The sequence below is a fragment of the Hoplias malabaricus genome, chromosome 11, assembly GCF_029633855.1.
Source record: "Hoplias malabaricus isolate fHopMal1 chromosome 11, fHopMal1.hap1, whole genome shotgun sequence".
Taxonomy (NCBI): Eukaryota; Metazoa; Chordata; class Actinopteri; order Characiformes; family Erythrinidae; genus Hoplias; species Hoplias malabaricus.
In genome coordinates, this window is record NC_089810.1 from 23,899,490 (window position 1) to 23,971,578 (window position 72,089).

General features: G+C 39.9%; 3 protein-coding genes across 6 annotated transcripts; 1 reads left to right on the forward strand and 2 right to left on the reverse strand.

Annotated features, from left to right (window-relative positions):
- The first annotated feature begins 7,022 nt into the window (after positions 1-7,022).
- On the forward strand, positions 7,023-28,717 carry siah1 (siah E3 ubiquitin protein ligase 1). Of its 3 annotated transcripts, none has more exons than XM_066685716.1 (3): positions 7,023-7,242; positions 20,273-20,329; positions 26,395-28,717. In XM_066685716.1, the coding sequence occupies exons 2-3, from the start codon at positions 20,320-20,322 to the stop codon at positions 27,243-27,245; spliced, it is 861 nt and encodes a 286-aa protein (XP_066541813.1). In that variant the 5' UTR covers positions 7,023-7,242; positions 20,273-20,319; the 3' UTR covers positions 27,246-28,717. The 3 variants fall into 3 exon arrangements, with proteins under 3 accessions (XP_066541813.1, XP_066541812.1, XP_066541814.1); XM_066685715.1 differs by lacking the exon at positions 7,023-7,242 and adding an exon at positions 17,691-18,498; XM_066685717.1 differs by lacking the exon at positions 7,023-7,242 and adding an exon at positions 20,140-20,162.
- Positions 28,718-29,651: 934 nt separating this feature from the next.
- lonp2 (lon peptidase 2, peroxisomal) lies at positions 29,652-56,441 on the reverse strand. Its single transcript, XM_066685173.1, has 15 exons — positions 55,901-56,441; positions 54,560-54,794; positions 53,427-53,558; positions 52,615-52,737; positions 52,053-52,216; positions 51,651-51,745; positions 49,306-49,564; positions 46,748-46,889; positions 43,043-43,193; positions 42,692-42,818; positions 39,578-39,705; positions 34,847-34,971; positions 32,507-32,714; positions 32,099-32,289; positions 29,652-31,283 (listed from the first exon to the last, which is right to left on the reverse strand). Exons 1-15 carry the CDS (start codon positions 56,131-56,133, stop codon positions 31,059-31,061), a joined length of 2,538 nt encoding a protein of 845 aa, XP_066541270.1. The 5' UTR covers positions 56,134-56,441; the 3' UTR covers positions 29,652-31,058.
- A 1,501-nt stretch (positions 56,442-57,942) lies between these two features.
- On the reverse strand, positions 57,943-68,317 carry il34 (interleukin 34). Of its 2 annotated transcripts, none has more exons than XM_066685467.1 (8): positions 68,112-68,317; positions 67,119-67,213; positions 65,476-65,591; positions 63,232-63,338; positions 61,218-61,295; positions 60,762-60,938; positions 60,241-60,412; positions 57,943-58,800 (listed from the first exon to the last, which is right to left on the reverse strand). In XM_066685467.1, exons 3-8 carry the CDS (start codon positions 65,513-65,515, stop codon positions 58,745-58,747), a joined length of 630 nt encoding a protein of 209 aa, XP_066541564.1. In that variant the 5' UTR covers positions 65,516-65,591; positions 67,119-67,213; positions 68,112-68,317; the 3' UTR covers positions 57,943-58,744. The 2 variants fall into 2 exon arrangements, with proteins under 2 accessions (XP_066541564.1, XP_066541563.1); XM_066685466.1 differs by having other exon boundaries at positions 67,119-67,216.
- Between the last annotated feature and the right edge of the window lie 3,772 nt (positions 68,318-72,089).

Here is a 72,089-nt window from a genome sequence, read left to right on the forward strand (position 1 = left end):
AGTGTGTTGTGAGAACTAACTAATTGTCCAGTGTGTGCTCCCTGCCTTGCGTCCTGATTCTGCATAGGTGCCGTACCCACCGCAACAATGAACAGAATGAATCTGTTCCAGAAGATGTATGAATGAATGAATATTTGAACTTGGTGAAATACTAAAAAGCTGTGTATTTATTTATCATTTTTGTACCTCTTGTGTGTAGTATTACCTCACACACAAAAAAATTGCAAAAAATGGGCAGCAGACTGAATGTTCAACTCTCTCTGTCCTTCATCATTATGCTTTCCTCTATGTTTTCAAAACCACATTAGTGTTCACTTTGTCTTTTGCCATGTCTGATCTATTTTTGGATGTGTACCCTGGGTTTCTACATGGTACAATAGTGGATTACATGTGGTCTTAGAGTGGAATCCCTCCCTCAAAAGCTTTATAATCCTAGCTGTACCATCCTATAAACATAAAACATAGTCCCAACAACTCACTTGCCCCCGAATTGAAAAAGGTCTCAGAAAAAATGTGTGTCACTGAGATGATGGTATGATCCCTTGAAAGCACCACCGCAGATCTACAACTTTCAAGTGCTAGTTAATCACCCTATAGTTATCACTTAAGGGTCAAGTGCAGGAAACCTGGATGAGTCCAATGGATTCCTTCACTGCTGTTGTCAGTGATGGACCACTTCCTCGTGCTGACATATTTAATCCTGCATATGTCTCTTGTGGCATGTTTAATCCCAAGGAACTCCTTGCTTAGTATATTCCTCCTGTCATTTTAGGAGAATCCCTATAAATCTTGAATTCACAGCAGGGGTAACTGCAGGAAAATATCTAGTATCCACTTGCATTTGTTGAATCACATATAAGTATCTGATTGTACATGATGCCAAGGGTATTGTAATGGGTGCCAAGGATTTGGTAATGCTTTAATGAAGGCAGTTATTCTCAAATCAAGAAAATTTGTGGGGAATGTATCTCGCATTTGCTGGAGTAACAGATTGTACTTTTCTGGGAAGGTTTACACTATATTTTAGAGCATTGCTTTAATTACGTTCAGCCACAAAATCATTTGTGAGGTCTTATACTGATGTTGGTTGATTAGTTCTGGTTCACAAAATTCACTTCTACTTATCCCTAAGTTACTGGATGGAGTTTCGTTACTCCACAAAACAAATTCCCATTGGGGGTCAGACAGCCATTCCAGTGCCCAGGGAGCAGTTGGGGATTATGTGGCTTTCTCAAGGCTAACCCCTGCCTTCTACTGGTTGAGGGGATCAAACCAAACCTGAGTGATTCTCCAGTCCCAAGCTCAATTGGCTAACTTTTAGGTCATGGCTGCCCCCTAAAAAGGAGGTGGGCCTTGCAACACCAGGTCGATAAGTGGAGCAGGCTGAGAAAGCGCCTCTTTCATATCCCTGCAGTAAAAAAACAGTTTAATATAAAGTCCTCAGATAGAGGACTAGAGAAGCTGTCAGATATTACACTGATAAAAGTGAAGAGGCCTGGGGGAAAAAGAAGAATAAATGTCTAATCTCCATTTCCCTTTCCTTTCTTACTTCTCATCTGAGCATGGTAAAATGAACAATAAACAAAAAGAACACTTTCCCTGTCTTGGCCCAAGCAGGAAGGCTCAAATACCATCAACATTCCCAAACAGCTCAACATTCTCGGGCACTCCGCAAAATAACCTCCTCCCACCAAATTCCCCCCTCTCCTTCGTCTGTTTCCCTGCTGTGGACCTCTTACCTACTGTCTCTATCCCACTTTCTCTCAGCCTCTTTCTCACTCTCATTCCTTCTCTCCCACCACTCACATACACACACATAAATGCACACTCTGTGGTGAGACAATATACTTACATAACCAGTAAGTAATCCCCTACCAGGCCTCCCCCCTCCCTTATGTCCCGCTTAAGCTCACCCGGCCACAGTGGCCCAGTCCCGTCTGCACAGATTACCAGCGAGGAAGTAATGGACCCCTTTAATCTTTAATCATAAACATACTACCGCAGATGCATTTATTTTTGCAGTGTGAGCTGAACCAGGGCACTGAAACAACAAGCTGTTTAATGTAAAACAAGACTGTACCGATTGCAATGCGACTAATCAGAAGCCAGGGTTCCCATGTGAGAATGTTATTGTGGAGTATTTTCGGAATTGACTCAGTGTGTACACAGATTAAGGGGGGGGGGTGCAGGGGCTGGCGTGTGTTTAGAGATTTTAAAAACTAAATGTGTTCCATTAGAAACAAAAGAGCTCAGGCAAGACATTGATTGAGTATGTCAAATAAACACCTTCCAACTTCGAAGGACTGAAAATATTAAGCTCTGTTCTGAATGTGTTTGGGATAGGGGGAGATTACTTGAAAGGCCAGAAGTAGAAAATGCAACCAACTTTTAAAACTAAGCTTTGGAGCACTGGGGAAAAACTAAATGTATAGGTTTGTGCAAAATGACTCCCTATTTACTTTTCCCTATATTATTCACTATGCAGGGCACCATTGTAGGGAATTGATTTGAGGTATTTTAGTGACTGATTTTGACACTACCTTATGTATGTTTTTTACAAAAAAACGTAGTGGATAATGGGTATCTGCTATGCAATAGAGTACATCCACTTGTGATTGCTGCGAGTGCACTAAAATTTGTCCACTATGCTTATGGACACTATCACTATATGACGGAACCCCAAAATATTGTACTATATAGTGAACATGACACTATTTCAGACACAGCGTATGTCTTCTGAAAAGATTGGGGATATTATAACAATAAGGCCAATTGTGGGCACATGACATTCTGAAAATGTTGATACTATATTTATTTGTTGATGCTTAATTTAGGATCAGTAAATTGTTATTTTACTTTATTTACCACATCTGGGGAAGCTGTGGCCTCAATGTTAGAGAAGTGGACTTGGGACCAAAAGGTTCATGGATCGGCTGAGAAAATGTTGCTGGGGGCATGAAGGAATCGAGCTTTCTCCTTCTTTTACAATTAACAGCTGAGGTGGAAAGTCCTTGAACAGGGCACCTAACCCCCAACTGCTCCCTTGGGCACTGTGGTTTGCTGCTCACCACGGGAGTTGCCTCTAGTTGCATGTGTGTGTGTGTGTGTGTGTGTGTACGCCTGGATTATACAACTTTGTGAGGTTCAAAACATGTACACACTCACATTGTATTATTAATGCTCCATATGTGGGTAATATTGACTTATTTTTGCTGTTACCGATTAGTTAGGGAACCCGTACTATATTCAGGAGAGTGTTAATTGCATGAAAATTAAGACCAAAAGTGCTACAAATCTAAACAACACTAGTTACAAACAAGATTCTGTGGTAATTCAAACAGAGAATAAAAACTTACAGACAAGTTCAACAATAGCTAGTACAAAGAGCAGTTGTTTTTTTCCTCAAACTTTCCGTTCTACCTTAAAAGACAAACCAATCACCATCATACACATTACCTTTATGGATAGGGTAGGTTTAGGGTTAAACTAGAAGTATACACTTAAAAGTGATGGATCTTTAAGTTTTTTTAGAAAATGAAACTGGTTCTATATAGAACAATGAACACTTGCTTGGTTAAATGGTTCTTTGCATCATGACGGGGTTCTTGAGATTGATGTTACAGATTGTTCTATATAGCACCTTTCAGGAAAGTGTTCTAACAGTCCTTCTACTGTCCCAATGTCAATTTAGTTATAATAGAAGAACTGTTCTTGGTGCCATATAGAACCCTTCTCAAAACGGTGCCATATATAACCACCTATAATATATGCTCCATCAAATTGGAGAACACATGTATGATGCAAAGAACCATTCAATTATGTTCAGGGATCTATATAGTACCATTTTTCTTACTAAAGAACCCTTGATGAATCATCATTTTTAAGCGTGTTTGCCTCCATAAAGTGAATGGCATAAGATATATACAGATATAAGATTTTATGTGTGTGTGTGTGTGTGTGCGCGCTCACTGCAAAGGGCAAGTTAAATGCAGAGGTTAATTTTTGTTGTCCTCTTGTGTGAAGACTACATTTTTTAAAAATCATTTAATGTACTTGTTCATTTTACATTACATTTATTGCCCATCAACAGGCCACAAGCAAACCACTAATTACCTGATATTATTAGCAGAGTAGTGACATTGACCTAGTTGTGGTCTAATACAAATGGATCAGTTGTATATTAGCTTAGCAGTTAGTGTAGGTAGGTGTTCTCTGTCAAATATAATATGGCAAGAAGTCTATAATTCCCAGCATGGCATTGGTTTAGATATGTATGAATGTGTAAAGCGTGGACCCTCATGCCGAGGGGCTGAGTGAATTCATGAGTTTGCTGACGAGGCAGTGCTAGCGGAGGCAGCAGTCACAGTGAAGCTGCGAGGATCTCCTGCCACTGCCTCCACGCTGTGCAGAGAGAGGAAAAAGCAGGCTGACTGTTTGCACTGAATGCACTGTTTTGACTCCTCCATGTGGCACGCCGGCTGCACCCGTGGCTCAGGGAGGGGCCGCTCCCTTCCCTCCATCTGCTGCAGAGCCACAAACAATGATGTCATTTCCTCCCGGTGGCTGAGCTGGCAACTTTGGGAGCTGAAAAGAAAGCAGGGGCCGATTCATCATGAAAGGCTGCTCACTTTTATGGCCTTGTGTTTCAGACGCTGTCTCCCCATTCACTCGGGCTTTGTCTGGCAACAACAGGCCCTTCCAGAGTGCTGCAATCTAGGAGCATTTATATAGTGTTTGCTTAGAAGGAGGGAACAGTAGCATGGCAGAGACTGGAGTTTCTGTTTGTGAACCAGTGACTCATGACGGTATTAAACCTCATGCCATAATATGACATTGCAAGATTAGATTTGGCTGATCTTCAAACCGTGACACAGATGTGACGCGCAGCATGTGGTATCTGCACGCAAAGCCTGTTTCTCCAATGCACCCATTAATATCAGTTGAGATTTGGTTTGTTTATACATTATTTGCATAGGTGTTGTTGGACAGGAATGGTAGATGTGGAAAAAATCATTTTCTTGGCAAAATGCTGAGAGTATAAATGGTCCTGTGAGTCAGTGCAACCCACATAATTGCCTTTCCACAGAAAAGTCTCCAAAATGTTGTATGTGACAACTTCTGACATCTCCATTTGAAACCATATAATGATGGCAATGTACAAGGGAACTTGCATGACTTCTAAGGTGAATATGTACACAGTTACCTCAGTTCACATCAAAACAAATACACAGTATTGGAGAAGGGCAATGATCCCATATCTGTAACCTGTAACACCCTAATTTCCAAGTTTAATTGATACATCACCAATGCATCTTGGCATTTTGTTGCCTCAAAATGTTTCCTTGCTAATTTAAGGCCTAAGATTAAACACGTTAGACAAAGCATCAAAGGTATGTAGTGACTAGCTTTTATTTAAATCATGTATCTTTCATTTATTTATTCATCCATCTGTTTTCTGCAATGCCTTTATCCTGTTTAGGGTTGTGGTAATCCAAACCTTACTTGGAATCATTGCGCTCAAAGCAATGGTCAGGGTGCCATCACAGGGCCACACTGTTAAAATATTTAAGTAAAATATTGATGGATTTGTACTCTCTCTGAGATTAACTTGTTTATTTAAGAATGAAGGAACCCACTTTTTAATCAGTTACATTTCAGCCTTTCATGTTCATATTCCCTAATTCCTGTTCTTTTAATTTGTTTTACTGCTAACAGTGTCTACTATGTTGTGATTGATATAACTGCTGATTAGGGTTCTAAGACATTCCACTACACAGTGGCACAGTACTTAGCAGTTTAGAAGATATTTATATCTACAGAAAAATTACTTTTAATTGCAAATAATGAGTATCTGAAATCTGTAAACAATATATAATGTATAATTCTATAAAACTTCTTTATGACATTACACCAATAGTATAGGCAGGCATGAAGTGAAAGGTACCTTAGTGCTCCTCCTAGACAGACTATTCTCCAGAGTCCACAGTCTGTAAATTATGTATACACTTAAGAAATAGACTGGTGTGGGAAGTGCAACTGGATAGGCAAGGTTAATTACCCCACACAGTTAACTAACAGTATCGGTGGTGGACCGTATTTAGACTCTTTGGGCCACCACATTATATAATCAATTGCCCAAAGACTCATTGGTGTAATGTAGTGTTCCTGCCCATTCGGCTGTGTGCAGGGGCAGGGGTGTTGCCCACTGTGCTGTTCCAACCTGAAAAGGCCTGAAAATTTCCCTCCACTATAGACATTATATTACCATATTAAACATACAATACAAAACAAAACATACATACAATAAACGTATGTTTTCTCAGCCCTCGCTGAGGCGTGTGTCTGAGCAATATTATTTATTAATATATTATATCTGTCCTCATTTACCTTACCCCCATACGTGTCCTTACTACTGCAGTTCAGTAGAGGTTATAGCGCCTCATGTGGCTCAGCTAAGGAACTAATTTAGAGATTATGACTGTTTGTGAGTGAGTGAGTGAGAGAGTGAGTGAGAGAGAGAGAGAGAGAGAGAGAGAGAGAGAGAGATCAAACGTCATATAAACTTTTTAAATTATATGTTTATTTATTTATTTTTGGGGGGTGGGGTGACGTTGAAATCTGGGCTTTGTTCGGACAAACAGTCTTTGTCCAAATTTAGCCCAAGACACATGTCCTTTTTCAGACTATTACATTCATTACATTTTAACCAATTTTAGAAGAGGAGCATTGTCATTTCACCTATCATTTTCAACCAGATATAAAGGTTGTTTAGACAGCTGGCATGGCTGGCAAAATCGTATTTTCATCGAGTATTTGCTGGGCTAGAGAGAGGGCTAAAGAGAAAAAAGTAGTGTACAGTGAGAATTAGTGTGAGATGAGAGAGAGAGAAAGAAAGAGAGAGAGAGAGCTATAGTCAGTGTGTGTAAGAGAGAGAGAGAGAGAGAGAGAGAGAGAGAGAACTATAGTCAGTGTGTGTGAGAGAGAGAGGGGAGAGAGAGAGAGAGAGAGAGAGAGAGAGAGCTATAGTCAGTGTGTGTGAGAGAGAGAGGGGAGAGAGAGATATAGTGACACAGAGCGAGAGAGTGCGAGAGAGAGAGGCTGCCGGCCAAAGCGTCTGTCTGCGGTGGAGCTCAGCTGTGAATGTGGAAATTGAAACGACCCAACGATTAGACGACGATAAACCGTGGAGGGATTACTCGTTTGGGCCTTGTTCTTTGTAAAAACAAGGATATTTCTCTAGAGGTGAGCTCGGTTTTCGCGTAAATGTCTTAAGGCTCTTCGGTTTGCTGCGGGCTAGCCTCGTTAGCTTGATGTTGCGAACAACGGTTAGCTCTTGCTAGTTAACGTTAGCCTGTAAACAGAGTGGGCTGATTTGTCTTTACAGTTTTCCCGGGGCTGGCCCTGTACAATACTTCGTTACGAACATATGAGTGTATTTGTGGATAGGAATGAGCGTGTGTGAATATCTGTATGGCTGTCTAATACAGATAGCGGGTTACATTGACTCATTGGTAGGAGGCTAGTTTAGCCTGGCTAATTAACCTGCTAGCGAGATGTAGAAGCTGCAGGAGGACTGCTAGGGCAGCTAACGTTAGCGCTGACTGGGTGTTCACAGAGCTGAAGAAATTAACTGATGTGTCTATGTATTTTAAACATTCTCCAAACCTCCCTTAGGTCGACAGATTTAGCACAGTAGTCATTGTGATCTTTTATGGTGGTGCTACTCTATTCTGAGGCCTGAATGGTGTCTGTTTTACTCGACAACCCACGACCCTGTGACCAGAATGAAAAGTGTCTGAGTCTGCGTCCACACACTATGTCCCAGGTTTCAGTTGGTGACTTGAACTTGGCAGTGTTTAAAGCGGCCACTACAGGCTTGTTGTAATTTAAGGCCGATTTAACGTTACATCAGTTAAAGGGGCAGATTTGTAACCTGTTGTTAGTTTCCCCGGCAGAGAAACTGAGCATGTTTCTCTGTTGTTGCACATTGACTTCATATGAAGATTTTGGAAATCTAGAGTCATCATTTCTACTTAAATGACAAACTTACTAATAACTCCTTAACGTGGCCTTTCAGTTCTCAGTGGCTAAGGGGTAATACACTTACATTAACCTGATGAAAATGTGCAATTAGAACCGTTAGTCTAAAGTAGAGTCTGATGGGTTTAATCTCCAGGAAGAAGTGGCATAATGGTCACTCTTAGAGACGTATACAAAGCAGATGCTTCCAAAATCTTTCACCGGTCACCTGTTGAACACTTATTGATTAATGTAACAGATCCTATCATAAAAGCACCAATCCCCAATACTACTAGACAAGATTACATAAAACACTAGGAACCAATAAGACCACTTTTGAAGTCCCTCTCTGGACATTGATTAAACACCTAAACCATTATTTCTGTTCATTAGAATGACATATTTGGTAGTTATTTTCATAAAAATATCCCCTTATGCAATTAGTCCCCACTTCTAATTCCACTCACTCCTCTGCCACTTGTATCCAGTTCCATTACACAGGACTGTGACTCGATGAAATTGGTTTTTACATTTATGATGTAAGAAATATTAGAGGTCTGATTTTGTTTATTTTAGACTGATTTGGAAAACTACATTTTCAGAGTAGAACTGCTCAGCTATGGGGCTGATAGCTTATTTTGCACCTGATCTTCTAGCAAATAAACTACACCACATAGATATGTTAACAAAGTTAAAAACTTGATTTTACTACAGGGAGTCTTTGGTGGTTTCTGTGAGGGTTTATTTCAGCAGGCTGTAGTGTCTGAAGTGGTTGGATGCTGTCAATGAGACGGAGTGTTTTGTTTATGCAGTAACGGTTAGTGAGATGCTCCACACACTCTTCCTGACCACTTAGTGAGTCTGTAGTTTTATATTTACATTTGAAAATGTTAGACATTTATGAATTGTCAATGTTTTTTCAGACTCTCAAACTTTACATTAATCAGTGTGCACGCCCCGCTGATGCCTAATCAGTACCAAGATGGTGCAGGTCAAATAGCCCCAGCAACTGACAGCTTGTGGTCTGCAGCTCTGTTTTACTGCAGCTTTCAGATTAACAATGCATTAAATGACTACATTGATACCTCTTGTTTTTATAGCTGTTCTGTTCACGTAAAGTCTGTGAATGTAACATTCAGAGCAGTTCTATAGAGATGAAAAATGCAAGTGTAATGATGTTGGCTAATTGCTTGAGGCATTTATGGACACGCTGTTCTTGTTTACTTGGGGCGTATTAGGTAAATGAGATTTGTGCCTGTGTAAGGCCAATCACATTGAAGGAATCAGTATTGTTATAAGGTCAATTATCTAAACTAGGATCCAATCAGATATTAAGGCTATAATAATAAAACTAATAGTAATGGTTATTATTATAAACAGAGCATGTGTGTAATTTACAATACTAGCAGCAATAGTAACAGTAATAAAAGCAGCTCCTTTATTAAGTCATTAATTATAATGATATTGATAATAATGATTATACTAGCCTCATTGTTTTATTTTTATATTGTAGTAGTAGTCCATGATAAATAATTATTTCATATTAAAATTCAATTCAAGAAAGGTTCCCCCTCTCCAAATTGTTCAAACCCTTGCTTGTAGCAGTAGTTGTTCTAGTTATCATAGGATTAGTAGTAGCAGCAGCAGCAGCCATCTTTGTCATCGTAGTATTCCAGATGGACCACAAACAAACCAGCACTCCTGTGTCATCTGTTCACCTAACAGCTGTTGTCTTGTAGGGCGAGTGATTGAGTCGTATTGATTCTGGGATGCCAGCCTAACCTTGCGTGTGATGGTCATGCAAATTGGATTATTTGGCTGGCTCAAAGGAGTCATTTCATACTGTGTAATGCTGGTTAACTAGTTCATGTGCTCTGGCTCAGTCTGACCCTTAGTTTTCTGTAGTCTCACTGGCAGCTGCACATACCGAGCTAGGCACACTGGGTGTCCCCTTGCCAAAATGACAGCTGGTCCTTTTGAGAGAAGGGGGCTGTAGAGCGAGTATTCGCCAACTTCTGGGTGATGACAGTAATGAGTCTTTTTACAACTTCTCAGATGAGTATACAGCACTGTTTCTTTTGCTGTCTTATTAGTTCTTTCAGTTCCTACTTTATTTCTTACACACATGCTCACCACTCTTTCTGTTTCTTTGTCATCTCAGTATGTTGCTCCCTAGATAATCACTGTTCAGATCATAAGGCTAGTTGACCATCTGTTCAAGTGTAACAAATTACAACTTTGGTAGTGTGTGTATGTCTGTCTGTCAGTCATTCTGTTTGTGTCTTAAAGGTGGGAGAGTCTTCTCATCCAACAGTCTCCTTTTCACCATGACTGATTTTCTGGTTCATTTGTACAGTGACCCCTCATGTAATACTGGCCATATCTAAATAGAACTGGCTTATAAAATGAGGTCTTGTTATTGGAATAAGGAATGCTGCATCACATAACTTCCATATAGCTACATAAATGTAATACAGATTGAATAAAATGCAACAGAGGCTCAAACAAGATCTGTTCTTGTATCTTAGCCTGATTTTGTGGCTTTGTTGCCATGAAATGATCAAGCCATTTTACAATTTTCCGAGATACCCCTGGGTAAATAATAATTTCAGAGAGTTGTTTAGATTAGAGCAATATATTAAACAGATGATATCATTGTATTCATGATGAGCTGCTGTATTCAGTAGTTTACATTTTATGCATTTGTAAACCTAAAAGCAGAAACGATGTCCTTCGAATAAATCAGTGTTTTCTTTTTGTTTTATTGAAGCCTAATCAAACACAGGCTTTTCCATGAAGAGAGCTATTTTTTTTCCACAGTGCCAAAAGTATGTCAGTATCTTCAGAGAAATGATTTTTACTATATGACTACAGTTTTTGTTTGAAGGTTTTTTTTTCCACTTTATATAATACTGTTCTTATGACGATAGAGCTGGCACAGACATGTTTATCCTTGTACATCCAATCACAATTGTTTACTTGTGCTCATCCACATACATGCTAACTCTGTGTGCTACGGTGCCTCTCTGCATCCTGTGTTCATTGTGCGTTTTTCAAGCTAAATGCACAAATAGAATTGACCGTCACTGTTTGATCTCAAATCATAGTGGGTGGGCTTTTCTTGCTAACGTCCTTAAAGTGGCAGGCAGCTTTATTTTTCATAGAGAAAGAGCAAGAAAGAAAGACACACACCCTGCTTGGTCACATGGCACACTGCATGGGTCTGCTAATGGTTTCAACTGCAGGATACCGTAGCAGACTGAGTGCTGCACTCTCTGCACATATCATGTTCCCGAACGAGACACTAATGGGCTCTCTCCATGGTAAGGATATCTTAAAGATGAGGAGGAGGTAATAGATGGGATGAAATCTTTAATGAACTGCATAGATGAGAGTATGTTCTGGTTCATTTGGTCTTGTGTGTTTTCAGAGGGGAAAGATCCAATTACTTTTTAGCGCAGACACCGGTTGAGTTGGGTGTCAGGCCCCCTCCAAGTGGCTAAACAATATATCTATGCATAATGCAAGGGGGCATTTAAGATGTAACGTCCCTTACATCTTTAGTGTAGGTACTACGCTGGTCTTTTTTGTGGTGTCTTAATTTCATAGCAAAGCAGTGATTTTACAGTGCCAGTATTTGAATATTCAAATCATCTGAATCAAACTGAAAAAAATGCTTGCTATAAGTTAAATAAAACAACACTAATTGCCGTTTATCTGGACTGTAAACTGCCATGGTGTCCATTGTAATTGAAAGACAGTATGTTGATTATGAAACAATATTACCACAAAACATGACCATGTTGTAAGGTTCGATAAGTACGTTACTGAGGAGGCAAAGGTAGCTTGGCCGCATAGTGACTTTCTTGGCAAGGCTTATTTAGATCCAGAAAACATGATTTCACATTATCCATGGAGGAGTGAAGACCGTGTGTAGGAGAAAAGGAAGCTTCATCAGCGTCCAGCATTGAATCAGTTTATCAAGTGTTAGATCATTAGTTTGCCTGAAGAGGCAGCACCCATTACTTATTCAATGAGAAAACCCTACCTGCTATTTCCAAATAATAACATCATCTGAAATCTCTTCCACTGCAAATGATAATATTCTGTGTTACTGGATTCTTTTAGCCTCCTAACTTTTTGCCAATATCTCAAATTGTCTTCTGTTTTTAATTTCCCAAGGTTAACCAAACACTAGTACAAATTTTTACAGGGAATTTATTCATTCTGTCATTTTCTGTATCTGCTTACAGACCCAGAGTCATTGGGTGCAAGGTCAGAACTTACTCCTGGACACTCCATCACAGGGCATCATACACTCAACCAGTTACTTTCTCACTCACACCCGTGAATACTTTCACACATTCACCCAGTCACTCAAACTTAAATCTATGGTCATTTTCACACAGCCAGTACACCAAACAGCAAATTTCAGGACAGTGGGAGGAAAACTAAGCACCCGGAGGAAACCCATACACACGGTTTACATTAGATTCCCATTGCACATGTCAAAAAAAAGTCTACATACATAAGTGTGAGAAAACATGCTTATGATTTTGAGCTGAAATTTGATGGCTCAGGTTTATGTTAAATAATGTGTTTGGTGTGTTCTCTGGTAGCGCTTTACCACCGTTGTGGAATGGGCTCTGTTCCAGTTTGCAAACCAAATTTTGAACCATTTGGCACATTTCGACACACAAAAATATGTTCAGGAACCCTGAAAGTTATTTTGCAGTGGGAACCAAAGAACAATAAGTTTTTCAGCATAAACTCTGGTGGACAGGGTCATTTAAGTTATAAGAAATAAAACAGGAGCTTGCTCAGTTTGTGTGTGTTTCTGGGGCTGTGTTTGGTGTGCCACAATGTGTGTTGTCCAGTACAGTGGCACTGCATTGGTTAGCTATGTTTCTCCGTTGTTCAGTAGCTCAGCAGGATGGCTCGGAACTCAGCAACGTATTACATCTCACTCTGATCTGACTCCACAATAAACAAACAATGACTCTGACATTTTCTGTGGCTCTGGCGCTGTATTCAGCCCCAGTGACACCCCACTGATGACATATCCTTGGTTCCCCTCTAAACTTGTTGAGACTCAGTCTGGATCGCTGGAAAGAACCAAGGTTCCAAGAATCAGGTGCGGAACCGGTTGAAGAACTAGAGTTATTATGGTGGAAAAGCGCTATCAAAGTCTGTGTGGACAGCGGAGTGCTCTGGTTTCATTCCATAGTCCATCAACACATTGATAGTTGTATTGGTGTGAAATTTTCCACAGGTGTATGAGAGATGCTCTGTGATTTATTGGTGTCATGTTCATAGTGTTTTCCTGCCTTGCGCCTAATGATTCTGAGTGGGCTCTGGACCCACCATGACCCTGATCAGGATGAATCAGTTACAGAAGATAAATGAATTAATTAATTTTAGTTAAAATAGTTAAATTTCTAATTCTTACTTTATGCATTAACCTACAGGGTGCTGATACTGTGGCCTAATGGTACACGTCCACTTACCACTATGCCTAGCTGTGTCCTATGTATTTTAAAGAGCGTTGCCACATGAAAGTGGTGCATGACGATGAGTGCAGCCACTGTGCTTCATATAGCCAGTTGGCCACTCAGAGTAGGTTGGTATTTTATACAAGTGTCCCGCATAGAAGAAACCCCTTTCAATATGCTGTTCATTTACTTACATACAGAAACATCACAGACACGCCCATACGTAGTGAGAAGAGAGATCTTGTACCACATTTTTCTCTTTGGCCCAAACCTTTTAAAGTTTTTAGTTAGAATAGTTCTAACTTTCTATTCTAACTTTAAATTTTTAAAGTTAGAATAGGTCTATGAGCTTTACAAAACATGTTCATGAAGTTATTTGCACAAAATCACTCTCACATAGAGATCTCACCAGCTCTGTTCTTGCCAGTTTCAGTTCCTTTCAGCATAAACCATTTAAGGGCTCTGTCACTTATGCAAATAAGCCGTGCCCCACCCACTTGTAAAACCAGCAGACCAAAATGGTAGACCTTCAACTAATCTGGTGGGGGTTGGCAGGTTAGGGGTGGTGCCAGGGTGGTTCTATGCAAACGTCCATATTGTGACGTCACTATAAGGCAGCCATCCAAACGGCTCATAGAAAAATTATTCCTGACACAATACGCTCACAGAAAATGGATGCATGGTTTTTTGGGTGTTTTTTTTGTGCTTGGAGTGTTTATAGGAGCAGTAGAGGTCAAAGTGGAAATGCAAAAACTGATTTTTGCATAATGTCCTCTTTTTTTAAAAAATTTAATCTCACCCACTTGTTTTACACAGGGAGACATTACATGCATTAAGGCTACATTATAAATGTTAGGGATGGTTTCACAGATTTTGATTAAGCCTAATCTTAGGATAAATTTATGGTAATTCATCACTGAATATTATTGCGAGTTGGTTTAATTATTTATCTGTTTTAAGAATATATATCTTTTTATGAAAATGTATTAACTTACTGATGAAAGGATTTATTTCACAGTAGACCAAATATGCGTTTTTGTGGTAATCCTGATGTTAGTAGTCAAATATACATTTCTGTGGTTGTGAATTAGTTGTGTGATTTTCGGTCCCTGTGGTCTAAGTGCAGAAAAGGCCATCTGTTTTCACTGTTTAGATCACAACCTCTTTGTCACTTGAAAACAATGGCATTGATTAGTGGCTTTCGTGTAAAAAATGTTTGCCGTCACCATAGTGAGGTGGTTCCCCAGTAGTAATTATTGAAATTATTTTCCACAGGGAAACTGTTTTGCATCTTGCTTACTGAAGTCCAGTTCTAGGATCCTGCTTCTGCAAAACGTCCAAGAAATTTCATGTAAATGCTATGCCCAAGAGACCTCATCTAGATGTAAATGAAGCCTATGTCCTTTGCCTTCTTTTGCTTACAGGTGTAGGTTGCTGCTTTAATTCAAGCTGAAATAACTCTGCTGCTGTCTAAGACAAATATTTGTGATACTCCTGTATATAGGAAGAATGAGTATGCACACAGCTACAAACCAATGTTTTGTAGTAAAGAAGTACAGTTCTCTTGTCTGTAATGTAAATTGTTGTCTTAAATTACTTAATTATAGCTGCTAACAATCCCTGTTTTATACTTCCATGTTGTGTACTGTTTTTCTGCTGTACCTGAGTTAACTCCAGCAGCACTGCTGTGTATGATCCGCTCATACCAGCACAACACACGCTAACATAACACCATATCAGTGTCACTGCAGCGGTGAGGATGACCCCCACCCAAACCGTACCTGCTCTCTGGTGGTCCTGTGTTGTCCTGACCATTGAAGAACGGGGTGAAAAGGGAAAATAGATTATACAGAGCAACAAATGGACTATAGCCTGTAATTATGAAACTACAGTGTGCTCCTGTATGGTCAGTGGAGCTCAGAGAATGGATAGTGAGTGTAGAAACAAGGAGGTGGTTATAATATTACGGTTGATCAGCGTATCTTCCCCTGAAATCCTACGTTTCTTTTGGAGTGGTTGCATGGCTTTTGCTTTTCCACGCTGGCCTTTTTGAGGGAGTGCTTGTGACCCAGACGCCTTTGCATCTGCCCTTTGTGAAGGTGAAACTTAAAACAAGAGAAAATTACCACATGCTCACTTACTTGTCAAGGGAGTGTGATGTGTTGTCAGGACTGCTGTATCATTAGGTCATTGATAGGGCTGGACGTCATTGTCCTGGTTCTTGTGGTTGGTGGGTGGTTGACGAGAGTGAGGATTGTCTCTTCTAGCTGTGAGGATTCATGCTGGCCCTCATTTATTTATTTATTTGGACACTATTTTGAAGCCAAGCTATTTGAGGAGGTTGAACAGAATGCAGTTACACTTAGCAGATGAAATGGTGGGCTTAAGGTATTTTAGCAACACCAGTTTGTTGTATGAAACTTGTTGCTTCGTATTGTCTGCTTCGATTTTTACTACACCATAGTCTTCTGTGTCATTAACTTGAGATTTGGAAGGCTGACATGGTTTTTAGCACACTATATAAACTTATTATAACTTTGAGATTTGAATTTATTACTTCCTCCCACAGTCCAAAAAAACACGTTGGTAGGTTGATTGGCAACTCAAGTGTCTGTAGGTGTGAATGTGTGGGTGTGTGTGTGTGTGTGTTGCCCTGTGAAGGACTGGCACCCCCTCCAGGGTTTATTCCTGCCTTGCGCCCAATGATTCCAGGTAGGCTCTGGACCCACCGTGACCCTGAATTGGATAAGCAGTTACAGATAATGGATGGATGGATGGATGGAATATATTATTATTATTAATATTTTATTTTATTTTATTTTATTTTTTTCTAATTTCTTCTTCTTGGTAAACTGAAGGCTATAGATAAAGCAAAACTCCACACACATTCTGGCAATCCAAGCATTCAGGACAGCCCTAGTATGGTTAGTGCTAGTAGGTTTTTTTGTAGCTGACACTTTGCAGGGTGACTGAGTGGTTAGTGACACTGGCAAGTTGGCTTAGTTGACATGACTGGCCATGTGTGATGTGGCAAACGAGGACCATACATTTGAAACGGCTCCTTTTGGCCCACAATTGTGACACTCTTCTGCAGGTAGTGTTGTTGCCACACAGCTCCAGGGGGCTGGAGTTCAATCCCCACCTGGGGTAAGTGTCTTTGAGGAGTTTGGTTTCCTCCGACAACCCAAAAACACATGTTGGTAGGTTGATTGACTGTGCGAAATTGTGCACAAGTCTTTTGAGCATGACTGGTTTAGAGTGTGATGTCCTGTGATAGATTGGCGCCCTGCCTGGACTGCGTTCATGCAGTTCACCCAATGATTCTGGCTAGTCTCTTGACCCACCAAGGCCCTGCATAGGATAAAGTGGTAACACAATGTGAGTGAATGTCTATGAATTGTACATGTATATTACTGTACAAAAAGTTAAAGAATGCTGTTTTAGTTAATGTCCTCAGTAATATTTGTGCTGGTGTCAATAAAAAGTATCTTGAAAAATGTACAAAGTGGGAATCTTATGGACTGCACAGGGCCTTGCAGACCATTACAATCGCCATTAGACCTTATACAACACAAGCGCTGGCCCATGCCTAAAGCATGCAGAACATTTCCAGCTGCAAGTTTCTTTGGAGTTTCTCCAGAGTTCATGTTTGAAAGCGGCTTAAGTAAGATTCCTTGGACCATGAGAAACAGGAAATGAAGCCAAGATTTAACATTCATGGCTGTGAAAAACTAAAATGAGCTATACTGAAAAATATCAAAACTGTTTAAAAAAAAGACTAGCCTATGTGTGGACAAAATGCTAAAACGATTTTATATAAATTTTTGCTGTTGAGGCTTCAGTGTGTTAAATACTGCTTTTGTCAGACACTGATAAATTACTAACTTGTATTTATTTATTTTTTAAATAAGAATTAGGTCAATTTTTTATTCAGCAATGTCTATGGTTGTTTCTTTGCTGCTTTCCTGCTGTGCCCTCTTCTGTAGGATTTGGTGTAGTGCTGCTATATAGTAAGGCCTCTTTGTCTGAGCCAAATGTTCGGAGGAGGAGCAGTAGGAGTGTGTAATTTGACACGAGTCAGGCCCAGGAGCAGGGTCCTCCTACTCCTCCTCCTAGAGAGAGAGAAATGCATGTACACGCATACACAGAAGGAGTGAGAGAGCATGCCGTCTTCATCCTGACATTCGACTCCTCAGGCTGCAGTGGCGAAAGTGCAGGCAGGCAGGACTTTCTACTGAGAGTTTGCCCTGTTCAGCCTCAGCAAGAGTGGTGTTCTCCCTCTTTCTTCTGGAGTTCTCACTGGATTCTTGGACAGGCCCTGGGAGTGGTCATTAACACTGGTGCTGGAATGTGCTCTTAGAGAAAAGGGGGAAACTTGCCTCTCTGTTGTTGTTTTTCCTCTCTTCCTCTTTTTTTTTTCCTCCTTTTGCTCCCTCTCTCCTTGGTCTCCTGCTCAAGCTTCCTGCCAGGCAGTCAAAGCTGGATACACTTGTGTAACATTTCTGGATTACCGCACCAATTTGTTCATCTTTGTTTTTCTAATATTGTATTAATTTTTATTTCTTCTTGTCTGGACTGCATTCTAAAAGAGGACTTTTGCCTTTCAAGTCACAAGTCTGCTGTACAACATACAGTTAACCGGCATTTGGATATTTCATGGGACTTCGTGTGCTTGCCAGTATAAGTGCCCATGTCACTGTCCACCTTTTAACCTTCGCATGTTCCGAGGGTGTCTGGGAGCGGATGTATAAGGACCATTTTGTTGCAGTATTTTCATCTGGCATAAGGAGTGAGTGAGTAAGCCAGAGAGAATTTCAGAGACAGGACTGGAGGGGGCCCTCTGTTATGGGCTGTTTTGTTTCTATGGAAAGAGCGCAATGAAGAGTCCCCATGTCGCCCACTGTTAGGCTGCAGCCCGTTTACTCATGGAAGGGGGTGCTCAAGCTGTTCACATGTATAGCTGCCCGAACGGCCAACAAGCCTAAAGGTAACACAAGACCACTGCATACTTTACAGACTTGTATCTTCACCTGCGTCACTGAGCCTGTATGGAATGTTGTTGGTTCACGTGTCTCTCCCACACTCTTTCCCCCTAGCCCAGACATGGGTTTTTGTTCGAATGGTGGAAAAAACCTTTTCTTGAGTTGTAGCCACTTCTAACCTCTGTTTATTGTTCTGTGTGCGTGCGCTTACAAGAGGACAAAGAAGGAAACTTTTGTGTGTTAAGAAAAAGCTCTTATTTGCCATAGACTTAATTTGCCTTATGGTTCCAGGCAGCCCTGCTGTTCTTCCCCTTAGTTGACCTGTGTGTGTGTTTTTTTTATTGGTTGGTTGGTTGTTTATTTCTTTTGTGTATATGCAGATGTGAAAAAGGCACAGAAAATAGGGCCACCTGGACAATCGACTTAGTATTCAAAATTTAATTTTATTTAAAATTAGTAATTTGAAACATTTCTTATTTGTCCAATTTCTTTTCCCACCAATCACAAAATTGCTTAACAGCCATAAAGTGGCCTGGTGTTGAATTTAAGCCATTAAATTGATCAGAACCTTGTTTTGTGGTGACCAAGCAGGTCTGACCTGAAGTCATCTATTCTACTTTGTGTTCATATACTTCTGTGAAACCCACTCATCACTCAGTTTAACATCAGCTTATTTAACACTTTTACCAGATGATCACATTGGCTATTGTGGTTACTGTTAACAGATATTGACAAAATCATATGTCCATCCCACGAGAAAAAATAGGCAAAATTGGAGCAAATCTGCATTTTTTTTGGTGCTAATATGTGGCCGGAGCAGTGGGTTATATGCCGCAAATACCCCACAGTCGGTGTGTTTTCTGCTTGTTTGGATAGGAAGTAGGGTACAGCTGGGAATAAAACCTGAATATGCTGCAAGTATAGGTTTTAGAACATGTGCTATTGTAATTGTCTTTTTTCCTGCTCAGTATGTTTGTAAACGTGTTTTAAGTATTAACACTGTGTGTTTAGTAGTAAACCGTCTTGTCAGAGTGTACAGTCAGGATGGGCCGGGACACGCCTGCCCACCCAGGCAATGCTGACACACAGACTGGACTGGAGTATCACATGTTTCTCTGAAAGGCACAGTGCACTTATCTCAACTCCGTTTTCCACTGCTTCTGTTGTTTTTTTGTTTTTTTTTTTAAACTGTATCTTTTTAAGGATCTACATTATGGTTACTGTAGGGTCATGGTATTTACACCGTAGATTAGGATACAGATTTAAATATTCCTGAAAGCACTTGGTCTAAAACAAAATGTTTCATGTAACCAAAGGCACCAAATGCAAGATAAATGTATTAATATTCTGTTTGTAGTTACTGAAATTTTAAAGCTATGCATTGATCCAAAATTGTCTGAAACAGCATGAGGCTTGTCCCCATTGCACCATGCATTGATGATGATTCCATGAGAGTTAGGGTGGGGGTGTAATTCACACAGTTTTATAGAAATAGAAAGACACTGACCAGGGGAGGAAGAAAAAAACAACAACAAAACAAAACGTTTTGCACATGGAAAGTTTCACTTGGATTTTATTTTGCAATTAATGGTGTCTTTACATGCTTTGTCTTTGCACTCAAAACATGACAGGTGACAGGTGTACAGGGGGAATAGTTTCCACCTTACAGGTAAATCCAGTTTTATTGAACAGAATGGATGCTGAGCCATACAGCAATTCTGTATGGGCTGCACAATTCAGTTTTTTTCTTTATTAATTTGTCTTTCTCTCTCTTTCCAGAGGTCCACACATTTCAAGAGAAGAAGATAGCCTTACTTGGGAATCATATGGACGAAGGCAAGTTCTAAGTATAGTTTGTCATTTGCTTTTGCTAAAGCTGTCGGTGGTCTGGCAGATTTTATTTTGTTTTATATGTGTAAGGATATATATATATATATATATATATATATATATATATATATATATATATATATATATATATATATATATATATATATATATATATATATATATATATATTTTTTTATTTATTTATTTATTTATTTTTTTTAAAGCTCTAATATGTGGCATATATAATCTGGGAACATTTCGCTGTCATATACCATGTAGTTAGAAAATTGGGATGATAAGAAAAACAGTGGACCATGGGGTGGAAATGCGTCCTTCACCTTGAGTTGGTCATTTAGCCCGTACCCCACTTCACTACCACCTAAGGCATATCTGTGCCATCAAACTCTTGTGCTCTCTGACCCACAGTTAGCACTCACTGAATCGGTGGAGGTGAGGCAGTGTCCTGTTACAACCTGCCTATGACAGAACTAACCCTCAGTTCACCGTGCCACTGTTTACCACTCTCTTATCTCTTTTCAAACTCATTATCCACCAGGAGTGCCCTGTGTGGACCTGGCAGTGCTTCAGTATGCTGGCAGCTTCTTTCCAAAACACAGTAGATTAACAGCAACCCTTTTTAATCTAAATCTACTGCTTGTTGAACAGATACAGCACTGTTGGATGTTAAAATAAATATAATTATTGTGCAGAATCTTCAACAGTCTATTAATGCAAAACATGGCAGACCAATTATTATATTAAAGAAATTAATACTTCCTTATAAAGCAGGTGCCTTTTGTGCTTTCTTTGTCTCCTGGCCTTGGCTGACTGATGCATCACTTGGGACTGAACTTGTAGTTTTAAAACACACTGCTCTAAACAGGAATTGGCATTGAGCGTAGTGACTTTGGAGCAGCTGCATCTGTGCCTAGAGTGTCTCGTTCCATTTGTGTTGCCGTTTTATGGAGTTCATCCAAGCTGTGTGTACACATTGGTCAGGAATGAGTGCATTTTATTGCTAAATTCATTAATTGAACAGGGTGTCTACATGTTTTTAAAGTTAGTCATTTCAGCTTTGTGAATGAAAAGTGGTTCACTGTTAACATGCAAAATGTTGAAGAAACCTTAAAGGGTGTTAGGTTCCTATCATAAATAAGTTTTAGTGTCTTTGATTCTAAGCACTGAACAAGGAACCCACACCCCACCCAACAGTTCCTAAAAATGAGTTTTAGCGACTTACAAGCCAGCTCCTAGAGGTCCTTTACATCTAAAAATACAAAATAATTCATACTTTATTCTCTGCCTAGTTTTTAACTTTACTGAGCTAGCCCACATTCAGTTGATTCTGTATTGTGCTTCGTAGTCTTCATGGATATGCAGTCTTTATCTTTAGATACATTTTATACATTTTATTTATATATATATTTTTTAAATAAACAGTTGTGTATTGAAGATGAAGCATAATGTACTGTAAATGATGATTCATTCCACAAAATGTCTGCTGAATCAGAGAAAATGCTCTTCTAGTGATTTGACTTTTTTTTTTTTTTTTTCTTTTTAGTTCAGAAATTAAATTTTCCTTGCTGTCAGCTGTGTATTAATACTTTTTAAGGAACAGATCTGCCTTCAAAAGAAGCTTCCGGACTAGACTAGAATGATTAATTGTGCTTTTATCTGTTCATCTTGAGCTGAACGTATGGCTACATGTAGTTCTAGCTTTATTGTTGACTAATACTTACTACCTTATCCAGTGAGTGTAAAAACAAATCTGATTGTAGTGTAAAAATATCTCCAAATATTATGAATACACCCTGAACAGATCCAGAAAATGAACCAAATTTATGCTTAGTATTGTAGCTCAGGCCTTTGCCTCTCCCCATGGTTGTAATTCCATTAGAGGAGCTGACATTAGGGCAGCTCAAGCCACTTCCTCTGGGGTTACAGGATTTCCTGTGTTATGTGATGTGCTCCAGGCTTTCCACTTGCACAGCAGTTCAGCGCTGTCCTTTCCTGGAATAGGAAGAGGTGTGACAGGCTGTTTGGTTCTTGGACAAATGTAGTTATGCAAAGACATTCAGGAATAAAGTTTATCAGATATCATCACTAGACATTTGAAGGAGTTTAAGTGCTTCAAATTCTAATACGAATTTATTTTATTGCAGTAATGCTGCATATATCAGTTGTAGTAACATACAGTTTATTAAAATGCATCAGCGAACACCTGACGATTATAGGTTGATCTGTTTCAATTTGATCTTGTGAATAAGTTTGTTGTACTGCCTTCACTTCACCAGGGATATGGACACATGATTTAACAATATTTTTTAAGGGTCTCACTAATAAGTTATTTCAGGACTGCCCAAATTTGAGTATTAATCTGTTTAGAAGCCTGCATTATGAACTGCACATTTAAATACAACAATTTAAGTACAACTGAACAGAACCGTTCTTAATGAGGGTACTTTTTCCTGGTTCACGTATACACACTACTGGTCATAATTCACAACCCCAGGATCCTGGAGCTGTGTGACAGCGACACTACCTGCTGTGCCACCGTACCACTCCAAAGTCGCTGGGTGACTGTCTGTAAGGAGTTTGGTGTGTGTTCCCATTGTCCGTGTTGGTTTATTCCAGGTGCTTCAGTTTCCGTCCCGTGGTCCAAAAGCGCACATTGGTAGGTGGATTGGCAACTCAAGTGTCCATAGTTTCTGTGTGTGTGTGAGGGAATGTGGGAGTGTGTCGCCCTGTGATGGACTGGCGCCCCCCTCCAGGGTGTGTTCCTGTTTTGCGCACAGTGATTCCGAGTAGGCTCTGGACCCACCGCGACCCTGAACTGGATAAGCGATTTCAGACAATGAATGAATATGAACACCATAATTATTCAATCAATATTAATCTTAAAATTAATTATTTCAAAAAAAATTTGTCTGTGATGCAGTAATGCTTCAGCCCCTGCCCAAAATCAGCCCAGACAGCTCCCATGTTGCCCTGTTGTGTTTTTCTTTTTTTTCTTCTTGCCACAATTAAGCGTTACAGACCCAACAGGGGTTCAGTGCTTAGCCTCTAATTCTTGTTTTTATCACACTGGTCTGGAATTTCTTAATTGGCTGAAGAGGTGAAGGTGGAGATTTCAGTTAGATTTTATTTTGTATTTAATCTTCCTTAGTCCATGGCTGGCTGTGCCACAAAATTTATTGTCTACAAACAGTTCTTTTCATGCTGTTTTTTTTTTTTTTCTCCCTTCCCCAACTGCAATAATTCTGAAACAGACAGGACTTCAACTGTGCGCGCTCCCAAGCCTTTCCTTCTACAACTCTGTGTGTTCAGGCCCATCATTGTACTCACTAAAAGACATGCGTCAGTCCATCTGTCACGTAAGCCAAAGCAAACAGTGCAGTATTTTCTCATCAGCAGTGTACACTGAAGTATGGCTGTGCCTGCCTCTCAGCACTCTGAGTGGGAGGTTGGCGAGCCTCAGTTTTGCTGCCATTTCTGTGGCAGTGTCATTTAACAGCAGACGGGCCCTCTGCTGTTCTTAGGATCTCAGCAGAGCTTTGCATGCCAACAGCTTTCAACACGCATCTCTGTGTACACACGCACACACTGGGATGTTGTGTCCTTGGTAACTAAAATAATGTTGCTTATTTGTTGGATTCTGGAGGCACCAAACAGCACCCATTTACGTTAATCCAGGTTTTTTCTTTTATTATTTATTTACATATTTAAAGAGCCTGTACATCTAACTTGCAGCCAAGGCTTAAATGGGGGAAATTATCTATCTATCTATCTATCTATCTATCTATCTATCTATATGTATGTATGTGTGTGAGATTAGGAGGCCAGGAGTCTGAGAGAGAACTTTTTCATTGACAGTAACGCCTGAAAACGACAGTCCCCAGGGAACTAAGGTTGGGCTCCCAACATCAACATGATCACAAACAGCCCAACATGAGGATATACTTCCTCTGCCAGATGAACAAGTCCAACCTGCCTCAGGAGTTGCTGGTTTTAGTTCTACACAGGCTTTGGGGAGTCTTGGCTATAACTAACAGGTGCAATTGGCAGTTAATATACATTTGAGAGAAAAATAAAACGAATGTGGTCAGACTGTAGACTCATTTGCTAACAGCCATATTGGTTCTAATAGCAACAACACAAGTAAGGGTACAGGCTGAGTGGTCAAACCAAGTCACAAGTTAGAAATAGGATTTGAATCCGATTTGGAATCATCTACAACTATTGCTTAAATATAGGTGAAAACAATTGTGGATCTGTCCTACTCAGATCCAGTATCTTGTAAATGTTTTGCCTGTGTGAGCAATGCCCATCTGTAAATATAAAGCTGGTGCCTCTCTCATGAAGCAGGATTCCTTAATTAGCCAATTGGTTTACAACTTTTAACTCATATTTTACCCAAACCACACATTCAGAACAAGTTTATGATTTCTGATTTTCTTTATATATATATATATCAGTGTCCAGACAGGGTGCTCTGGAGGTATGCTCCAATCTATGTGGTCACCAGGTGACTTGATGGCATGTAATCATCATCTTTGGGATGAGTGGAAGGGCTGTTTGTGACCCAAAACAAATTATGCAGCATCAGTACCTGGCTTCACTCGTTCTCATGGCTGAATGACGTTAGAGAAACGCTCCAACATCTAAAGCATTCCCAGAAGAGCAGAACCTGGTAAAAAAAAAAAAGCTCCCTTTTTAAGGTCTTTGATTCCAGAGGAAATGCTTGATTACCAGTTTTCCACAAGCCTTTGGCTACATGGTGTACATGCTCCTTTTGAAATATAAGTCTTTTGACTCCTCATACTCGCATGTGCACATTGCTTAGTTTAGGGAATCTGAACCAGAGTTATAGAGAACGTTAACTGCCTCCAAAAAAGTGGGTAGGGCTTACTTCATTAGACGAGACCCGGTAACCACGTTCTTTACTGTTGTTCATCATTAGTTTTCTTCTCAGACTTCAGGTCATGTATTTGGGGCTAGCTGGTGGCCTGTTGTGCACGGTGCTACTTTTGGCTATGGCTGCTGCACCCAAAATGCAGCTCAGTGCTAAAAATACACAAGGCTTTATCACAGTAGATGAGTTACATGCAGCCTCTGAGCCACCAACGTGTGTGTGTGTGTGTGTGTGTGCGCGCACACACACACACACAGGGCTAGCTGTGAGCTGAACTTCAGCAGGACACTCTACCCTCCTTTGATAACTGCTTTGCCACAATGTTGTAGTCTGCAGTTCCTCACTGTAGCTGTCTGCTGGGCTGAGCTATAGGCAGTTGTGGCTTACATAAAGCAGCACAGTATGAGGTCTGGGTCACGCCCTGCCTCTGCCATGCAATGGGGAAAATCTCACTGTGATCTCAGCCTCCTCTCCTCTTACACACACCCCTCGCCACACTCCGTTGCCATAGGAACACTCTTTTAGCAGGCATGCGTCCTGGCAGCTAAGTGAGCTTTCTCTCTGCTTCTCTCTCTCTTTCTCTCTGCTTGTGTTTCTCTCTCTCTCTCTCTCTCTCTGTCTCTCTCTCTCTGCATCTGCTTTCCACAAAAGTGTGGAAATGGTGTCCACGCCAAAAATAGCTGCCCCAAGCACTTCCCGGAGGCCCATGTCTGACTTTATCAGTGCAAGTAGACCACAATATCTGGGAACTGTTCAGTGGAAATAGACAAGCGTCTCTGTGTTACAGCCATTGGTTTGCACCACTCAAGACAGTATATGGGTCTCTTGTTCAGTCCAAAGGCAGTTTGAATTGACTGCATCTTTTTTTTTTTTTTTTTTCCCCCCACACCCCATAGATTCAAAGGCTTGCACTTAATACGTCTCTGTTTTCCAGCAAAGCACAGGGTCAAATTCCAGCATTAGGGAGATTGAAAGTGACTGTATAATTGTATTCCCAATTGCTATGGAAAACGCTGCTGAAGTGCTGCCAGGTTTATTTACTTCCTCAGTTGTCCTTGACAGCCATTGGTTTCTACACTCATTTTTCTTCCTGTAGAATCTGACTTTTTTGGTTTTTGTGTTTTTAACAACTCTCCCTTTTGTATCTCACTCTTTTCAGAAATGAGTCGCCAGACCGCCACAGCGCTGCCCACAGGAACCTCCAAGTGTGCCCCTTCTCAGCGCGTCCCCACCCTTTCAGGCACCACCGCCTCCAACAGTGACCTGGCCAGTCTGTTCGAATGCCCCGTCTGCTTCGACTATGTGCTGCCCCCCATCCTTCAGTGCCAGAGCGGCCACCTGGTCTGCAGCAACTGCCGGCCAAAGCTCACCTGCTGTCCCACGTGCAGAGGACCCCTGGGCTCCATCCGCAACCTGGCCATGGAGAAAGTCGCCAACTCTGTGCTGTTCCCCTGCAAGTACGCCTCGTCCGGCTGCGAGGTGACCCTGCCTCACACGGACAAAGCAGAGCATGAGGAGCTGTGCGAGTTCAGGCCGTACTCTTGCCCCTGCCCCGGCGCCTCCTGTAAGTGGCAGGGCTCGCTGGATGCCGTCATGCCCCACCTCCTGCATCAGCACAAATCCATCACCACACTGCAGGGCGAGGACATCGTCTTCCTGGCCACGGACATCAACCTGCCCGGGGCGGTGGACTGGGTCATGATGCAGTCTTGCTTTGGCTTCCACTTCATGCTGGTGCTAGAGAAGCAGGAGAAGTATGACGGCCACCAGCAGTTCTTCGCTATTGTGCAGCTGATCGGCACAAGAAAGCAGGCCGAGAACTTCGCCTATAGGCTGGAGCTGAACGGCCACAGGCGGCGGCTCACCTGGGAAGCCACACCACGCTCCATCCACGAGGGCATCGCCACCGCCATCATGAACAGTGACTGCCTGGTGTTTGACACCTCCATCGCACAGCTTTTTGCAGAGAATGGCAACCTGGGCATCAACGTCACCATATCTATGTGCTGAGGACTGTCACAGACACACACACACGTGCACACACACACACACACACACACACACATGAACATACAGGCATAAACATTCACTCAAAACATTTCACACCATGGGACACCTTGAGTTGGGGAGGGGAGGGGGGGGATAGTTAACTGAGGGAACCTTGTTGTGCGTTCCAAGTAACTGATAGAACTGACATTGTATCAGTTAAAGCACTTGGCACGTTCAACCAGACGTTATTCTTGGGTTTTCAATGTTATGCTTTATTAATTATTATTATAAATATTATTATTATTACTATATAAGTTAAATGATTACAGTAATGTATTCTACATTTTTGAGAGCAAATGACATTGCCCTTGAAGATGGGGGGAAAAAGGGCCTTGTGAAGCGGACTTTCGCACATGTGGCTTTGTTTATGAAGATGGGTGAAGGAATGGTGCAGTAGGATGGAGGGTTAGGGTTTTGCAATAGGTTCTGGGGTGGGGTTAACTCAAAACATTCAAGCAAAATCATCCCTTGATGTTGATGTTACTCTCCTTCCCCCCCCAACCCCCTCACCCCCGACAGGTTGGAATTTTTTAGTTCAAATGAAACACTAATTTTTTTTTAAGTTGCATATCCGCTGTTGTAGGTTTTATCCAAGTTATTTGTTTGTGTTCTTATTTGACTGCCACCACCACCCCTGTGAAGGATGAAGATGCTGGAACTCCAAGCATGACCACTGGCTGACACTTGATGAATCCAGATTTCATATGAAAATCTGAATTCTTTCAGTTTAGGAGATTGCAGTGTTTTCTTGGGGTTTGTCTTTCCTCTGTAGGAGGGGATGTTTTGGATAGGCAGACTCTGTATAGACAGGTTTGAAGTCCTCAGATATCCCTGATCCCTCTTGGATTTCGCTACCACCTTCTCCGATAGCCTACTTTATTCTGACCAGGTGCTATTAACAGCAGTCCTGCGCCTGTGAATGTTAAGTCATTTTACTGAAAACAGTTAACAGAATGGATCCTGCTTCCGTTATCGCAGCACGCATGAGGCCGTCGTGAGGTAATCAAATACGTTGTCTCAGTCGTTGTCTGGATCTAGTGATCTCTTCAAATGCTGGGGGCAGGGCTGTACTGAATATCAGACTCGAAATGAGGGCAATTTCTACAGTTATTATTGAGATTATTGTTATCATTTTGTAATGACTTATAAGAAAATGGAATGAAAAGGCTGTTGTAACATTGTGGCTAATCTTCAGTGTTTGTATATAGTGTTGTTCTTCAGAAGACCTCATGTCTTTTGTTCTCTTTTTTGTAAGTACAGAAATTTTTTTCCCCGTTTGTATGTCTGTTTTTGTGAGGAGTGGGCGAAGCAAAAGCCAAACATCTCTGTGGATTCATTGTACTGTTGCTGGTCCTGATCTGTTTTTATTTTGTTCAAATGTTTCTTTTTGTTTCCGTTTTGTTCTATTTTGCCATTAAATAAATCTATCTTTTTCATACCTTTTGGTTTCATCGCGCTAAATAGAAATTATTTTAAAGGTATGCAGGAGGTAATACCCAGTAAACAAGGAACGTCCCTGAACGTTCAAAATAGGTCTAAAAATAGTCTGTCCGTCAAGGACATATTTTAAACGTCAATGGACGTCCAAAATCCATCTTAAGTTAGATAAGTGGTGACCAATCGATAACGTCAGTGGACATCCAAAATGCTTTTTATACAAGTAATTTATTTCGGGACCAATTAATAACGCCAAAGGACGTCCAAAATACGTCTAATAGTCGTCTTTTCAATGTCTGTGCTTGGACGTCTTTTCAACTTTCATTTTCAACCTTAAGAGAACGTTGATTAGATGGCAGTCATTACGTTATTTCAACGTTGAATCAATGGCTAAATGTTTACTGGGTAACTGCTTGCCATTACCAAACAATCTCTGAATTCAGCCTTACAGGAGGGAGTCCTGTGTAAGTTAACCTCCCTAAACTAACTTTGAACACACCTTTTCATTGTGTCCTGTGTGTTTTGCCTCATCAGTTTTCTGTAGTTATTTACGCAATGGCATCAGGGTCCAGTGACAAACAGCTTCTCTGTTCACATCACAGATGTGGGCAAAATAATTTAGAATAAGAACTTAATAACCTACCTTTACTGCATGGTGCATTGTGATGTTGCACAAGTGAGGCTTTGTGAGATTTGGATGTTAAGGTGTGTTGCATATGGCATCTCAAACAAATCCCATGAAACTCCAAGGAATCTTAGTCTGCAGGCTTCCCTAAACCTTGGGGCATTTCTGAACATGCCTTTTATTTTTGCTTCTGAGATTTATGCTTCTTGGTAGAGTAAATGGCAGTGAACAGTGAAGATTTAAGACCGGGTAAAAAACCCAAAATTTCACAACTGCTCAGTGTAGCCTGGCCAAAAAAAGGCCAGGGTTATAGAATCAGCCTTGATGATTATGGAAGGAGAGCAGGTTAAAAATATAATTTTCATACATTCTGTATAATCTTGTGTGTCAGAGTCAGATTTACTGCCATTCCAAAGTGTAAACATCAAAATAGAACAGCTTTTTATTGTCTAGATAACAGACCACTAAATTAGTGCCACTTTTTTCTGGTGTTAGTCTGATTTATTACATTGGTTTACACACGTTCTTCAGTAAGGACTAAAATCCAGCTTCAGTTGTGGTGTTGAAGCTGCACTGTGTAACTTTTATTGTTTGACACCTCACTGGTGGACTGTGCTACACATGAAGGAACATTTTGAATGTGGGTTGTGCTTCAGATGCCTTTCCTGAGCAGATGAATCTGACGTCTTTGAGCATGTTGAAACCACCCCCCGCCCCCCAAGTCAAAATTCTGTAAAGGATATCTTTAATATTCTAAACCAATGACCTACTATTGTGCTCTTTTTTTAACTAGCAATTTTTTATTTGCTACCCTTTGAATGATGCCTTACTGAATCATCGAGCTGCAGCTTTTGTGTGATTTCCAGAAAAACTACCACCAAGACACTACTGGCTGATGAACTATTTCATGATTTAGAGTGACACACATTAACACAGACACTAATTTACTGTCCCCTGTAATGCAACTTGGGGCGGCATGGTGGCGATACAGGTAGTGTCGCTGTCACACAGCTCTGGGGTTGTGGGTTTGAGGCCCACTCTTGGTGACTGTCTGTGAGGAGTTTGGTGTGTTCTCCCCGTGTCCGCATTGGTTTCCTCCCACGATCCAAAAACACGTTGGTAAATGTATTGGCTGCTCAAAAGAGTCCATAGGTATGAATGTGTCGCCCTGTGAAGGACTGGCACCCCCTCCAGGGTGTGTTCCCGCTTTTGCATCCAGTGATTCCAGGTAGGCTTTTAAACCAAAAATCGTACACAGTGGAGCTCTAACATATAATCGGTCAAAGACAAGCGTATTTGACATTTGTTTACTTTGAACAACTACTTAAATTATGAACCATCTGTGAGAGCTGTACAACTGGCTCTCTGTTTTAATACGTATCTTCACTGTTAATCAAAAATAAAAGGTCTTCTAATAGCAATTACTTTTAGCATTATCAGACTCCTTTCAGTGGGTTACAGTTTTTAAGATGCAACGCAGATCATAACAGTGTTAATGCTATTAAAGATGAAAAGGCAAAAAGCAAAGGAAAAACACTAGTGAAGTGCTTTGTTTTCAGTGCTGAAACATCTACTTTATGGCAACCCCATAAATCTGTTACTTTTGCAGCGATCTGATTGCAGTGCCCTGTGTTGCAATGTAAACCATGAAGGTCTGTCTCTGTATGATGTGTGTGTGGGCACGTGCGTGTGAGCACGTGTACCCTGTAGTCTCAAAGTTTGCTGGCAATCTGTGAGTGAGTCATGGAGGCAGCAGGGAATCCTCCATCAAAGGCAGCATTGAGAACTTCATCTAAAGTGCTGGCTGTGACAAAGTCTAGTTCGGCTCGTATGTGGCCCGGAATCTCCTCCAGGTCTTTCTCATTGCGCTTGGGGAGAATGACTCGCTTGAGACCAGCCCTGTGAGCCGCCAGGACCTTATCTTTAATGCCTCCCACCTAAAAAAAAAAAATGAAACAAAGAAAGTCGCTGTAAATTATTTTTTTAGTTTACAAAAAATATAACACTAAAAACACCAATTAAATATTGCAAATAGTTTTGGACTACATAAATCACATGTTCTCTTACTGCATGGTCACTGTGACCTCATCAGAACTGTAAAATAAAGCAGCTAAACAAGGCTGTGTATACAAAAAGAAACTGAATTCAGCACCTGTTCACACAGATCTGCTCACTGCTTATTTAACACATATTAAGTCATCCTTACTGTTGGACCCATGATGTGTTTCAGTTTATAAGTTTGTTATTCCTTGGTTTGTGAACTATATATTGTACCATTAGGAAGATATTAGCAAGTAAACACTGAAAAACACGAGACAAAAAAAAACACACAATTATAAAAGACAGTGTTAATAAAAACCATTGTAATTGGATGTGCATGTGTGTATAAGTACGCTGGAATTGGAAATAATGTGTGTTGAAATGCATTGGGACTGGAAAGGTGTGTGCTTACAAATGCACTGTGCTCAGGTAGGTATGTGTGTATAAAGGCACTGGGATCAGATCCAATCACTGAATCCCAAGTGTAAACAGGAGTACAATTAACCTTTATCATTAACCTTTAATTAAGATGCACTTAAAATTAAGACACATACAGGGCATTCTGGCTACAAGGCTTAAAGAGGCTTCATAATCCCAATACTATGATTAATAACGCATAGCCAAGTGAACTCAAGTGTCAGACGGCTTTCTAAAAGAGAACTGTTTCCTGAAGAAAACCTTGTAGTACGAAACACCAACTGATATTCCATACCGGCAGCACGAGTCCTCTCAGAGTGATCTCTCCTGTCATGGCCACATCTGAGCGCACCAGACGTCCGCTAAACAGAGAGGCTAGGCATGTTACTATGGTAACACCAGCAGAGGGTCCATCCTTAGTGACTGCACCTGCTGGGAAGTGCAAGTGGATGTCGTTTCCCTCCAGAGGGTCTGCACAACCGGCAACTGTGCGTGCACACACACACACACACACACACGGATCAATTTCAGAGGTAAAATGCGACAGTAATATCGGCTGAACAGAGAACAGCAGATGGGCTCACACCAAATTAATTAAATGACAAGGAAAATTTGTCTCTTTTCCTCTTCATGACCCAAATAATTACTGTATGAATACAAAAATACCTTAGAAAATGAGTGAGTGAGTGTGTGTGTATCTTACTGTTAGTAAGCTGGTAGGTCTTTGCATTACTCCGGAGCCAGGTGATTGCCAGATGAGCAGATTCCTTCATGACATCACCCAGCTGCCCAGTTAGAGTGAGCTGCCCCTCGCCCTCCATACGACTGGCCTCTACAAACATGATCTCTCCACCCAGCGGTGTCCAGGCTAGCCCTATGGCCACGCCCGGTAGAGTCAGACGCTCAGACACCTACACACACACACACACACACAAACACACACAGCAGACCATCAAACATGCCATAATGTTTAGGTATTCAACTTCATCTGATTCATTTCTTGCCAGAGGCAAATGCTGCTACTAGAGAGGAGCATTCCAGCTTTTTTTCAGGGAGTTGGATCTGCTCACAAATACACAATACACAAAGAGGCAGTTCTTTCAGTTCCCAAGCAGCTCTTCGTTTAGTACCCTGGACCCTGTACTGAACAAATGACACTGTCCCTCAGATGAAACATGAAACCAAGGCTTTGGCTCTCTGAGCTTCTAAAAGATCTCAGGGCACTCCCTCAAAAAGTGGAGAGGTCATTTTTACCACACACCTACCCCTGTGGTCACTTCTGGCCTCACAATCATCCTCGTTTACAAATGAACTTGGCTTGGTAACCCCCTTTCGTCTTCTCTTTACCTAACAGCTGATATGTTGGTGGGTGCAGACTGGCTGCTGTCACATCATCCAGGTGGACACAGCATTTTGGTGTTTGTTCAGGCTACTCTTTAATGTCCTGAATAGTGCAAACAATTTCAGGGGTCTAGAGAAGTGCTGTAAATGTGAAACAATTATTTATCCACTCAAATATAACCCATGTAAATACTGTAAAGATACTACAAAAATAAAACTTTAGGAACTCCTTGCCCATGCTTACGAAAATAGTTGGTTAAGAAGAGTAACCCTCTCTGTGATCTGTGTACTCCTTGCTTCACATGTTTGTAGAAAGGGTTCAAACTATGTGGATGAAATTCTTCCAGTCAGATCTATTTTCATTGTTCCCTACTGAACAGGTTTGAGGCTCCTTTTAGGATCTGCTGTATTACTGTTCAGCACAAAGCGGTAGTTAGAGAGAGAGAATGGTGGAATATAATGATATAGTTTCACAATAAAAGTACATAAAGAAAGTTAGACAAGGAATCCTAAAGCAGGAGGGGTATTGTTAGAGCTAAAGGTTGGTTTAAGCCACTTCTCAAAGCAGCTCAAACTGCTCTTATGGGGAGGTTGCTAAAAATCCCATGAGTATGGTTGGAATGCGGGTCTCTGTGCAAGCAGCCACTTTCTGATCTGAGCAACTAACTACACCCCACAGCACACACAGAGCCTGGGAGAAATGCTCCTAATCCTTTGCGGTCTGAGTGAAGAAAAGTGAAACGTTCAGGGGGAGTCTGCTATCCATGGGTTCCAGTCACAGATGTGAAAGATTGTTAAATTTATTTCATGCACAGCTCCTATCCCTGTGCTGGAGAGAGTCTTACAACACTCAGAAGCACAGATGCCCACGGTAAAGGATACCACTGTGTTGCATAATGAGGAGGAAAATAAAATTTTATTCTGCTAGCCAAGTTAGCATTTTCGTCACTGGATCTAATAGAAAACTGATAGCACACTGTTAGACTTTTGAGAGTCCAGTGCATTTTTCTGCTCATGTCCGGATCCGAGTGAGTTATTCATACAGATCATATACAAGCTTTAGTAATCGTGTTGTTTCACTTGTGTTTTGTTTCCGTGTGTAAGAGACTACAGACCCAAGCCATATATACTTTTGTCTCATTCTTTCCTCGTTTTACAGGGTAAATAATCTGATCCTGCTGTCCCTGTGCGTTGAGAGTGGAACAGATTCTTGAAGGACAATCCCAACTGTCTGCCTAAATTATTTCTATTATTTGGTGTGAAATTTAAAAAACAGACCTCCGTGTCTGAAAATGTGAATGATCAGTGAATGATGTAGCATGCTGAAGCAAAGCTGAGGCCAAATCCCAAATATCTCCCTACACCCACCGTAGGGCACAGTGTAGGTCATAAAATAATTAATAAAACAAATGTTGCTTTTTAATCATTTTTAGTGAGCTATAAGTTTCACGTTTCCCTGTCGAATTAGTATTCTAATGTGTGTCTGAGTGCATTATTATGCGTTTTATTATCTGTGGTGTTCAATGTATAGGGAGTATGGCGTGACGTGTTCACAGAAACAAAGGAGGTTGAGGTTTAAGGTTGATTAGGGTTGTGTCAGAGTAATGAGTAGATCCCCTATACAGCAGCTACTCTACACGTCACCTGCATCTCAAGGATACACTGAACATAAAAAAAAAATGTATTGCTACTACACACTTGCCTCCATCTCAAAAATCTGTGGGCCCAGAATATCCTTCAGTGCCACCTGGTCAATGACGATGGGCATCTCCGGAGGAGCCGCCATATCAGAGTCCACTCCTTTAACCTCTCGTTCCTGACCTGATGCTGGAGGGATGAAAAAAACAGACAGACAGACAAAAGATATAGAAGATGACATAAATATAGTGCAGTGTTATGATACGCTCTATTTGGACTTATTTGGGATTAAACTTCCAAGGGGTCCTGGAATAATCTCCCCTGATTTTATCGCCTGTGGATTTGCCAAGACTGTGTTTATCCTCACACCTCCACTGAAAAAAAATGACCTACTGTTTTCCGGCAGAGGTACACCGGTCATTTGCGTCTCATCCAGATACACACCCCTATTTACTAGGTCTGGGTGCTAAAGCTTCAACTCCACATGAGATACATAGCAGGAGGATAAAATAAGGCTTTTATTTATTATTTTTTTAAGGCGTGGTAACAATGGCAACAACTAGTAGAAAGCATTAATTTATATTTCATATCACCATGTGATGCAAACACCTGTGTTTGTAGAAAACACATCCAAGTAGAAACCAGTGGTTATTTTATTGCTGCTTGGATTGAATAGTTTTGTCACTGAAAAAATGGGTAGAAAATATTCGCAGACAACCCTTGATAAAATAATCTAAACTGGCCTATATTTTGCATAAAAGAGAATGTGAAATAACAGTTGAGTGAAGAGAAGAGGATTTATTAACTGTTTCCTATTATTTGCTTTTATTATAACTCCAATTAGATTTTTTTTTTGCACGGGCCAAAATCAGAGCGCAGGGGACGGAGAAGACGTATATGGAGAGGGAGCTGCAGATAAATGAGAGAAGGTCAACAGATTAGAGGGACAGAAGCCCAGTCAGGGGTGAGAGCAGGTGTGGCCCTTTAGTTCCGGGGGCTGCAGAAACAAGCTGCTTGGACATTCACCATAATGAGGTTGCTAACCCCATGGGGACGTTTTCATATAGAATGTGTGTGAGTGTGCCTGAATTGTTGGGCACATGTGTGTGTGTGTGTGTGGTGTTCCAGCCCGTTGTAAGACTCATTATTATGCACATGCCACTGGCTGCCCACAGGTCATGTGACTCGACTGTTAAGTATACGAAAAAGGAGTTTCATGTTGAACTACAACACTGAGCTTTCAGTCTGAACAATGAGAGTTTGAGCGAGAGGGAGTAAGACAGATAGGGAGTATGTGTGTGTAGCTAATATATAATATAAAATATATAATAGCTAATGACAGTGAAAAGAAACAGACTGAACAAGAAGGTAAAAAGAGAGAATAAAGCTCTGGGGTTTTGGGTCCGGAGATGTCCCAGAGAGGCACTTTCATACACGTAAGCCATTGACTTATGCCATTCGCTTATCCAGTTCAAGGTTGCGTTGGGTCCACCTGCAATCACTGGGAGAAAGGCGGGAAAGGCGCTAGTCTTTCGCAGGGCGACACACACTCACACATTCACTCACACCTGTGGACACTTTAGAGTAGTCAATCCAACTACCAGCATGTGTTTCTGGGCCATGGGAGGAAACCGGAGACCCCGGAGGAAACCTAAGTAGACATGGGGAGAACACACCAAACTCCTCACAGACAGTCACCTGAAATGCACTTGAACCTACCTGCTGCACCACCACGCCACAGATGTAAGACACAGTGGGAAATATTCTGTCAGGTGTGAGGAGCTATTTGGACATGAACATAAAGCGAAGATACAAGAAATAGCCAAATAAATTATGTTACGTCCTGGTTAAGTGAATTTATTTAATCTTTAAGGTGCACATTTGGACCTAAAAATCTTTTTAATATGTTGCATATTGAAAATGTATGTTTATAAAGTCTGTGGATTTGGTGACCCACATGTGAATGTGAAACATTTAGAGACATTAGGACAGAAAGAGACGACAGAAGCATCCGCAGCAGCAGGCACACGTCTCTGATCACACACAAACACACACACAAACACACCCCTCCAAGCTTTCTTTAGGCCGCCTATTATATCTGTTACCTGGCAACAGAGGCACATATTCATTGAATAGAGGATGAGTTAAGAGAGCTGCGCCTGAGTCTCTCAATCAGCCCTTCTGTCCGCGCTCTGGGCCTGGCCATGGAGAACAGCACAGGGAGGGGGAGATTTGAGGGGCTGGATCAGACTCAACACCATCACCCCCCCACCCCCAACCGTGCTAAATGGCAATGTGATCACTCGTGTTCTACAGCAGCAGCTGCACCATGGTAAAAGGAGGGAGAAGGGGGCACAAGGCCGGCTGTTAGCACACTTTACCCCCTTCAAGCCCACTGTGAAAGACCCTGATGACAGGCATGCGCATGTGTTTGTTTTTGTACCTTTTCAGGACAAAAATGTCATGACTTCATAGGAAAAAAAAAACAAACCCCCCAGAAAAACAGGGCTAACCTACTACGTCAAGACCAATGAAACAATCCTGACATTGTAAAGTGATTTAGTCAAGCTGTTTCTGAGAGAGAGAGAGAGAGAGAGAGAGAGAGAGAGAGAGAGAAAGAGAAAGAAAAAGAGAGAGAGAAAGAACATAAGTATCACTTCTATTTGGTTGCTGAAATTAAATTTAGGGTTTTACACACACACAGAGCAATCGACATTCTTCTAAGAGAGGGGCACAGGACCAGCTGACGTTGTTGTATAAACCATGTCTGTTCATTGGTCTTTTGCCTCTTGGGAGTATTTTCAAAAGCAGTACACTTTTGATTATGATTTTGTGAGAATCGTCTCAAATTGTGAGAAATGCAAAATACATCCTAAATGAGTACACAACAAAACATATTAGTGAGAGTGGTGTCCCAGAACTGACTCAGTGTGACTCAGTAGCTCTTTAGAGCACTTACATTTTTTTATAATAAATATTTAGTAAATCAGTAAATGATTAAATATATTAATAAATCATGTGTTTTGTTTATTTATGGCACATCTGTTAGTAATATTTACATCTATACACATTTTACATGGTAGGATAAAGACCACCTTGATTTATTCTATGTCCAACTGAAACAGCCGTGAAGCAAGGTATTGACTGCAAAGAGATATTTGTGAAGAGATCACTTGTAGATTACGGCAGAAGGTGGAACAGTGCAACTTCCAAGACCGAACATTTAAAGACACCGTGGAACAATATCCTTGCAGATTTCTTTGAACTGAAAGCAAGTCTCTTGAAAAGAATGGACGCTGTAATGAAAGGAAAGAACTTAGTAGTAGTTTTGACTGGAAATGAATAGAATGAAAAGTAGTTTCTGACTTTTGCATAGCACACCATGTGTTTCTTTGTGCATGTGTGCACACGTCTATCTGCGCCTGAGTGTGTGTGACTCATGTCTGTGTATTTCTGTCTGAGTGTGACTCTATGTGAGTGTGTGGAAAGTTCATCGTGTGGCAGTCTGTAGCGTGTGAATTCTGTTTGTGTGTGGCTGGATTCTTTTTATATTCAGTGCGATGAGTAAGTAAGACTGTGCCTAGGTCAGCAGTATTTTCACAGAAAGGAAATCACAGCCATCAAGTGGTGAATGCGAAGTGCTACTGGTCACAGTGACACTGCCCTTAGTTCAAGTATGCACGCACACACACAAACCAGCTTGCACAAATAATCATCACAGCCTCCAAGAACAAAGAATTATTATAGCATTAAACACCAAAACAACCATCTACCAACAAGAGTTTAAATGTCAGAAAGTTTGTCAATCAACCGTTCATCCACTAGTAAGTGGGATGTATAGAGGAAATGAGTGAATGAACAAAGGTGAATGATCACATGATATCAGTTACCTCATGATATCAGTTACCTCTGGTTTAATTGGCTGTTTCATGAAAATGTCTTCTTCTTCTTCTTATTATTATTATTATTATTATAGACATACATCATAAGGGGAGAAATTTTGAGGCATTTAGTATACAGGTTATAGTTTTTCATAACCTTTATAATGATGTGCCATAAATAAGCACAGAAAACATAAAATAGTAGAACACAGTCTAAGGCTAGTCAAATCGGCTAAAAGGCTCAGCCTGGGGGCTTTAGCAAAAAATTTAAATTAAGCAGTCCGTCAATTCCTGTTGTGCTGTCCGTTACAGTCTGGGGACACATTAGTCAAGTTTGTTATGAAAGAAAGGATTTAAAATATAACTATGTAAGAAACAGGGCTCTTGGGGTTAGCTTTCTGCACATTCTGCTCTGTTTTAGAATGCCTCAAGTATTTGTACTTACCAAACTCCAGCATAAATACACGAAAGCATGTATGACAGTATGACACCATGACTTTCAAAAACAAAAATCAGAAACAGCATTTGGCTGTAGGTTATTATGAGTATGTAGTATACATTTATCTTTGTTAATTCTAAAGTTTAATCATTTATCTCACTTAATAAGTAATGTTCTTGTTAAAAAACAAATTACAAGCTTGAATATTAAGCCACTATTAACAATTACATTTATTTTTAAATTAAATACATAAATTTAAATTAACATTAATATCTTAATTTATTTGGTAACTAATGTAAAGCCACTATGTACGTTATGTAGTCATTATTGTGAGGAACAGAAATGTGGGTCCACATCTAGACCTTTTAAGTTTAAGCAGCTGAGCTGAGGTTGCTGTAAGTGGGCCAATACATGATCAAATTTCTGTTGTGCTGTAGTGGATGGCCCCAACTGTGGTGGTGAGCTGCACTAGTACCTGCCCCCTGCTCACTGGAGGATTCTGTTTTTGACAACTTATGACCTTCTGCCACCTTCACAGCCACCGCCCGACAAATGGCCCCAATCTTCCTTTCCAACGAGCGCACACCAGCCTCCCGTGTATACCTACCCACACAGAGAGAGAGAGAGAATCACATAATGGTGCCATTTCAGTAGTAAGTAACTGGAGTTGTTAGTAATTCTTAATTCTAATTCCTAACTTCTGATGTTTTTAAATAGTGTAATTCTGTGATACACTCAATTATACAATTATAAGTGGTGGTCCTCAAAGTCATCCTATAACAGATCTGAGCTGGGTTTCCCAAACACATGTTCAACAAAAGATGATTCCTATACGATAGATCAAGCATCATTCTGAACAATGTCTAGCTCATATAAGATGACTTTATCACCCTGTTGCTTTTTTAAAACGGGTCCTTGTTGGCAGGGCCACATTTGGAGCCATGCTGAATTATTATAGTACCATCAAAGAACTATTTTTAGATATTTTTAATTTAAAATGTATAATTGTGTTATTTCACTTCACTACAAAACAGTACTAAAGTACTTGATGTGTGATAATTGCACTACTAATGTAGGGGGTTTAAAAACAAAACTTTTTTAAAATTTCTATTTACAAATGGCAAAATTGCACTAACCAAGGCATCCTTGGCTAAAGACAGAAGTAAGCGTACTAAAGCAGTGTACTAATCCGGTAAGTAGTGGTATGTACATAGCCTTGAAGTTCTATACCCATAAACCAAAACATACACAACTGTATGAATCAGCTGGAATAGAGCACAAATGAACATTACTCAGAGGGTTTGAATTTGGGTAATTTTATGGACCATTTACAGGGATGTGAATTTGTTTGGCTTGATCATATACGCCCAAGCAGTCTGAGTCCACTCTGAAATGTGAAAGAAGTCTAAATCTTTGTAGGGCTATAGAAGTGTGGTAATCCCAGTTGTGAAATTGTAATGAGAAATTAGAGAGAAGAACACTTGAATTGTCTTGATTCCTCTCAAGGTTTTTCTTCATGTCATAGGGACATTTTCTTTGCCAATGTCACAACTTGCCACGTTCGCTTTGAGCTAACCCAAATTTCTGTAAAGCTACTTTGTGTTAAAAGCGACTTTGAACATTTCATTACAAATAAATTGGAACAGATTTAAATAATCAAAGGGAAAGGTGCTCTTCTCACAGCAATGTTCCCAGTTAGAACACAGACCCAACCTAAATCAGCCATTCTCTGACCCATCCTCTGAGCTTTGATCTTACTCGTCAGTTAGGGCCGGTGCCAGACTGACTCACTAATTGCTGCTAGAGCAGCAGCAGGGAGGTGAGAGTGTGGGTGTGGATGTGGGTTATTCTCTCTTTACGTCTGTCTGTCTGGGTCATTAGCTCTGAGTACTGAACCTTCCTGACCTGATTTTACCTGTCTGGATACAGTAATCTCCCACTGTGTCCACACTGCAGGCACTGTAGCATGTGCTGATATGAGGAATTAACCATGTGTGTATTTGTATACACTCATATTCAGTACAAAAATGTTTTGAGAAAAGATAAGGAGCACCGCTACTCTGTCACAAACCAAGAAAGTGATCCCTATTTAATAAAAGCATTTTGTTAAAAAATAAAATGTAACAATTATTTATTTTGGGTTGCACGGTGGCGCAGCAGGTAGTGTCGCAGTCACACAGCTCCAGGGGCCTGGAGGTTGTGGGTTCGATTCCCGCTCCGGGTGATTGTCTGTGAGGAGTTTGGTGTGTTCTCCCTGTGTCTGAGTGGGTTTCCTCCGGGTGCTCCGGTTTCCCCCCACAGTCCAAAAACACACGTTGGTAGGTGGATTGGTGACTCAAAAGTGTCCGTAGGTGTGAATGTGTGTGTGTGTGTGTCTGTGTTGCCCTGTGAAGGACTGGCGCCCCCTCCAGGGTGTATTCCTGCCTTGTGCCCAATGATTTCCAGGTAGGCTCTGGACCCACCGCGACCCTGAATTGGATAAGCAGTTACAGATAATGAATGAATGAATGAATTATTTATTTTCTTCCTTAATAATAAAATACGTTTTTAATGGAAGAATACAATAATATATTTTTCTAACAGAGGTAAATTGTAGGGTTAGATTTAGTAAATGATTATCATTATTAATTTTTATAAAATTAACATAAAATTAATTTTTATGTATATAGCACATTATTCAACAGCTTAAAGCGCTTAACCAACATTAAGTAAAATAAAAAGAGGGCAATATTAATTCAAATGAACTAAAATATTAATTTATTAATTCATTCATTGTCTGTTACCACTTATCCAATTCACTGGGCGCAAGGCAGGAACACCCTGGAGAGGGCGCCAGTCCTTCACAGGGTGACAAACATACACATTCACTCACACCTATGAACACTTTTGAGTTGCCAATCCACCTACCAACTACCAAACCTACCAGTTTTTGGACCGTGGGAGAAAACCAGACCACGGAGGAAACCCACGCAGACACAGGGAGAACACACCAAACTCCTCACAGACAGTCACCTGGAGCGGGACTCGAACCCACAACCTCCAGGTCCCTGAAGCTTTGCGACTGTGACACTACCTAGTTTGTCTACTGTATGCAGGAAGTCAAGTGAAAGAGGTTCACATGCCGGTAATAGTCTAACGTTTCAAAATTACAATATGTGAAGAGCACTTATTATTTCTATCATTAATATTAATGTTATTATGTATAAGTAGAATTTTATGTGATACAAATGGGCCAAAATATTTCAAACAAAGTTTCCTCATCCCAAACATTTATATGTTTTTTGCTTGGACACTTGGTCTTGTGATATATTTGTGAATGACACAATCAGGTGACAAATCAAATATATCTCTATGTCTTTTTATTATACACTGATCAGCCATAACCTATATGATCACTTTCAGGATTCTACATTCACTGTCAATACCCTCAGCTCCACTGAAAAAAAGAGCATTAAAATAATTTAAGTTTAATAATAACTGTAAATTACACTATTTTGTTAAATGATAAAATGCACACATTAGTGTAATCTGTAACTTCTACATTACCCCAAACACTGGGGTATGTGTGTGTGTGCCTATGTTTGTTTACTTGCTGATTATCTCCTGTGTAGTGTCTTGGGGGATTTGTAGTTGTTGAGGGGTAAGGCCATGCTGCTCCAGCTGATGTGGGATCAGGTGGCGATGAGCTATTTCCACTTTCTCCTCCTGTGTGTACCCTGCAATGCACACACAAACACACGCACACATTTTAAGAACACAAAGCACAACTCTCTCTTTCTATAATTACACAGCCATCTGCTTCATTGCAGGCCAGGCTGAAACGTGTGCCATTGTTATAAGAATCACTAATCAATCAATATATCACTGATCAATCATCTACACTTCCACATAAGCAATGCCCTCTGTCACTCACTCCCCACTCTGAGCCATGAACTCTGACCTGGCACTTGCAGGACCTCCATTCTGTCTAATAAGGCAGGGGGAATGGTAGCAGTGGTGTTCGCTGTGGCGATGAAGAGGACTTGCGAGAGATCAAAGGACACGTTAAGGTAATGGTCAGTAAAGCTGTGGTTCTGCTCTGGGTCCAGAACCTGCATGTAAGCACAGCCAGAAAGAGTAAAGTCACTTTCACTTTTTATGACATAAAAAACATGAGCAAAACTAATGGACTAGTATTTAAATAGTGATTGTTCTGAAAAATATCCCTGTGATGTTCCATATAACACCACATTTGATTCATTTTATTTAAATAGGCATGTGGTACTTTGTGAGCATTCTCTTCTTTCAGTGTAAACTGGTCTGCCTTTATCTTGGGTCATGCATATTTAAAAACTGTCTCCACAAATCCAAAAGGTTGATATGGATCTTCCAGTCCATTCATCTTTTAACAAAACTGTGTTCTCCTACAGTCTCATTGTGTTTGAGAAGCTTAATGAATTAAAGCTAATAACTATGTGAAACCAAACCTTGCAATTTCTACCTCTGTCTGCTGTTGTCCATTTCTTGAACTGACCACAAAAGAAAATTATGTCATCGCTGTCCAATTAAAAACATGTATCTCAATTTCGGTCGCTTTTTAGTTTATGACATCATTTAAACAGAACAGCTGTCCTTTACATAGTGTGAAAATGTAATGATGAATGACCAATAGAAAGGCTCCAGAATTATGTGGAATAAAATATTTTTAGGTTTTTACTTCTCCTGATAAATACCTATTTTATGAGATACATGTTTTTGAATCAATTGTGATAATATGTGACAATTTAATGTTAGTTTTGGTGTCAAAATGCCATTATTTTAAATTTCAAACTATTTAATGGGACTCTAAGCCTGTTAGTTCTACCTGATGCTCAGATTCGCTTACCCTATGTCTGTGATAAGAAACATGCTGTGCATTTAACCGTGTACATAGACAGAGATGTCTGGTTTTGTTGAAAGTATGTTACAAAAGAAAGGGGAAAGTGTACGTGTGCACGAGTCCTGAAGGTAGGTCCTCCACAGGGATACAGTGGTGCGGAACAGTGTTATCTTAACTCTGTCTGCAACGCGTTCCTACAAAGATTAGACTCTCAGCACATTATCAGTAAATCATATCAAGTTGCTGTACGTGTTTACACGTTGATGTCGTCACACATGCACAAACCAGTAACAAACAATCTTAAAATGTAACAGTGTGGAAAGGATGTTAAAATTGTAGTGTGGAGGGTACAGATGAAGAAGTGTGGGTTCACTCAGCAAGGAGTAGGCAGGACTCAAAATAACTCTTTCCGTGAGAATTTATTCAAACGTAGCACCCGTGATGACGTCACAATAAGAGAGGTACCCATAAAGAAATGAAAAGAAAAGAAAAGAAAAAGAGCGCGTTCGAACTAAACAGACATAGTTTGTCCGTACTGCAGTTCCCTCTACCTTCACTAGGCTACTGCAGCCAAATCCCCCTCCTTTTAGGAACTTAGCCCCTCCCCTCTCTTAATTGGACTAACCCAACTCTGGCAAAGGGGTAAGAAAGTTACTCACAGGAAGATATTTATTCCCTTCAATATAACCATTAACAGATATCCCCAGCACATCTCATTCCAGCTTCACTGGTAAGTGTTTATCTATGTACATAGTTTATTAATAGTTTTACTTATTTGCTTTTTCCCTTTCACAGGTTCCTGAAATCCAGCTCTTCCCTCCCTCTCTCTATACCTCACCGTGGGCCCTTCGGCTAGCACAGAGAGAGACAGGAAATTCGCTGCCATTCCCCTAGGAACAGGAACTGAAACACAAGGTAAGTAATAATACCAATATACATTCCTTAATGTATATTCCAGTCTTGGTGATGGGTCCAATTCACTGACCTCATCACAAACAGCTAAAAAATATTACCACAACAGGCCTTCAAGATAGAGAATCCTAAAATTCTCAAACATAGCCACTGAAAGCACCCAGCGTCTAATGACCTGCAGCATTCGTCCAGCTCCTTTGGTCTCTTTGTGCTCCACAGCAAGTGGGAGCCATAATGGCCACTTTGCCCAGAGCAATTCCAGGAAGCAGCACACTAATGTACAGGTGGTCCAGTTGAGCTGGATTAGAGGGGTACAGCCTATATGCGGTTGCTTCACCACAACCAAAACACTGCTGTTTTTGCACACCAGCCACAAGCCTGTTCTGTTTTCATTTCTCACCCCATAGCTTCTTTTTCAGCCAGTAAATGCACAGCCTTATTTGCCTTGTCATGTTCAAACTAAGTTTCACTTCCTTAAGTGAGAGACCACCTTCAGAGTTTTAAAATTAGTCCTAATATATTTGTGGACAAAAATCAGTCAGTGGCTAATGTCTAACAGATTGAAACTTATTATGTGTTGGACATTGTCTTCTTATTGCTGTTTTAAGTAAAATGTATATGCAGCCAACTGCATTAAGTAAACAAGTCACATTACACTAATAAGACTCCCTGAAAAAGACTCCTAATGCTAGATTCAGTTACATTTGTAACATGATTTCAATTGTAAACCACTTTAAAAATACAGCATCTTCCTAATAACACAAATGTAAGTTCAGTTTAAAAAGTGCTTAATTGTTTTCAAGGTTCAGAACCTACGTGGAATCACTGGACAAAAGTCAGGAAAACATCCTGGACAGGGTGCCAGAACAACACAGGGAAACACACTCACCCTGTCACTCACATACTCACACCTATGGATATTTCCTCCTAGACAATCCACTTACCAGCATGGGTGTTTTTGGACTATGGGAGGAAACTAGAGCATTCAGAGGAAACCCATGCAGACAAAGTGAGAACATACCAAAACTCCTCACTTACAGCACCAAGAGGCAAGGATTAAAGCCAGGACCCTGAGACCTTGGGACAGAGTGGCAGTCCCAATAGCTGCAGTGTCACTTAGTTGCCCTAAGTTGAACAGATATACTGCCTATACTACATAGGCTTTTGTTTTTATTTTTTTTTTAAATATTCTTCACTATGATCTAAATACTTATGCTTAATCCTTTCAGAGATCATTCATTCATTTCATTCATTTTCTGTAACCGCTTATCCAATTCAGGGTCGCAGTGGGGCCAGAGCCTACCTGGAATCATTGGGCGCAAGGCGGGAATACACCCTGGAGGGGGTGCCAGTCCTTCACAGGGCAACACAGACACACACACACACACACACACATTCACTCACACCTACGGACACTTTTGAGTCGCCAATCCACCTACCAATGTGTGTTTTTGGACTGTGGGAGGAAACCGGAGCACCCGGAGGAAACCCACGCGGACACGTGGAGAACACACCAACTCCTCACAAACAGTCACCCGGAGCGGGAATCGAACCCACAACCTCCAGGTCCCTGGAGCTGTGTGACTGCGACACTACCTGCTCCGCCACCGTGCCGCCCCTTTCAGAGATCTATGGTATTAATTCTTGTAGTTTAAGAGTTTTATCATTTTGTTTTACCCACAACCTTAGGATACACATCAAAGACACAAATGCCCTTGTGGAGCCTTTCCAAAAATGACTGTGTGAGTGAGTGAGTTACACAAAGTCACCAAGCGGTGCTTCATATATAAAAAGTAGAATCACTATAACACAAAATATTTGTGACAAATAGCAGGAGCTGCAAAAGTGCTGTTAAAAGTGTGCAGTTCCTCTCACCTCCAGAAGGGCAGCAGCTGGGTCTCCCTGTAGGCTCTTCCCCAATTTGTCCACCTCGTCTAATAAAAATACAGGATTGTTGACACCAACAATTTTCAAGCCATTGATGATGCGGCCGGGCATGCTCCCAACATAGGTTCTCCTGTGGAAAAAGATTGGAGGATAAGGGGTAGAAAAACAAGAACAAAACAAAGAAAACATTCAAGTTCAATGGGAGAGATGTTTATTACTACAACAATGGCAATATTTTTGTGCTAACAGGGATGATGCTTGTTCACACTGAGGTCTGGCCACCCCTTGAGTTCACAGAGAATTAAACATGTAGGAGGAACGTTCAGCCAAGACGAGTAACATAGGGATTTCTTCCCACTCGTCTGGCTCAGAGGGAGGATGATCTAGAGAAAAGCAGGCAAGAGATGACACATAATTACAGACATGTGGGGGAAGCAGTGGTGTTATTACAGTACACCAGCAAACCACTAACCCCTGTTACAAACAGTGAGCGAGTGAGTACAACACATACTCACACAATAAAATAACAATAGCTGGTTATATCTTTAAAGTCTGAAAGTTCGCTGGGGAAAGCTTCACCAGTGGTGGTGTTTAGCAGTTCAAAATAGACAGATCAAAATGTCTGGGTTTAGGGGGCTTCCGCTAAAACCTCAGGAAACTTGTAGGGACTTGCCCCAACCTCAAGGCCTTGATGTCATACCCTGCCGGTCTCCATAGTGACAAGAGATCAGAGAGGACATCAGAAGATGATCTCACACTGCAGCTCTGGGTGCTGCTTCTCAGGTTCCCTCACATTACTCAGGATCATATGTAATGTCTCACTCTTTGGCTCTACCCTGGACACTCCTCTGGCCTGCCCCATGAGAGCGCCTGCAGCTGGGTTCACCCATGCATGAAACAGAGATGTTTTACTTCGGTTTCTATGCCTCCAAATCTACATTAAGCATCATTTTTAGACATTATGGAGCATGCGCCATTAGACCCTGTCAGGTATTCATAACTGAAGTTCAGATCCAACATTATATTGTATTCAAAGTGGAAATACAAGATATTTATGATTAACATAAAACACTGCTGAAAAAACACTGACAACATCAAATTATAACTGCCATGTGCTATATGACAAAAATGATGCATACAATATTATTTATTATTTCTGAATTGTAAAGCAGACCTATTTGAGTTAAAAAAAAAAACACTGAGTGCATTAGCATTAACATTTTTAAATAAAAGAAAAAAGCCAATTTATTTTTTGTGATCCACCTGAGGACTAGGGTCTAGGGATAAAATGAGTTGCTCTAATTTTGTCCCACATCTTATATAAATAGCAAGCAGGCATTTAAAATGTATCTCACCTCCTTGCCCGGGTCCCTCTAATCACAATGCTAAGTGTGAAAAAGAAGGTTTAACGGAACAAAGCAAACAAAACTAGTGCTGAGAAATAAGACAAAAATAAGCAAAAATGGAAGAGGAATAAAACAAAGCGAAAGTGACTAAAACCCAGCTTTTCTGCTCCTCGCCTCTCACTCCAGGGTGACTTTCGCTTGAAAATAATTAGAGACTCATTATCAACAGTGGTTGACCACGGCCATTCTGAACACAACTATTTAGACAAGGGGCGAACTGTGCTTTTTTTTGTGTGTGACAAATGATTATTTACTCAAAAAAGCACACTGACATAATTGATCACAATAGCGATATATCATAATATCACCAAGCCCTACTGATAACTCAAATGAACATGTTTCAAATTATTTCAAATGATTATTCAAATGAACATGTTTGATCATGTGAAGTATTCTGTTCCAACATTATCCTCCTGGTTTAGCAATCATATTTAGTTAAACACAAAAGAGCAAGCAGAAAGACATGAGTGAAACAGGTATTGCACTGAACCACAAATAAGCTGGCTAACTTAGTTATAAGGATAGGTTAGCTTTCTCCCTGTAGTTTGCATTTGATTACCAAATTCAGACTCCAAGAGAGAGAGACTATAGAGAGTTCTGATAAAGTTCTGTGCAAAAGAAAACAAAAATTTTGGGCACATTATGGGCAAAAAAAATCACTTATTTATTTGGGGATCTGGAATGCCTACCAAACCAATAAATGTTATATTAAACAACCCAGCCATTTTTTTTGTGAAATCTGAAACAAAAATGTTATAAAACAAGTCTTCTGATTTGTTGCTGCTCCATACATATCCCCCACTCTGTGTCTGAGTTTCTCCAATATAGGACTAAACTTGCATTTATATAAGTATGCAAAGACTTAAAAGATTTTAAAAGATTTAAACGTATTTAAATGAAGCAAAACAAAAAAGAAAACAGAGAAATATGAGTACTGATTAAATACGACAAACACGAAAAAGGAAAAAAAAAAAAAGAAATGAGTGAAAAATATTCTAATCCAATGCTACTTCAACTCACTCCACTTATAACTGGGTTATTACACATCTTAATAACACATTTTAAAGGGGGAATTTTTTTATGTGTAAATTTTATAAACTGAGGCCCCAGGACTCAGTTTTTACATATCACAGTTTTTACCTGTGGCCACGGATATCTGACTGGTCACAAACTCCTCCCAAAGCAATGCGGTGGAACTCCCTGCCCAGAGTGCGGGCTATGGAGCGGCCCACGCTGGTCTTGCCCACACCTGGTGGTCCCACAAAACACAGAATGGGGCCTTTGAGGGCACTCTTGAGTTGCCGCACGGCCAGGTACTCCAACACTCGCCTCTTCAGCTTCTCCAGGGCATAATGGTCATTGTCCAACAGCACCCGAGCGGCCCTGATGTCCAAGCAGTCTAAACAGAGGGCAGTAAGCATGATAAAATATGATTGCAGAGTAAGCCTGCTGTAAAATGACTGCAGTGTGTGGAGTCTTGCCAAAGAATTCCTGTCAAATGGCAACCCAGCTCAGTAGCTTCAGAGTTTCATTTCTCATAAAATTATGGCAGATCACTGCCTGTTTTGCCCATACATACATTCAAGTACAGCTGAAAGCAATCTAGGAAATCTGCTTATTGTCTATGAGGCCTATGAGACTTCTTGTGTAAAATCTTGTGTAAAAGAACACACACACACACACACACACACAGCTGTCCCATAAAATAAACCTATCTGGGCACAAAATTTTCTTTATGGTTTTCACAAATCATGGAATGTGCCTGTAGGACTGCGTTTCTGTTGCAGCAGACCCATGTGGATTCTGCAGACACAGCACTTTGTAGACACATGTAAAGGAAAAAGAAGAAAAAAACGCTGGGACTTTCAAAGAGCCTAAATCATTTACGCTGTAGCTCTCATGCACAGTCAGCTCGTCTCTGAGGTGCGCAGAAAGTGTATTTCACCATATGTCACACGGTAAATACTTTTATATAACACAAACTGTATGCACGTCTCATGAGATTCTCCATGGAGAATTCTCATCTTAAGATCTGATGTCCATCTGGAATGGTTAATGGAGAGGAATGCATCATGGTTGTGAATGTGTGTGTCTAAAAGTGAGTGTAAAAAGAGAATGGAAAGTCCCTCTGTACTGAAGAGCTTCTCTTATTTTAAAGGAGTTTCCTTTGCTGTTTGAAGCAAACTGTATAGGTGTCATATGTAAACAGATAAAATAAATAAATAAAAACAAATATTCCCAGAGCTGTAAAAACTCTAGAACAGGTGATCCCGTGGGCAGAGTGAATCTGATATATCATTTACAGAGAGAATTGATGTGAATATATGTGGTATATAGCCGGAGAGTGCCCTATAAAGTTAAAAGAAACCAAGAACTGTTTGAGTGCTGTTTTTTATAAAGCGCAATATAGGTCAAACCGTCATGATAGAGGTCATTTACATACAGCAGATTTAAATGCTCAGTAACAAAATCACCAAGCTGCCAATGACAGGTTTTATAAATCTGGATCACTCCACAAGAATACTCTCACAACATCCTGGATTTCAAGCTTACAAAAAATCTGCATGGAACACCTCCACTAGACATGACACCTCAAAGCAGTCCACTATTGATAAATAGCTCCTGTAATTTTGACTTCCGGGTCACCTGTGTTTATTTGTCCCTGGGGTGCTTCCCGAACCCCTTTTCCCATTGCCATGGAAATCAATAAAAATTGACAACAAAAACCCACAATTAATTGTGGAATAAATATTTTAAAAAATGTAGCATATGAGGGTTTTGAGGGAGTTTTATATATATATTTAGGAATGATCTGATAATATAAGTCAACAAAATTCCATCAAAGTGTAATTGACAAGAAAGAAAATCTACTGTCCTAGTTTGTAGCTACAGGGTCCCCCTCCTGGCCATGGTCAACATTGCAAAAAAGTTGCTTTGTTTCTAATTCCAATAACATATACATGTAGCAGATGCCTGCACCCTTGTGGCCACAATTTACATTGCATGCCACATTGAAACAACACAGAACTGAACGGAAACCTTAGGAACATTAACGACATATCTTTCTGTCTGCAACATTTCATCTACACTTGGTTTACTAGCAATAGATGCTGCTGAGGATCACAATAACTAGAAAACCAATTAACAAAAACAGAATGACAACATCACACCAATACGAAAGATTAAAAGGCCGTAATCAGTTTTACAGGACTGACTGCTTATAATGATCAGTTACAAGCATTCATTTTACCCTTGAACTGCTTGTTCACATCAGGCCACATGAAAAAGTAACCAACAACCAGAAAACACTTTCAAAAAAGTATAATAATAGTTTAACTTTTTTTTTTACTTAATTATTTAATCAAACTGCTTAATAATGCAAATGTCTGTTGAAAAACACTCAATTTACATAAAGCAATTTAATGTCATTTACAATGTATCCATATTTATCTCTATAAGGCCTATTGAATTGTTTTAATTCCCACCTGTAGTGCTCTTGCTCCAAGGCAGCTCCACCATGAGCTCCAGATAGTTGCGAGTGAGAGCGTACTCTGGCATCGACTGAGGCATCTTCTTCAGACTAAACGGCAATGCAATTACATTGTGTTGATATAAAATAAAAATTAAATATATTGTTTCAAATTACATTTATTAACATTACAATTTATGCATTCCAGCATCCTCAGTGGTGCTAAAATCCCCTGCCACAGTCCAGACTCCTTAATCTTTCAAAGACATGTTAAAAATCCTCTCAGCTTACACACTTCTTTTATGTGTAATATTGTATACTAACTGTAATACTGTAAATAAGAGAATCTAGCATTTTGTAAATGTGTTGCCACATTGTTAGAACTGGGGTGATAAGGACATGTTGTCATGCTACATACCGTTTAAGCTCTTTCAGACAAACTTTTAGTGCTGGTTCAGGCATTCCTGCCTCCTTCACCTTCCTCTCCAACACTACCATGTCATCTCCATCCTCTTCCTCACCGTCCTCCTCAAGAGAGAACTGGCGCCCGGGGAAGATGCCACCTTTACGGATTGCTAGCACCTGAAGGATAAAGAACAGTTACAGGATGGTGAAGTGAAAAATGAAGGCAGCGGTCCACACATGATCAAAAATCACTTAATTTACAAATGGTGCTGTGAAGGAACCAGACATTCTACCACTGTCTCTGGCAGTGTTTTGAAAATTTAATGTGTCTTATCAGTAGGAACCTGTACTTTTTTTTTTACGTTTTTAAAGTCGCTTTTAGTGCTTATTTATATCCCTCAGACACATACGTGTGCACACATCATATATAATATTTATTAAGTCCAGTTCTTTGCTATGATGCCTCAAAATATCAGAGTTAATGCTGAGTGAACCTGAACTAAATACTTTTCTCCTGTTATCTGGACCAAGGCAACACTTACAACACAAACAGAGTGGAAAGGATTAAGTTTTACCCTCTTATCATCATCAGGTCTAGGTTTTCGAGTCTTCTGCAGGAGTTTGAGGCCTTCAATCTGTCTGGTGAGCATAGGTAGGGTCTTCTTAAAGCGTTCTTCCAAGTCTATTGCATTCAGAACCTATTAGCAACACAAAGAGTGCATGAGTAATCTGCATAAATATTGCATCAGTAAACACATCTACTGTATTTCTGGAGTAACGTACAAATCAATTACTTCATGGTATTACAATACAATTACAATATTTACAATTGGAGGCTACACAGGAATAGTGACTTAACCAGTGTTATTACACATTGTCACAACAGACAGAAATATTTTATTATCTGAATAGGAATGATTGTGTTTCATGTGTTCATGTGAACATTGGGTAAAAATACAAAAATCAGCCAGTACACATTTCAGCTGTTGGAGCTGGAGATACAAATTCCTGATTGGAGCCAGGTTTCTAATATTATTTAACTTTAATTGTTTAAAACGAGCTAAGAACAAATTAGAAGCACACACAAATCCATTGATACAAAATGTCAAAAATTAAGAAGGTTCATTACAACACTGACAGAAATATGAGAAGAAAAAACAAAGTCAATCAAGAGAGATGATTGTGAGTGAGTGGAAGTATTCTGTAAAGAGATTTTTTTGAGGTTTTGAGATAAGATTTGATAGAGAAAGACAGAGAATTTGATAGAGGCATGAATAGAAGAAGGCAAAGCGTTCCAGAGAGAAGGGACAGCAACTCTGAATGATCTGCCATCCATAGTGGACAGCCTGAACACACACACACACACATATATATGCATTATGCGTACCTGTAGCTTTTCTGTGTTGGAGGTGCGGATCATGGAGGCAAGGACATCCGGCAAGGTCTCTCTGGGCAGACTATCCAGCAGTCGTCTCAGCTTTGCTACCACTGGCACTGACATGTCGAGCATTCCCACCAGCTACACACACACACAATATTATGTAGAAATGTACAGATAAGATTAAGCAGGTGTAGTGTCAGTACCTCAGCCTGGACTGGAGACCCTAATACATTTTTGCACATCTCTGCAATAAACACTCATCTCTGACAAATTATTATATCAGATGCTTTTAAATGTAAAATATTCATATCATTGTTGTCATATAGGTATAGCATCCCAAAAGCAATATTTTCTCAAAACCTAATTATATGACATGTGTGATAAAGCTCACCCCTACACCATCGCAAAGTGAAATGGTGGAAGGTGTTCTCTATGGGTAGAGTCGGGCGAGAGGCCTGAGATGATAAGGTCGACTCGAAATAACACCGACTTTTGGTTCCCTTCCACCTTTATTTACACACCAGACTTTATATTACTATATACAATATATACACGCGCGCTCCTTGTGAACAAAAAAAATTAACAAAACAAAATTCTCTATTAGCAGAGACAAAAAGGATAAAGACAACTAAATCAACTGAGTCTTAGGTTATGCTCCTCTCGCTACGGTCTAGCAGAGTCTTCCCTCTTTTACCCTTGTGTGGTATATATATATAGGTAGCCCCGCCCCTTAGACTATACCATTCCCTTAAGAGGTAAAAGTTATTGTATCTTGGATACACAAGTTTCATAAACAATAAAAATAACAATGAACTAACAACTGTACCAAGATTCAATTACGGCCATGGCATTTTTAACATTCATTCATAATATCACTATTTATTAGATAATATATTTTCCCTCTTCTAGATGCTAGTTCCCCCTTCCCTCTGTGGAGAATGGATTCAACCAGGTAAGTAAAACTCAGCATCAAGAGATAGTACTCTTTTCCCTCTCACATGACCCGTATGCAGGTGAGTAAGTACAGGTAAGTATACATAATAGTTTCTCTTGGTGATGTGTCACAGGTACTGTACATCATCACAACATGATACAAATTGATGAAATTTAAGCATACGTGCAGACATTTGTCCTTTCACCTGTACAGCAGCTTGGTAGAACCTCTGAGACAATTCCCCAAGCTCTCCATCCAGCTGTTCTCCCTCTGTGTATTGCTCCAATCTGTCCAACTGTTCGACCACAGCCAGAGGGAAAGGCTGCTCCCTTAGCAGCTTGACCACACGGAAGCGACAAAGGCCTGTGATGAGCAATGTGTAGTGAGGCTTTGGCCAGTTACTACCCACCACCTGGACTGCCAGCCCTGCCGTGCCAATGCTACAGGAACACAGAATAACATCAACACTTCCACATTCTACAAGTGTCACAATGACATCTGTGGATATTTGATTTTTCATTTAACTGAAAATGTAAAGTTTATATAGTAACAACCACTCTCTAAGAGTCTAATGGCTCTTTGTATAAGAGAAAATTCTTCATTAATTTCTGAAATTCATTTTGACAGTCTTAATGGTCATTTTCTAAAAGTTTGTTTGTCTGTAAAAAACAATGTGCAACACACCTTTCGTGCATCTAGGAAAGTTTTTTCTGGAGTCTATCAGCTCACAGAAACATGTTTTGGTAAACTGGCCTATATTTTTCATAGACTAAATACACTGTTACCAATTAAGGATAATACTATTTTGTTGACGTAACTGTATGGTAACATTAAGCAAGGTATTTTGCTTAAATATGTCACAAATGTACAATTAAATTTAAATGTAACTTTAAATTAGATTGAATGCATGGGTGACACACCAGGATTAAATTGAGCAAATGTTCATTAAAATAGCTGAATGCAGCATTAGTCAACCTGGGAATCAACTGAGCATAAATACATGGGCCAAACCTTAATCCCACACCTTTGGGACTTTTCAGACATTGCGTAAATGTCTTAAGTCTTGTCTGTATTGCATTGTATTGTACTGAAAGGACAGTTTTAGGCTAAGAATGGGCTGTTAGCATTACACAATATAACTGAACTGTCCAAGTTCAAAGGGTAAAGTCCGTCAATGGCAACAGATCATTCTAGAAAACAACATACACCACTCTCCCAAACTGTACAACTTTCTACTCCATGAAGCCTAGAATGTTGAATTAATGATAATTAATATACGTTAGAATATATATACACAGCTAATATAAACACCGTATAAATATTACAAAGGTGTTTATTTTCAGTGCTTTTCACGACAAAGATGTCATTCTTTTTCGAATTTCCTGTTCCACCTTAAATGGTCCAGCTGTTACATTGAGGCGCTGGAATGCGACCGTTGCTGTTGCATCATTTAAGGTGGAACAGAGAATTCGAGTAAGAAGCCAAATTCAGGTTGGTAAAATTAGTCTCCAGCAGCTCGTAAACATTAGCTCGGCTGCTATCTGACCTGTGTAAAGGGGGAAGCTCTTCTCCGTCGTGCTCGGGGTCCTTGGTGTTGGGGATGACTCCGATAATTGTGCTTTTTAGTGAGGTCCCCTTCAGGAGTCTGCTTTTCACGAGCTGCATGTTACGAGCAGAGTCGGCGCTGATCCTGCTACTGGAGCCCGGGAGCAGCACGCCCTCGTCGGTCAGCAGTAGGGGCAACCTCTCGGGGATCTGGATACCGCCGCTGGAAGACATAGCTCCGTGTCCAGGGACTTTCACTCTTCTTGGTTGAACAGACCCTCTGCAGTCCCGACTACAGACAGTTAACTGTCAGAGTCCATCAGCCGAGCTAACACTGACGATAACAACACTACGGCAAATAAGCAGGGACAATTTTTTTTGCGAGAATAACAAACCGGAGCAGCGCCCAGCCCACACAGACATGAGCCACAGTTTCTTTTTCAGTCAAATACTCAGGTACAATTTCTGGACAGAGAGGAGTCATATTCAATTTTAAAAATGTTATAAAAATGGTATAAAAACATTTGTTATGTAATATAAGGAACCAATAGTGAATGTCAAGTGTCACCTTGTTAACATGTCTGTGTGGTGTCATGTGTAAGAAAACATGTCATGTGTGAAATAAGCAGTGAGTGTTAGGGTATAAACATTTCTGCTTTAAAACCAAAATCTCAAACAGACGGATTAGGACAGCTAGGGCTTTTTAGGTCATAAAGCTAAGGAACCAATCCCAATTGTGTTATTTTTTAAAGCTGAGGTCTAGTTGTTAGGAATTTAACTGAGGACAACCCTCCTGTCAGAAAAAAGGTCCTGTAATGGTACAGGTTTGTTCACTAAAGGTATAGATGGAGTTAATTTCCCTTTAAAGATACAACAGCGGCATAGTCCATTTGGGTTCAGATAGTTTTCTCCAGAAGCAAAGGATAATATATGTAAATTTATTGTAATATTATTTTATAACAGAAATATTTTAAATACAAAACCAAAATCTATATTTAATATACAGTTGGGTACAGTCATGGTCCCAAACTAAAAGTTCTGAAGATGTTTTTTGAGAGGGTACCTGGAAAAGGTACAACTACTCTAGGAGTGCAGGAAGCTAACAGTCAAATCAAGCATTCATTTATTTTCTGTGGATGGGACCAATTAAAAATAAATTAATAATTAATAAACAAATACCACCATTCATACTTATAGATACATCTATAATTTTGAATATATATTTTTATATATGTTATTTTATACAAGTAATTTATTTCGGGATCAATTAATAACGTCAATGGACGTCCAAAATACGTCTAATAGTCGTCTTTTCAATGTCTGTGTTTGGACGTCTTTTCAACTTTCATTTTCAACCTTAAGAGAACGTTGTTTAGACGGCAGTCATTACGTTATTTCAACGTTGAATCAACAGCTAATTGTTTACTGGGATAGGTGGAGGCATAACCAGAATCAGTTGTAAGAAATGGAAAATTTGTTTGTAGAGCTTGTAATTTTCAAACAGGTAGCTACCACTGTAGGAGATTAGGAGACATGTTTACTAATGATGTAGTAATGAATATATTTGTAATTTTGGCTGAAGTGTCATTTCATAACGTCTCCATCCATCAGAGAATTTGTTATATAACTGCAATACAACTGCTGTTTACTACCAGTTCTTCTATAAAGCACACATATTTTATACTACAGATCTTGCTGGGATAGCCAGTGATCATTTTACTTATAATTCAATTTAGTGAGCTCTTGTGTTTTCAAGTGGGCTGCCCATATCAACCCTATGTTTAACCCATCCTGTTCACAAAACCGACACTTAAGGGCATCCATTTGATGAGCCAACAATTTACTAGTGGACAACACTTCTCCGTACCCAGCTTGGCCGCTCATCATATGGGTCCCATGTAGCTGCGTTGCATGAGACAGTATTCATTTTTGTTTATTGTGGAAAAAAACAGGCATTAAAACTTGTGAAGTGGCAATTTTATGTTGAATCAAAACTGCCGTTAATGCCACAATATAAAAAAGAACACAAGAGGGCGACAGAGGTATATTTATTTCCTTTTTACAACATGATAATTACTAGAACATTCTGTAGAAGTCTCCAAATAAATAACGTATAAAACATATAACATAGATTTTACTCAACTTTCAAAAACTTACGGCACATAATATAATTTTGGCACAAGCTGACGTCTGGATTAAGCCTACATCAAAAGGCATAGCTAAGGCAATAGGTTTAGAGAAATTTGCTGACTAAGCCAGCAGTCAGCAATACATCTGCATGCAATTTATATACATATAGAAAAGAAACTCGACCAGTCCCTTATATCAGCTTTACAGCAACATTCTCACTAATAATTCTACACTGTCTTGGCACGCAGCATTGGGACCTTTCATAAAAACACCACAGTCCTTTTGGTCTTCTGGCACTGAAATGAAATGGTACAGTTTGCTACAGGCATGAATGCTTCTCATTAGAAGTAGAAAAATATTACAGCAGAAAGCACTGATGCTCACTTTCAAAATGATCCCATACATATGTGCGCTTATATTTGAACACTGCTTAAAAACAGAAAAAGCAGTCTCTTTTCCTTGGAGAAGTACTTCAGAATGGGTGGATGGAGGGATGAAGGAATGGCTGGTTGCATGGCTTGCACGTTGGAAAGCAGCTAGTCTGTGAGTCTGTATTAAATACTGTGGGTGCTAGTGGTCTTTGGTGGTTTCAGTCACCAGCAAGGACCTTTGTGTAAAATATTACAACGAGGAGCAGGACGAAGGCAGGCCAAGCACATCACCTTATTCTTGGTGACACACCCAAACCAAAAAATACATGCACAAACGGGTCCACTCAAGTTGGCTGAGGTGTTGTTCCGTTCCTTTTTCTCCAGTGGAGGATGTTGCAGTCTGGTTGGAGATAAAGAGAAATAGCACTGTAAAGATAATGGTACAAATCGAACATAAAAAGTCATGATGTCATTTTAAAAATGAGAATGTGCAATAAATTTTTTATGGACATATGATTTTATTCCATGGAAAGTTGGTAATTTTTTTAATTGCACCATCTGTCACAATGCAGACAGCACCAATATACACTGCACATAATCACATATAATCTCCAAAATTAATATCCAATTTGTCCATTATGTATCATTCTGCTCTGAATTCATCTGAAAATTAATTGCACATCTATAAATGGGGTAGGTTTAAATCTAAAAAACACTTTTGATAGCTGATAGCCCGATAGCTTGTAGATTAATGGTGATACATCCCAAACCCACCACCCCCAAAATGAGTAATGAGTGAGATAGTCTTGACCTGCAATGGATCCTTATAATTTTCTTATAGATTCATTTGTGGATAGTACTGTAGACTACATTCAAAAGCTAATTACATGGTGATCACTGTCTGTGGTCAGCCTCAGACGTCACCCGTCAATGTGCACAGCATGTTTTGGAAGGAGCATAGCCAGAAGGTGCTAAATCAGTTGTGACTGGCCAGTGGAGGCATGGGGGGTCTGACACCTCCACACACACTGCCTGAATCACATACCACCGAAATCAGATACCGGCAAGATCAGACACACTCGTCGTGCCTGTCATGGAAGAAACAAAGTTGACTCAATCCCCCCAGTTTGTGTTCCCGCTCGTGCAGCTCTATGGTGGTTAGCCACAGACTAGCAAGTTGAACACCGAGGGCCTGTGGTTTTGTCCTACCATGTTGCAAACACTGACCAACCTGAGCAAAACAACAAGTCCTTAAGACATAGTGGAAGTACCCGTCTCATAAGAGCTTGCTCATATTCCTCAAGAGACTTGTTATTTTATTTTGAACTATTGTACACATGTGGGCAAACTCAGCAGAGTGACATTAACTAATCACATTTTTTATGGCCAAGCAATCAGACCTCAATTATTTTCACTTCATTTCTCAATTTGTAGGTGCAAACCTAAAATTTCAAATCAACAACACACTCTTTTTCTGTCAAACCAGTTTAGCAAGATTTTACATAAATGACGAGTGTTGGAGTTTAGAACAAAACAACTTAGAAAATGTTGTTGCTAGTGTAATATGATATACAAATACATTGCAGATAGATGCAACAGGATATTCTGCTTGTGTGATGCAACTACTTCTCTAATTTAATGCCGTGTGAAGAAGCAAAATGTTTGTACGGGTAGCCAAAGAGTTATGTTCATGTTAGACCATGTGCCAAAATAATAATAAAAAAATTATAAGGATTTGAAAAATAGAATCTAATGTGTTTAATTTAATATAAAAATGATTTTGTTCTCTTATTTGGTGAGGCCACTCAAATTAAATACACAGAAAATAAATTTCACTTACAGTCATCATCGGCTCCCTCTCTTTGGAAGCAGGGTCTGAAAAGGCAGTGCATAGTCCTATAACAGTTGTCCAGTAAGGATTTAGGCGTGACTGATCTCCATCCTTTATAGTTGGGGTCTTTTAGGCGTTCCAAAATGTTCCAAATGCTTTCTGGAAAATCATCCTCCTGAAGCTATATCAAACACACAATATCAAAGTATATGTTTTACAAAGAAAATCAGCTTCACAGGTGAAGACAAAGTAGCACTTATTACATGGTTACATTGTTACTACTGGAACAAATGCTGGATCCCTAAATGTGTTTGCATAAGGGACAACATTGTGTGCTAAGGAAAGAGGACAAATCTCAATACGAGTAATGACCTGAGAGGTCATAAATGTTCTGGTCACAAAATGAGCCCAAAGACAAGAGAATAAAAAGCTGTATTATGAGTGAGCAGAGGCAGTGGGAGGCATGAATGATTCAAAAGTTTGAGGCAGCTGTTTAAGAGGTGGTGGACACAGGCTGGCTTTGTCCTTACGTTGTCTATGAGCAGCTGCTCGGACATCTTGAAGAGTTCCTCGAGATTTGTCAGGTATCTAGTTCGTGTTGGGTGTCTCTCTGGCAGAACCCTCAAAATCTTCTTTATGCTGGACATAGCCACATCGAGCCACAACTTCTGCAGATATTTGATGTCTGAGGGATCAGATTCATTCATCTATAACACAGAGAGAGAGGGAGATGAGATTGCATACAGGATGCGGCATGGCTAAGGAAAATGGGGAACAGTCCGGGAAATCAAAACAACCCAGAGAGAAACATGAGGCAAGAATGGCTGAATGAATGAATAAGTACCACCTAAAGAGGAAAGGAGCGATTACACAGAAAAGAAAATCAAACTAAGTGTGGGAGGATATGGGAGAGATTGTGGGATTAAGGCATAGTGCTACAGTGAGTCACAGAGTTTAGGAACAGGAGCAGTGGGACAGTTACTCACCAGCCTGCTGATGTTGCGCAATCTGAAGACCTCCTCATAATGCACTTGAATGGTGTAGTTTATTGGGAAGTTCTGCTTCTAAAAATGTAAAAAATTACATTGTGTAAATAGACATTAATTTCAGCTTCAGTCCCATTACTCAGAAGAACTAGCAATTTCTGAAATGTAAATAGCTGTTGTTTATATTTTAATGTTTATATTTTTTATTGTCTTTTATACCATTAATACGTTTGTGTCAATGGTTATATACAGACATTAGTATGAAATCATTCATTGTCTGTCAGCGCTTATCCAGTTCAGGGTCGCAGTGGGTCCAGTGTCTACCTGGAATCATTAGGCACAAGGCAGGAACACACCCTCAAGGGGGTGCCAGTCCTTCACAGGGTAACACACATTCACACCTACGGACACTTCTGAATCACCAATCCACCAACGTGTGTTTGCGGATCAGGGGAGGAAACCAGAGCACCCAGAGGTAACCCACGCGCACACAAGAAAAACACACCAAACTCCTCACCCAGTCACCCAGAGCAGGACTTGAACAACCTCAAACTCCAGGGCCCTATCTGCTACATACTATCTGCTGCACCACTGTGCCGCCCATTTAAAGTTATTAAAAAAAAATAGCAAAGTTATATTTGTCTTTCTTTCTTAACCTTTAAAATATAGTTCCAAAATACAGCACCAAAATTACTTTCAGTATTGTTATAAGTAATATAACATTGTTGTGATTCTGCACAGAGGAGTTATGCATTAGTGTGTTTTAACAGATTAAAAAGGAATCAATACGTATACAGTACTATTAAAACTATGCAGTAAATCCTTGTAAACAAGACTAAATACTTAATTTGCGAAATCTGCAGTTGTTCCATGTTGGAAAATGAAAAATATTCATATTTATCAATACGACCAGTTGTTCACATAATTTTTCATAATATTTGAGAATAAATTAGTAACTTATTAGAATAAACTCAATATTTTGAAAATAAACTCACTGTAAACTACCTGACTGCATGGCAGTTTTGAGTAGAATGGTCTGTGAAAATGCAGTCATGCAACGTACATGTAGGTTTCCTTTTGTGCATGTGTGAGCATGTGGGGAGACCTACTTCTTGTGAAAAAGCACAGATATGAAATATCCAAAAACTGGATAAATCTAAACTAAAATTTAATTATACATGATTTACTGAATGTTACCCACCAAGGATAACAAAAACAAAATTGGTCAAAAAATTTGATACATTAATAAAGGATATAAAAATCCATAATATGGAAGAACCAGGTTTTCCTGTTTTTCATCCATTTATTTATAGTCTGTAACAGCTTATTCATTTCGCAATGTGTCCAGATCTTAACCAGAATCACTGGGTGCAATGCAGGAAGGAAGCCTGGAATGGGCAGCAGTCCATCAAAGAGCAACACACATTCACTCACACTCACACACAGGGACTCTGGAGCAGCGTGACAGATTTTCCAAATCAACTGTTATCAGTATTTTCATAATATCAGAATGTCTGATGTTTTTTCTCAAAATATTTGTTCTTGAAATATAATGACTATATTGTGGCACGGTGGCACAATCGGTAGTGTCGCTGCCATATAGTTCCCGGGCCCTCGGCTTGTGGGTTCAAACCCTGCCTCAGGTGACTGTCTGTGAGGAGTTTGGTGTGCTGTCCGCATCTTTTTCCTATGGGTGCTCCATTTTTCTCCCAGTGTCCAAAAGCACATTTTCATAGGTGGACTGGCTACTCAAAAAGTGTCCATAGATGTGAATGTGTGAGCATGTGTTGCCCTGGATAAGTGTTTACAGACAATGAATGAATATAAAGACATTATTCTCAAAATCTTTTTTTAACTATTAGAAATGTTATGTTATGTTATGTTATGTTAAATATTATATAGAAATGGCAAAAAATTAGGCTTTGTAGCATCACTGTTTCCAAAACACAAAGTACTTTTATAGCTGTAATGTTATTTAATGTTTCACAAGGCACTAAATGTCAAAATGCTTTACCATATATCGTCTCCTTAATGTGGAGTTAAGCTCCTCCTTAATTGATTTCAGAGCTTTGCATTTGTCTTCCGCAGAGGCCACCCACACTGGTAATAAGCATATTAGACCTAGAGGAACAGGGACATACAACAATACATAAACATAAACATAAACATAAACACAGTGCAAATAACTCAGCACTACTGTACGAAATTACTCTTTACACAAGAAAATGAGTAACACTGTCTCCAGACTGGCACACAGTCAGTTTATATAATACAGTCACAGAATATCCATTAATCCTTGCTTGGTATTGGCCCTGTCCCAGCAGATGACTAATACTGCCGGAGTTCTAGTAGCAGAGCAATTAAGTTCTGTCAGGTATCTGAAAGTAACGCTGAATTTATTGGAGGACTCTCCCTTTACAAACTTATTATATGCTCCAGTTGTCACTTGTCAAACCAAGTGACCTCAAAGAACACACGGCTGGATTGAGTTACTCATTTCCTAAGATGCTTCTCATTCCTTCTAATACAAGACAAGGTTTGTAATAAGTGCTTTTTTTGCTGCTAGTCACTTCAAACCCTGTGGAAAAAAAGTACACAAGGGAAGGTGGCAGAGAGGTTAAGGAGACAAAGGTGATCGCTGAACTCTGACTTCAGATCAAAGTAATGGAAAATAAAAGCCGGAGCAGTAAATTCAGGTGTAATATCTCATTAAAGGGCCAGTGACTCTTTTGTCACAGCAGATGAAGAATAAAATGTGAAAGATAAGAGCTGTCTTGCAAAGTTACCATCAAAACCACAAAGCCACTTTTGGCCTTACAAAGAAAAACGACCTGTTTCAGCAAAACACAGAGGTAGAACCATTGCCAAGTACATATTATCCACTCAGAAAATTGACAAAAATATTGCATTTCCTCCAGAGCCCTTCCAAAGTCTAGATATCACTTCTCCTCCCTGCAATAAGGAAAACAAGACCCAAAATAAATCAAACCCTGAATAAACACTTACAAGCCATAATGCCACAATACAATAACCTCTGCTGCATTGCCACACTATAATTCATGTGTGGTCAGAGGTACATTGCATAAGGTGGTCAAACAGGGCTTAAGGAAAGTTTTTTTCTCATGAAGACTCCTGCTGAGAACAGGATTGAGGCCATGGTGATTAGAGCCTGTGTCTATTTTAACAGAGCAGGTTTGAGAGTTAAAGATAAGCGATTGTGACTGCTCAGCCCAAGGCTAAGAAAGAAATGATGGAGAGAGAGAGAGAGATAGTCACACAGTTGCAGTAAGGAAGAGAGAGCAAGGGAGAGAAAGTGTGAGAGTGAAAGAGAGACAAAGGAAGAGGGAGAAACTACAGCTGGATGTCACTGCCATTTGTCGTGGTGTGGCTGGCCCCTGCGGTAGACCTGCAATGCAGCTGGTTTGCAGAGAGACGGACAGTCAGCAAAGTCCCACAGCTCATACAAAACACAGCCTATACAAAACACTTCAGAGGGTGGCTGGAATTTGTTCAGCCACAAGACCCTAGTCTATAAACAGGTACGGAACATGCAAGCCTCACACGCTTCTTTCTGAACTCTGTCCCCATTTGCTTACTCTCTTTTTTAATCCTCCTCACTGCCCTCGCACTTACGTTAGACATCCATCCGTCTCTTCAGTACAGGAAGTGGTTAGATAAAAAAAATTCTACAGAAGGAGGATTACACACATAAGCTTGTCTCAAAAACACTTATGTTACGTGAGCACATCAAGAACTTCAGCTTCAGCATGAAAGTTAGCCAATAACTGTGTAAACCACAGAAGCTCCCCAAGATCTATTTTGCAAACCACACATGCATCACACTCTGTCTCTCTTGTTCTCTTGCTAACAAGCTTCCTACTGAGTAAAATAAGCATTTAATTGCTGATGGACTCCATCTGTCTGAATATGACATTCTCAAAAAGGCCTACTGTCTTACTTCAGGAATCCTTCTATCTTGTTCTCCAGAGTATTATTACAGTCATTCCACTGTATTTTACATTTACATTTTAAATTTGGATACAGGCAAATGTCCCCTCAGAGGGATGACATCTCTTTCAGTTATGTGCTCTGTCCTTTCTTTTACAGTAACATTCAGAAGAACTCCCAGCATCTGCATAATCTGGTGCTGGTCTCTAGGCATAAAGTAGACTTTGCCAAAACAGATCATTTAAGGTCAGAATGACACGTGACCCCTCTTAATTCTCAAGCTCAACCCAACTCCAGGGCCCTTACTTACCCAGAAGCCCCCAGAGGAGCCAGCTCTCAGAGCGAACCATGTTTCTTCTGCTGAGGCCCTGGACTGACAGGCACAGACTCTTCCAGAAATCAGACGAGTCCTCGTGCACGTTCAGCCTAAAAGCACAAACACACTGTCAGCCCAAGCACACAATATCATCCCCCTGCTTCAGGAAATCCTGCTCTTATTAAATTCTTAACAATCTTTTGTATCCCTGTTATTCATTTCCTAAAAACCTCTTTGGGTTAATTTATATCATTATGGCACACATCTTATATTGTTTGGAAAATTACCAAAGGAGTTTTGACCCATAGAAGTGGTTCAGAGTTACTTTAAATAAAACCTTACAACATAAACTTAAGAGATAAACTGATGTTTACTGGAATTTACTGTTTTGGAGACAACCATTATAAGGTCCTTTTACAAAAAAAAAAAAAAATCAAAATGTTTGTCCTATGGTATCACCCCAAAGAAGGCACTCTGGCATCTTTATTTTTAAGAGTGAACACTGAAAACAAGGCAAACTTAGTCATTATTACATTAAAGGTATGAGATCGGGTTAAGTTTTAATACATATCTTTGCTTACACCACCCCTACTTTTAATTCAAATGTATGTATTTTTCAGCGTTTCTTTACACTGGGTGAAAATTTGTTCAAGAATGAAAATGACAGAAATCCTCCACAGTGTCTCTTCATGAATATATTTAAATTAAGTGACACTGTTAATATTATACATTTAAAGTTCAGGAAACATTTGCTGTCTCCTGTCAAATTCATTTTTTGGAAATGACACGATTTCATTTTGTGCAAGAGGGTTGAAGCATGAGTGATGAGGCACAAATGAGCTCTGAGCTAAATGTACAGCTCAGAGATAAAATCATTGAACAAATTAATCTGACCGGGGTCTCCTCAGATGTTGTTGTTGAAGACATGGCCACCAAGGATGTGTCTTTTTTTAGAGCCAAAAATAAAAATTTAAGCTCAATAACAACTGGATTAAAAAAATGATAATAATTTATTGTGACAGCTCTTGGAGCTCTCCTGGAGGCGCTCCTTCTCAGACAAAACAGCATGCTTAAATTGGTTATTTAGTGGCCACTCTTTCTGAGAGAGTGCACAAACACAGCCCCTCACATCAACAGCACTTCCACTGACAGCAAATGTAATTGGCATTATGTTCAGAACAGTGGCCTGGTCCAGGGTATGAGTTAAAGGACCCTGAATGATATATGATAAATATGCATACTACATAGCAACAGGTCTTGTTCTATGTGTGTAATGTTTTTATGTTTAATTTAACTAAACCTACCTTACCCCACCCACACAGTCAAAATACTGATAAAAAAACTACATCCCCAATCCATCTAACCAGACCCTCACCATTTTTGGTGAGATTTAATGCTATCCTGGCTAATGCACAGGGCCAGATGTTTTTTCCCCTCAGCCACCATAATCTCATTTAAGAGAACAAAAAATAACAATACTTCCTGCCTGACACTGACTAACACCATGGTCCATGGAGAATTTCTCTGACTGTGCTCTTGTCTGAGATTCAGAAATAACAGAAACCTTGAACCAAACATTATATCCAGTTTTCTAGCTGAAAGTCATTAACACTCAATTTTTCCATTTCAGAACTTACCAGCCTCAGTCCACTCTCCCGGTAAAAGGCAGGGTCTGGCCAATTCTTGTGGACTTTCTCAAACAGAAGTGACCGTGATGATGAATTAGCTGGTTCTGCTGAAAAATAAAAAGTATAAAACATAAGTCGTGAATCTTTACAATGAGAATTTCATAATTATCAAAAATCTTATTATTAAGAGAAAGCAAGCTCTAAATTAGAAATACAGTGTTTCTATTTTGAGATTGAAGATGATGAATATGAGATAGTAAACATTTGTATGAAAAACTATTATGGAGCTAGTACGTCATCATTATACAGCAGCAAGTCATAAATAAGAGAACATTCCTCTGAGCAAGCAGATCACAAATATGAGATAATAGTCTATTATTATAAGAGAGTAAGTCATAAACCTGGAATACTAAATCATTATAAAACAGCAAGTGATAAATAAGAGCTCTTCAGTAATAGCATATAATAAACATTTTTTCTTAATAATCGAGGTACAATAATGAGGTACAATATTACTATTTTGCAAATTGGGATCAAAAATATGATATACTAATTCATTATTATAAAAAAAATCATTATTATTATGAGATACTATAGCGAGTCATAAATATGAGAACAGTACTATGAGCAAGCAGATCACAAATTAAATATTAGTTCATTATTATTATCATAATCATACATAAACATGAGATTTCTTTATGCGATTACAAATAATAAACATACAGTAGAAATACTTAGTAATTGGTAATAATCAGTCACGGTTAAGAGTAAGATTCTCGTTTAAGAACGTCAGCCACGAAAACGAATCAAACCCAACGTGGAATGGAATAAATCGCGTTGCGCAATGTGGGCGCAGCCAGGTAAAATCCACGCCAAAATACGATTTCTGGCAGCGAAAGCGGGAAAAACAACTGCGTACCGCGCATAATTCCAAAAGGGTGCAAAGCTACAGAGCAGTACCTGCGCAACACCTGCGCAGCGCGAGAGAACATTCCTACCGACCTGTGGTTTGGACTCGCGCGAGGAAATCTGGACCCTGGAGGCGCAGACGCTGGCGAGGGGCTGCTCTCCTGGAGCCGAGAGATGTGAAGGTGTAGAAAGTGGGGTGTTTTTAAAGTCGAGACGAGTCTCTCTGGAAACTCCCGAGCCGCTCTTCAACTGACCCCTCCGCGCGCACAGAGGTCTTCAGCCTTTAGACCCTCCTCTTTCTGCCGCTTGTACAAGCTGCGCAACCAGGCTATATGAAAAGCGAGCGAGAGAGAGAGAGAGAAAGAGAGAGAGAGAGCGAGTGTTACTTTCACTTTCGAACAGGTTTTAACCCCTCAATCTCCACTTGCAAACTCATGTGACCATTAATCATCACAAACCACGCCAGCACTCTGTCCTGTTCAAAGCTCCACTGAAGGCACAAGCAATATACAAACATAAAGAATAATAAAATAGAACTATAAAAGGAGTATAACTGTAATATAATATACTGTAATATACTGTTATAAAAGCTATGAATGTCCCCTCTCAGTATTGGACATCCTTTCTCTACTGAATAAAACATTGTCATATTTTATTTAAACATTTTACCATAGTCTTACTGCACTTTACTTTCTATAAGTTTTAATACAATGTCAATTTATTTATTTATTTGTTTGTTTGTTTTTTGTTTGTTTGTTTGTTTGTTTTATCTCTTATGACACCTAATTTTTTCCCTAGGCTTTTTTTAACAGATGTCCCAAGGATTGAATGACAGCTTAGATGTTGGAATGTTACTCAGTTATGGCTGCTATTCACTGGGTGAAAGCTGTCATTTTTATTGCTCTTCCTCACTCAGGGTGCTGGAAGTGACTCAAGCTAATTTTTTCCTGAGCTTTATCAAGGGAACTAGAACTGTGTATCCCAAGAATTAAGGTGGTCTTCCTTACTTCAGACTGGAGTATCATCTTTCTTTATCCTTTTAAATCATGTTTATTTTTATTTGTTTATTTGATAACATTTTTATATTTTTTTCATTAATTTCTCACACATCTTTATTTTTGGTATTTTATCATTTGTAAAGCACTTTGAATTACCACAGTGTATGAAAGGTGCTATATAAATAATAAAGGCGACACATGAAAAAATGCCTTGTTCAGTGCATTAGCACATTCATTTTGGTTTACTGGAGCCCATCAATTCACACTGTGAAATAAAACAACCCAGTCAGTTTTTTTTGTGGACTGCCTAAATGAAAATACTGTGATAAAATAAGCCATTCTGGTTTTGCACTGCATCTTAGTGCAAACACTTTAAAATTATTGTTCTTGTCTAAGTCTCTCCAGTCACAGTACTGGACCCATGTTTATGTTGGAGAACAAGGCATGTTTAAACAGAGCAAAACCAACACAACAGATATGGTGATATAAAAGCACTAAATAGGCATAAAATGAGAATGAATAAGAAAGAGAACCAAAAATGACTAGAAACCAGAGTTTCTGGTCCTTGCGCCACACTCCTGGGCTCTCATTCTGAACTTGCTGCTGTGGCTCATTTTCATTTAAAGGAACAGGTGCTGAATCTGGCTCTTCTGAACAGAGCTGTGGGGCCTGGTTTATTTAGATTTATGGTATTTAGATGCTCAGGGCTGCAGCCGGTTCTGAGCCAATGTGAAATCACAGGACACAGGGCAGGAACACGTCCTGGACAGAGCACCAGTCCATCACAGGGCACCACACACACAGGTTTGCATAGCCAGCTTATATAACTACAAGAGTTTTAGAGTTTAGAGGAAACCAGAGCACACGGAGGAATCCCACGTATGAGAAGAATATGCCAAACTCCTCACAGACAGTCAACAGAGGTGAGGATCAAACCCAGGAGTTTCTGAATCTGTGTGGCAGTGACATTGCCTGTAAGCTACCATGATGCCTTTTCTTCTAAACTGACTAAGCATTTTAATCATGTTACAATAAAAAATGGGTTGTTAGGTATCTTGCCCAAGGACTCTCATTAGTGTATATGCCTTGCTCCCAAAAGCACAGGGTTTTGGAGCAGTGGAACTGTGTTGTCTAGAGTGATGTGTGTAATATTCAATATTTTGCAATCATCTGGTGTGAATCTGGGCGGCACAGTGGCGCAGCAGGTAGTGTCGCAATCACACAGGTCCAGGGGCCTGGAGGTTGTGGGTTTGATTCCCGCTCCATGTGACTGTCTGTGAGGAGTTTGGTGTGTTCTCCCTGTGTCCACGTGGGTTTCCTCCGGGTACTCCGGTTTCCTCCCACAGTCCAAAAAGGTGGATGGATTGGCGACTCCAAAGTGTCTGTAGGTGTGAGTGTGTGAGTGAATGTGTGTGTTGCCCTGTGAAGGACTGGCGCCCCCTCCAGGGTGTATTCCTGCCTTGCGCCCAAAGATTCCAGGTAGTCTCTGGCCCCACTGCGACCCTGAATTGGATAAGCTGTTACAGATAATGGTGTGAATCTCGTTTTTATTCTTATTTTTAACCCTACCCTTTATCTTCAAGTGTCGTCTTGGCCCGTGGAACTGAATTACAAGGTGTAGTGATTAAAACTACCCTTACACAGCAGGACCAACCTTCAAGAACCTGATAAATCAAAACACATAAAAAAATAAAAAATAACTAAGGCTACAAGTGGTGCTCTGTAGGAGCTTACAAAACACTGACATGTGAGGGCGTATTTTTGGTTGTTTGCGTGGCCATTTTGTTGGTGATTCACAAAAACTCGTTAAAGTGAGCCTCCATCTTTATTTCAAGGTCTATATAGTACTTACACTACGCACTATCTCTCATGCCAAACAAGAACTGGGACTAGGCAACAAAGAGTGGTAAGGAAAAGTGGTAGGGGTAAGGGCTGAAATGGTATTCACCATTTCACTATCAATGGGTTCAGCTTACCGTATACTGTAAAACATTTCACCAGCTTCAACTCAAAAACGTACGTTCAAAAGCTGCCTTAAAAGTTAAATTAAATTAGAATGACCAATTTTTCAACTCATGACTTTAAGTCAAGTTTGGCTTTGAATTTCTTTCTGCAAATTGATTTGATTTTAAACCGCTCATTATTTCATAGCTGCCTCTGGCTCTTTAAAACTCTCAGAAAAGAACATCAGAGAATAAGAAGAACAAGTGACAGGCAGCATTTGGGTGTGGTGTGCAAAAAAAAAAAGAATCAACTTGAACCTCACCAAAGCTGCTATGTTTCACCCTAAGGGTGAGACCTCTGACAAAACACAGCTCTCGCTACAAAGAAAGACCTAATAGGCCCAAACACCAATAAACAATCTAAAAACATTACAAATATTACAGCACACAACAGTGCAAATAAATCCCCACATTAAAACCCAAAAGAGTGAACAGGGTGGGCCTGCAGTGTATGCTGGGAGTGCTTCCTGAGCACCTCATAGCCATAACTCAAAATTTCAAGTTAATTTCACTCCTTTAAATTTCCTCTTCATTGGAGTATTTACAAAACTTGAGGTGAAAGGCTGAAAACTCATAAAATCCAGTTGAAATTACAAAAATGTATTTGATAATTTAAGGTAAATGACAAAAATATTTGTCACAAATTATAGATTAACAAATTTTTACAGTGTACCCATCTCTACCTGTTTGACATATTAGAGCTCAAGCCTATATTATGTTTTTATCTTGCACTTTTTGCTAATATTTTTATCAGTCATTTTTTATAGTCATTTTGGTGACCACACAAAAGCCTTAGCTGACACAACAAAGGCAAAGCAATGCTGGTCTCCACAGATACAGTAAAGAAGATAAACAAGTGCTAATTTACTTTATATATTGATCCATTTCAAATTTATCATCATTGCACAGCAGCATACCATAAAAACCTTGTGTTCAATCCCTCCGTGGCAGTGAATAGATACACACCATCACACAGTCACAAACACACACACACAATATTGATTAGGACATTGTGTGCACAAACACACACACACACACACTCACACACACTCACAAACACTCACAAACAC

What these genes read in the sequence shown, in the direction of transcription:
- siah1 (XM_066685715.1), top strand. Translation starts at nt 18,402, where the DNA reads ATGTCGCCCACTGTTAGGCTGCAGCCCGTTTACTCATGGAAGGGGGTG. An exon ending in AACGGCCAACAAGCCTAAAG is followed by an intron (nt 18,499 to 20,272) that starts GTAACACAAGAC and finishes CTCTCTTTCCAG; the next exon opens with AGGTCCACACATTTCAAGAG. An exon ending in TGGGAATCATATGGACGAAG is followed by an intron (nt 20,330 to 26,394) that starts GCAAGTTCTAAG and finishes CACTCTTTTCAG; the next exon opens with AAATGAGTCGCCAGACCGCC.
- lonp2 (XM_066685173.1), bottom strand. Translation starts at nt 56,133, where the DNA reads ATGTCTTCCAGCGGCGGTATCCAGATCCCCGAGAGGTTGCCCCTACTG. An exon ending in TCAGATATCCGTGGCCACAG is followed by an intron (nt 46,890 to 49,305) that starts GTAAAAACTGTG and finishes CTTTTTCCACAG; the next exon opens with GAGAACCTATGTTGGGAGCA. An exon ending in CACAGATTTTTGAGATGGAG is followed by an intron (nt 32,715 to 34,846) that starts GCAAGTGTGTAG and finishes GTGTGTGTGTAG; the next exon opens with GTGTCTGAGCGTCTGACTCT.
- il34 (XM_066685467.1), bottom strand. Translation starts at nt 65,515, where the DNA reads ATGGTTCGCTCTGAGAGCTGGCTCCTCTGGGGGCTTCTGG. An exon ending in TGCGCAACATCAGCAGGCTG is followed by an intron (nt 60,939 to 61,217) that starts GTGAGTAACTGT and finishes TCTGTGTTATAG; the next exon opens with ATGAATGAATCTGATCCCTC. An exon ending in AGCAGCTGCTCATAGACAAC is followed by an intron (nt 60,413 to 60,761) that starts GTAAGGACAAAG and finishes TGTTTGATATAG; the next exon opens with CTTCAGGAGGATGATTTTCC.